Source organism: Vitis vinifera, chromosome 7, assembly GCF_030704535.1.
Source record: "Vitis vinifera cultivar Pinot Noir 40024 chromosome 7, ASM3070453v1".
In the NCBI taxonomy this organism is placed as follows: Eukaryota; Viridiplantae; Streptophyta; class Magnoliopsida; order Vitales; family Vitaceae; genus Vitis; species Vitis vinifera.
Window position 1 is genome coordinate 20,206,002 of NC_081811.1, and position 53,160 is coordinate 20,259,161.

At 33.8% G+C, this 53,160-nt stretch overlaps 2 protein-coding genes across 3 annotated transcripts; both read right to left on the reverse strand.

Annotated features, from left to right (window-relative positions):
- Positions 1-3,894: 3,894 nt before the first annotated feature.
- On the reverse strand, positions 3,895-4,875 carry LOC104877840 (UDP-glycosyltransferase 74G1). Its single transcript, XM_010647023.1, has 2 exons — positions 4,609-4,875; positions 3,895-4,125 (listed from the first exon to the last, which is right to left on the reverse strand). Exons 1-2 carry the CDS (start codon positions 4,873-4,875, stop codon positions 3,895-3,897), a joined length of 498 nt encoding a protein of 165 aa, XP_010645325.1.
- Positions 4,876-39,014: 34,139 nt separating this feature from the next.
- On the reverse strand, positions 39,015-42,278 carry LOC100854149 (probably inactive leucine-rich repeat receptor-like protein kinase At5g48380). 2 transcript variants are annotated; one of them, XM_059738274.1, is made up of 3 exons: positions 41,657-42,278; positions 40,479-41,394; positions 39,015-40,247 (listed from the first exon to the last, which is right to left on the reverse strand). In XM_059738274.1, the coding sequence occupies exons 2-3, from the start codon at positions 41,337-41,339 to the stop codon at positions 39,231-39,233; spliced, it is 1,878 nt and encodes a 625-aa protein (XP_059594257.1). In that variant the 5' UTR covers positions 41,340-41,394; positions 41,657-42,278; the 3' UTR covers positions 39,015-39,230. The 2 variants fall into 2 exon arrangements, with proteins under 2 accessions (XP_059594257.1, XP_059594258.1); XM_059738275.1 differs by having other exon boundaries at positions 40,479-41,427.
- Between the last annotated feature and the right edge of the window lie 10,882 nt (positions 42,279-53,160).

Below are 53,160 nucleotides of genomic sequence, written 5' to 3' on the forward strand. Positions count from 1 at the left end.
AAGGCTTGTTGAGCCTTTGATGAGTCTTGTGAAGTCCTATGAAGGTGGAAGGTATGGTAGCCTTATTTTTTGGAACGAACCTCACTGATGTTTTAATTACAGGTGGCAATGGAATCCTCAATGGTCAGGGTCAATACTGGTGGGACAAGTTCCGTGCCAAAAGGTTTAATGACACACGGCCCTACTTGATTGAAATCATGTTATCAAACCTCACACTGATCGATTCTCCGTCACCACCAGGACAGATGAATGGTAAAGCTCCATTGGATATGTCAAGATCTCACCAATTTTTTTTAATGGCTCTGCTTCTGAGATGAATGCACATGGAAGCTTTGAAGACGAGAGGGAGGAGCTGAGTAGGAGCAGAAGAGAGGATCAAGTGAACAGTAAGAGTGGCAGCTGGGTTCTATGAAGTCAGCCATGAAACCTGGACCTCCCAATAAACATTTGTCAAGGGGAAAAGATCGAACACAAAAAGAAACCAGCAGAGTCGGTGAAGAGCCCAGTTGTTCGAACAGTGGTGGTTGCGCCCTGAGGACACTGTACCCACCTGGAACAATGCCGCCAGCAAAATCGATCATCACCAGGCGGCTCGGGTGATTGGGACTGGGACTTTTAGGTGTGGGACTGCTATCGTTGAAGGGGAGGATTTTATTGCCGAGAATATCACTTTTGAGAACTCTTCTCCTGAGGTTTCTTGGGTGGCAGGATACCTTGTATTTGCATTACGGAAAACAATATCTGAAAGATTGCTATATTGAAGGAAGTGTGGAATTCATCTTTGGGAAAAGGACTGCTCTGTTGGAGCATTGTCATGTTCACTGCAAGTCAGCGGGATTCATAATAGCACAAAGTAAGAAATCTTCTCAGGAATCAACTGGCTATGTATTCCTCAGTGGCTATGCATTGGAAAATTTATGGGAAGCTGAATTTTTAATAAGGAAATATCGTGGTTGCATGAGATATTTTTTGGAGGACAGAATCATGCATTCCATATATTGGCAACCACACTTTCCATACTAAAAAAAAGCCACGCACGACTGGGGAAGACGCACTTTCCAAATAAAAATAAGGCAACTTGTACATACATAAAGGGTGAGGCTGCCATATAAATAGGGATGAGGAATTTATTTGACAGGGGGAGAGAAGTTTTTTTCCAGAGAGGACACGGACAGGAATTTTGGAGGAGAGCAGGGGACTTCGGACGGGGATCGGGCTGGCACTTTGACACATCAAGAGAGTATTTTTTTGGGAGACAACACAGGTTAGTTTTCGTTTTCGATAGAGCACTTTTTTTAGTTTAGATTTTATTTCATTAGTTTAATTAATTTTTTGTGATAAATTCTTTTAAATCTCAATTTGTACAATTTTTTATTTTTCTTAAATTAAACACCTCTTTTTTTTTTTGTGATTGTAGTTCATTAGTCTCATGCTAGTTTATTTTAATTTATATAATAGTTTAAATAAAGTTTGTGTTTTTAATTCCAGCTTGTTCAGTTTTAATTTGTTTTTAGTTTAAATATATTTGTTGATCTTAATTCTTTAGTTTAAATAATCATATCAAATAAAGTTTGTGTTTTTAATTCTATTTAGTTTAGTTTTAATTTGTTTTTAGTTTAAATGCATTTGTTGATCTTAATTCTTTAGTTTAAATAATCATATCAAATAAAGTTTGTGTTTTTAATTCTAGTTAGTTTAGTTTTAATTTTTTTGTTAGTTTAAATGCATTTACTAATCTTAATTCATTAGTTTAAATAATCGTGTCAACTAAAGTGTGTGTTTTTAATTCTAGTTAGTTTGGTTTTAATTTGTTTTTAGTCTAAATGCATTTGTTGATTTTAATTCATCAGTTTAAATAATCTTATTAAATAGAGTTTAATTTCAATTTCAATTTAGTTTTAATTTAATTTATTTTATAATTTGAATGTGTTTATGATTTTAATTCAATTGTTTGATTAATCCTCTTAAATAAATTCCATATTTTTAATTCTCATTTTAGTTTAGTTTTAATTTGCTGATTTATTTATTTGTTTTAGTTTAAATGTATTTGCAATTTCAATTTGATAGTTTAGCCAATCTTATTAGATAGTGTTGATGTTTTTAATTCTAATTTAATCCAGTATTAGTTATTTTTAGTTTGAATGTGTTTGTGCGTTTTTTATTTCGTTAATTTTGATTTTAATCCATTTATATCCAATTTTGTAGTTGATTATAATTTTAGTTAATTAATTTAGTTAATCGCGTGTTATTTTTTTCATGTCTTAAGTATGGTAATTTTAATTTTGATCCATCAATATTTAGTTTTAGTGTTTTTAGAGTTTTGGTTAATTAATTTAGTCAATCACATGTTATTATTTTCATATTTTGAGTATGGCATATTTTGGTATTGATCTATTAATATTTAATTTGAGTTTTCAGGAATTTTAAATAATCAATCTAGTTAATTGCATATTATTGTTTTTCATATTTTTAAGATTGCTAAATTTTGTTTTTTTTATTTATCATATTTTGTTAGGATACTAATTTACTTTAATTAATCCCACATTATTGTCTCCATATGCTAAGTTTGTTGACTCTAATCTTTGATTGTTTTTATTTTATTTTAATTCATGTGTTTCCTGAAATCTAGATGTTAGTCTTAGATAATATTTTTGTTAGTTTGTTTGATTAGGAAATCATAAATTTGTTGCTTTAGTGATTGTTGGTCAAATCCTTTTTTTCCGAACGCCATTGGAAAACCATGAAGTTGGCCCTACTCTCACCAGTTTAATTGGCATGATTGTCTAAATCTTTATTTTGTGATTGCCGTTTTCTTTTGTTTTGGTTGGTATTTTGTTTTCTATGTTTTGTTATTTTAAAAATTAATTTCTTTTATTTTAAAACAAAACACTTTTTCTCAAAAGATCCCTTTAAAGAAATCTATTTTAAAAAGTAAATTCATTTAGAGTCTTTAGAATCAAAATCCTTTTTTAAAAAAATAATATGCAACCATATCTTGATCTGTTCACATCCTTCTTAGTTTTCAATAAAAATTTTGGTTTTGAACAAAACACGAATCAAAGTTTGTGGTCCCAAATAAATAGGATAATTATAGGCTAAATTCGTGTATATCAATTTGGGGAATTGGTGAAACCCCTACATAAGAAAATCTTTTCAAAACTTATTTTTGCTACTACCTTTGCCACTTGTTGTAACCATATTTACACATTTGTTAGGAATGATATAATTATTGATTATTTCGTATACTCTGGTCGTTTTGCTATACTAATTAGATAAGCATGTTAGGATTTCTTATTTTATTATTTATTATTTAACCCCCTATGTCCTGAAGAAGCGTATTATGAGTTGTCTATGCTATCCAGGTACGCCTCCTAACACCCACCTTCTAAATTCTGTAAATATGATTGTCATTGTGAACTATGCCTATGTTTTATAGTGGTTGGGTGTCTTGATATTTGTTACATTGTTCGATTATTTATGGTAAAGTGCATGCTAGGTGATATACTATTTAAACTAACCTTTGATGTTTTGTGATAGCGCTTAAGAAGTGGTCCAAGTACACACCCTAAATCTTCTTTATGATTTGTGATTGGTTTTCTTGTTTATCATGCTATTTTTCAAAATCACCTAGCCTACCTAGGTATCTATAATTAACCAATTAATTGTCACATTTCCCTCAACTTAGTTAGTAGAGACCTTTATAGGGCTTAAAGGGGTGCTACCTTTTAGAGATACCTTTCCAATAGGTAACCTAATCCCCGGACCTAGACTTATGTTTTTCAAAGATACGCTTTTCCAAAAACTATGGAGTCACTTTTTTTAGGGTTTTCTTTCTTATTTTATTTTCCCTTTTAAAATAAAATAAAATAAGTGACAACTCCGACTTTTCTAAAATTAATTTTTCACAAATAAAAGCGAGTTTCGCCGATTGAGTGGAGACGCGCGTGAAAAATACGAGTCCATAGAGGCGTAAACAACAGATCCAGTAGGCTTGTTGTCCAGCCATTCCATGCAAGCACCAGTGATTGGCTTAAGAATGTTAAGGCCATAGTCTTTGTCATCTCCTAGCCGTTTATCTAAGTAAGCAGAGGGAAGGGTTGGGTTGATCGTCCTGAGCAGACAGATCTTCACCATCCAATCCACCACTTGGGAATTCAATGACAAACTTAGATTAACAAAAGAGTACCATACGCTTAATTTGCCCCAAAAGATTAAAAATCCATTTGATAGTAATTTTAGGAAGTATTTGTAACTTTTTTAGCACTTAAAATTTGTTATCAAAAGATTACTTTCAAATGCTAAAAAGATTGGAAAAAACTCCTTAGAATTAGTATCAAACAAGTTCTAAGTTATTAGCTGTAAGGTCAACTCAATTAGGATTTATCCTTGGAAAAGAGCACTTTGTTACCCTGATAAACGTTTTATTTGACCCAAAAGAGAAACTATTAAGTGATGAATCATTTAATGTCTCAACCTAAAAAGCTCCCACTAAAGCATGACTTTTTCTTTCTAACATAGTGTTATGTCTTTTCTAACTGAAAGGTTAAGTTATTAGATAATAAGTACTCGAGAATGTATATCGAGCCAACTTAGGGTAAAGTACCTTACCTTTTCCTTTAACTTGTAGAAGGTGTTGTAGAACACCCAGTCTACCTTCTCAATATTGGAGAACTGATTCACAACCATGTCGAAGAAAGCTGGGTAGGACTCGTAAAGATAAACAAAAGATGGCAGGTCACAGGCTTGAAGAGGGAACAATCCAGGAACCACAACTTTAAGCTTTGAAAGAGGAAGCTTGAGCATACCCTGGTGGACATAGTAGTATATGTTGTTAACTGTACAAGACTGAGTGAAAAACACAGTGCGAACCCACATTTTTCACATACGCTCCTACTCGATCGACGAGACTCGTTTTTTATTTGTGAAAAAATTGTTTTGGAAAAGTCAAAGTCGCCACTTATTTTATTTTATTTTAAAGGAAAAATAAAACAAGAAATAAAACCCTAAAAAAAGTGACTCCATATTTTTTGGAAAAACATGTCTTTAAAAAACCCGAGTCTTGGTCTGGGGATTAGGTTACCTATTGGGAAGATACCTCTAAAAGGTAGCACCCTTCTAAACCCTATAAAGGTCTCTACTGACTAAGTTGAAGGAAATGTAGCAATTAATTGATTAATTATAGGAATCTAAGTATGCAAGGTGATTTCAAAAATTACATGCCTAACAAGAAAACCAATCACAATCATAACGAAGATTTAGGGTGCATACCTGGACTGCTTCTTAAGCGCTATCACAAAACATCAAAGGTTAGTTTAAATAGTATACCACCCAACATGCACTTTATCATAAATGATCAAACAATGTAACAAATATCAAGACACCCAAGCATTATAAAACATAGGCATAGTTCACAATGACAATCATATTTACAGCATTTAGAAGGTAGGTGATAGGGGAACGTACCTAGATAACATAGATAACTCATAATACGCTTCCTCAGGACACGGGGGTTAGATAATAAGTAACAAAATAAGAAACCCTAACATGCTTATCTGATTAGTATAGCAAAACAATCAGAGTATACGAAATAATCAATTATCACTTATATTGGGTGCATAATTCCTAAAAATAGATAAACGTGATTTTAATAAGTATCAAAGGTGATAGCAAAAATAAGTTTTGAAAAGATTTTCTTATATAGGGGTTTCACTAATTCCCCAATCAATGTACACAAATCTAGCCTAGAATCATCCCATTTATTTGGGACCACAAGTTTTGATTCGTGTTTGATTCAAAACCGAAATTTTCATTGAAAACTGAAGGATGTGAACCGATCAAAACATTGTTGCATATTATTTTAAGAAAGTGAGATTTTTTATTCTAAGGACTCTAAATGAATTTTCGAAATGCACTTTAAGGAAGAACATTTTGAGAAAATGTTTGTTTTAAAAAAAAATGAAAGGATAATTTTTAAAGGGCAATATTCAAGCATCAAACATGGGCAACCCAAAAGAAAACAAAATCACAAAAGAAAAGTTTTAGAAACCAAACCGACTAAAGTGGTGAGAGTAGGGTCAACCTTCATGGGTTTCCAGTGGCCTTCAAAAAAATGATTTAACCAACAATCACTAAGGCAACAAACTAATAATTTCCAAATCAAACAAGCTATCAAAATATTATCCAAGGCTAACATCTAGATTTCAAGAAACATATGAATTAGGATAAAAACCAATCAAGGATTAAAGCCAACAAACTTAACATATGGAGACAATAATGTGGGATTAATTAAAGCAAATTAGTATACTAACAAAATATGATAAATAAATAAAAACAAAATTTAGCAATCTTAAAAATATGAAAAACAATAACATGCAATTAACTAGATTGATTATCTAAAATTCCCGAAAATTCAAACTAAATATTAATAGATCAATACCAAAATATGTCATACTCAAAATATGAAAATAATAACATGTGATTGACTAAATTAATTAACCAAAACTCTAAAAACACTATACCTAAATATTGATGGATCAAAATTAAAATTATCATACTTAATACATGAAAATAATAACACGTGATTAACTAAATTAATTAACTAAAATTATAATCAACTACAAAATTGGATATAAATGGATTAGCATCAATATTAACAAAATAAAAAACGCACAAACACATTCAAACTAAAAAAAAAAATTAATACTAGATTAAATTAGAATTAAAAACATCAACATCATCTAATAAAATTGGCTAAACTATCAAATTGAAATTGCAAATATATTTAAACTAGAACAAATAAATAAATCAATAAATTAAAACTAAACTAAAATCGAAATTAAAACAAAAAAAACATGAAATTTATCTAAGAGGTTTGGTCAAACAATTGAATTAAAATAATAACCGCATTCAAATTATAGAATAAATTAAAATTAAACTAAATTGAAATTAAACTCTATCTAATAAGATTATTTAAACAAATGAATTAAAATCAAAAAATGCATTTAGACTAAAAACATATTAAAACCAAACTAACTAGAATTAAAACACAAACTTTATTTGACACGATTATTTAAACTAATAAATTAAGATCAGTAAATGCATTTAAACTAAAAACAAATTAAAATTAAACTAACTAGAATTAAAAACACAAACTTTATTTGATATGATTATTTAAACTAAAGAATTAAGATCAACAAATGCATTTAAACTAAAAACAAATTAAAACTAAACTAACTAGAATTAAAAACACAAACTTTATTTGATATGATTATTTAAACTAAAGAATTAAGATCAACAAATACATTTAAACTAAAAACAAATTAAAACTAAACAAGCTAGAATTAAAAACACAAACTTTATTTAAACTATCATATAGATTAAAATAAACTAGCATGGGACTAATGAACTACAATCACCAAAAAAAAAAAGATGTCTGATTTAAGAAAAATGAAAAATTGTACGAAAGAATTAATTAAACTAATGAACTAAAATCTAAATTGATTTAAAAGAATTTATCACAAAGAATTAATTAAACTAATGAACTAAAATCTAAATTAAAAAAAAAATGTTCTATCGAAAATGAAAACTAACTTGTGTCCCAAAAAAAAGAAAAATACTCTCTTGATGCGTCAAAGTGGCAGCCCGATCCTTGTTCGAAGTCCACTGCTCTCCTCAAAAACTCCTGTGCGTGTACTTTAAAAAAAATTTGCTCGTGTGTGGATCTCTGCCAAAAATTCCTCCTCTGCTCGTTCCTCTGTCCTTCTCTTTGCCAAAATTCCTCCGCGTGTTCTCTCTGCCAAAATTCCCGCGCGTGTCCTCTCCCTCAGAAAATGATCTCCTCCAAAAAATCTTATTATGGCCTGATGTGTGTGCTACTCTTCCATGAATGACAGTCGTATGTGGTACTCTATGGAATGCGTAGGCTGCTAAAAAAAGCTTCCTGCCAGTTTTTGGTCTGGCTGCCTTGGAGAGTTCCTAATGGATATGTGTGTGCTTTCTTTCAAAGGTAGTCCTCCTCTCTCATGTTAGAGAAAAAAGTCTCTTTATGAACTGTGTGATCCCCCTCAAAAACTTCCTCTTTTGGGTCTTTTAAAACTCCCCCCACCGTATGGTAGGTGTATCTCCACCAATTGCAGCCCATGTCTCGGATTAGGGAAAGTGGACTGTGTCTTTCCTTTTTAAAAATGTGAAAAAGTCCCCCATTAGTAGCGTGTGATTCCCTCAGAGAATGCGTGGAGATTCATTCCTTTTTTGGTGTGTCCAGTGTTTGGTGTGTCCTTGCGGAAGTTTGGGCATTTTTCCGACATGGTCCGTGTATTTCTTCAATGGAATGTATTGATTCTTCAATGGAGTTGATGGCAGTTTGCGTGCTAATGATCCTTAGTAGTGCATGTTGATTTTCCTTGATGATGGATGTTGATTGTGTGTACTCAGATGAAGATGCAGGAGACATGGATAATGTATTGGAGGTTTATTGTTGATGCATACGTGGTTATGGATATGTTGAAGACTGATTCAAAGTGGCTGTTGGCATATTCCTATTCTTATGGTTGAATTAGTCAAATAAGGAGCTTGTTGCTAAAATCGAGTTAGTGGGTGTAGTGGGTCAAGTGTTAGTGGTGTAGTGGGGCAGATTGTGTCCTCTTTGTTTTTTTTTATAAATAGACATGTTTGCTGTAGTGGAATTAATGACTGCAATAAAATATCCAGAAGCATTTTCTTTGGTCTGGTGAAGCTCTGTTTTTTAGAGTTAAAGAGCTCTATTTTTTTTCTAGCTATTGTTTTGTCTTGTTTTTGTCCAACAATTTTTTGTATCAGAGCAACCAAGTTCCTTTTGAACTGGGCGAATAATGGCAACAACCAACGGCAGTATGGTGAGTGTGTCTCAACCAGCAATTCCCATTTTCAAAGGTGAGTGCTATGAGTTTTGGAGCATCAAAATGAAGACTTTATTCAAGTCTCAAGATCTGTGGGACTTGGTTGAAAATGGCTATCCTTATCCGGATGAAGAAGCTAGGTTGAAAGAAAATACGAAGAAGGACTCCAAGGCATTGTTCTTTATTCAACAGGCTGTACATGAATCAATCTTCTCAAAGATTGCAGCAACAACCACAGCAAAAGAGGCGTGGACAACCTTGAAAACTGCATTTCAGGGTTCCTCTAAAGTGATCACGGTGAAGCTCCAGTCCTTGCGCCGTGACTTTGAAACCTTGCACATGAAAAATGGAGAGTCAGTGCAAGATTTTTTGTCAAGAGTTGCTGCTATAGTTAATCAAATGATGTCGTATGGTAAAGATATTCTTGATCAAACTGTCGTAGCAAAGGTGTTAAGGAATTTAACGCCTAAGTTTGATCATGTAGTTGCAGCCATTGAGGAGTCTAAGGATCTGTCAACCTATTCATTTGATGAGCTCATGGGATCCTTGCAATCTCATGAAGTGAGGCTGTCCAGAACAGAGGAAAAGAATGAAGAAAAGGCATTTTACACGAAGGGGGAGACATCAGATCAGAAGAATGGAGGCAGAGAAGCTACTGGTAGAGGACGTGGCAGAGGAGGTGCTCATGGAAGAGTTGGTCGTGGCAGAGGCCGAGGTGATGCACAAGGTGACCAAAGGCAGTCAACTGAGAAGAGCAGAAACAAGAGTAATATCCAGTGCTACTACTGCAAGCGGTTTGGACATGTTCAAGCTGAATGTTGGAAGAAAGAAAGGCAAGAAAAACAAGCTAACTATGTCGAGCAAGAGGAAGATCAAGTCAAGTTGTTCATGGCCTATAATGAAGAGGTAATATCTTCCAACAATATTTGGTTTTTGGATAGTGGATGTTCTAACCACATGACAGGGATAAAGTCACTCTTTAAGAAGCTGGATGAATCACACAAGTTGAAGGTGAAACTTGGTGATGACAAACAAGTGCAAGTGGAAGGCAAGGGGACCGTGGCAGTAAACAATGGTCATGGTAATGTAAAGCTCCTTTACAATGTGTACTTTATTCCTAGTTTGATTCAAAACTTGTTAAGTGTGGGGCAACTTATGGTTAGTGGATACTCCATTTTGTTTGATGGTGCTACTTGTGTGATCAAAGATAAAAAGTCTGATCAAATAATAGTTGATGTTCGTATGGCCGCAAACAAGTTGTTTCCTCTTGAAGTGTCAAGTATAGAAAAGCATGCTCTTGTTGTTAAAGAGACTAGTGAGTCTAATCTGTGGCACTTAAGGTATGGTCATCTAAATGTCAAAGGGTTGAAGTTACTAAGTAAAAAGGAAATGGTGTTTGGACTACCTAAAATTGACTCGGTGAATGTGTGTGAGGGCTGTATTTATGGGAAACAAAGCAAGAAACCATTCCCTAAGGGAAGGTCAAGGAGAGCATCTAGTTGTCTTGAGATTATACATGCTGATCTATGTGGTCCTATGCAAACTGCTTCATTTGGTGGCAGTAGATATTTTTTGTTGTTTACAGATGATCATAGCAGGATGAGTTGGGTGTATTTTCTTCAATCAAAGGCAGAGACTTTTGAGACCTTCAAGAAGTTCAAAGCATTTGTAGAGAAGCAGAGTGGCAAGTGCATTAAGGTGTTGCGGACTGACAGAGGTGGAGAGTTCTTATCAAATGATTTTAAAGTATTTTGTGAAGAGGAAGGCTTGCATAGAGAGCTGACTACTCCTTATTCACCAGAGCAAAACGGTGTGGCTGAGAGGAAGAATAGAATGGTGGTTGAGATGGCTAAAAGCATGATGAAGGCCAAGAACCTTTCAAACCATTTTTGGGCAGAAGGAGTTGCTACAGCTGTATACTTGCTGAATATTTCTCCAACCAAGGTAGTGTTGAATAGAACTCCATATGAAGCTTGGTATGGGAGGAAACCTTGGGTAAGCCATTTAAAGGTTTTTGGTAGTGTTGCCTATACGTTGATTGACTCACATAACCGTAGTAAGCTTGATGAAAAATCAGTAAAGTGCATCTTTATTGGTTATTGCTCTCAATCAAAAGGATATAAGCTATATAACCCTGTTAGTGGTAAGATAATTGTTAGCAGGAATGTGCTGTTTGATGAAAAAGCTAGCTGGACTTGGCGTGTAAGTGAAGACGGTGCTCTTGTGGAGATTTCAAGTGAAAGTGAAGTGGCACAGAGTGAAGATCAGCAGCCTTCTGTTCAGATTCCAGCAAGTCCAACTCCCTCTCATTCACCTAGTTCCCCAAATTTGAGTAGCAGCAGTTCTTCACAATCTTTAAAGGAAACCCCTCCAAGGAAATTCAAATCTTTAAAGGACATCTATGAGACTACACAAGTCTTGTTTGTAGCTGATCCAACAACCTTTGAAGAAGCAGTGGAGAAGGAAGAATGGTGCAGTGCTATGAAAAAAGAGATAGCTGCCATTGAGAAAAATGAGACTTGGGAACTGGTGGAGCTTCCTGAAGACAAGAATGTGATAGGTGTTAAATGGGTTTTCAGAACCAAGTACTTAGCAGATGGTAGTATACAAAAGCACAAGGCACGGTTAGTGGCAAAGGGCTATGCACAGCAACATGGAGTTGATTATGATGACACCTTCTCACCAGTTGCACGGTTTGAAATAGTAAGGACCTTATTAGCCTTAGCTGCTCATATGCATTGGTGTGTTTATCAGTTTGATGTCAAGTCTGCTTTTCTTAATGGAGAGCTAGTAGAGGAGGTGTATGTATCTCAGCCTGAAGGCTTCATAATTCCTGGTAAAGAAGAGCACGTGTATAGACTAAAGAAGGCCCTTTATGGGTTGAAACAAGCCCCACGAGCATGGTACAATAAGATAGATTCTTACTTTGTTGAGAATGGCTTTGAAAGGAGCAAGAGTGAGCCAAATCTTTACCTGAAAAGGCAAGGTAAAAATGATCTTCTTATTATTTGTCTTTATGTAGATGACATGATCTATATGGGTTCATCCTCTTCTCTTATTAATGAGTTTAAAGCCTGTATGAAGAAGAAGTTTGAGATGTCAAACCTAGGGTTGTTGCATTTCTTTCTTAGTTTAGAGGTAAAACAAGTAGAGGATGGAGTCTTTGTTTCACAAAGAAAGTATGTTGTTGATTTGCTTAAGAAGTTCAATATGTTAAATTGCAAAGTAGTAGCTACTCCTATGAATTCAAATGAGAAGTTGCAAGCTGAAGATGGCACTGAAAGAGCTGATGCTAGGAGGTTTAGAAGTCTGGTTCGAGGCCTCATTTATCTGACACATACACGGCCAGATATAGCTTTTCCAGTTGAGGTGATCTCCAGATTTATGCATTGTCCTTCGAAGCAACATCTTGGAGCTGCAAAGAGATTGTTGCGATACATTGTTGGAACATATGATTTCGGGATATGGTATGGTCATGTTCAAGAGTTCAAATTGGTTGGCTACACTGATAGTGATTGGGCAGGGTGCTTAGAGGATAGAAAAAGCACTTCAGGCTATATGTTTTCTCTTGGGTCAGGTGCAGTCTGTTGGAGTTCAAAGAAGCAAGCAGTGACAGCCTTGTCCTCTTCTGAAGCTGAGTATACAGCTGCAACCTCATCCGCATGCCAAGCAGTGTGGTTGAGGCGAATTCTTGCTGATATTAATCAAGAACATGAGGAGCCAACTGTAATTTACTGTGACAACAAAGCTGCCATAGCAATGACCAAGAATCCAGCCTACCATGGAAGGACAAAACATGTTGATATTCGGGTTCATTTCATAAGAGATCTTGTGGTTGAAGGTAAAGTTGTTTTGCAGTATTGTAACACCAATGAGCAGGTAGCGAATGTGCTGACAAAAGCTTTATCTAGAGACAAGCATGTCTACTTCAAAAGCAAGCTTGGAGTTTGCAACTTTGAATCAAGGGGGAGTGTTGAAGACTGATTCAAAGTGGTTGTTGGCATATTCCTATTCTTATGGTTGAGTTAGTCAAATAAGGAGCTTGTTGCTAAAATCGAGTTAGTGGGTGTAGTGGGTCAAGTGTTAGTGGTGTAGTGAGGCAGATTGTGTCCTCTTTGTTTTTTTTATAAATAGACATGTTTGCTGTAGTGGAATTAATGACTGCAATAAAATATCCAGAAGCATTTTCTTTAGTCTGGTGAAGCTCTGTTTTTTAGAGCTAAAGAGCTCTATTTTTTTTCTTGCTATTGTTTTAGCTTGTTTTTGTCCAACAGGATATGCAGATATTGTGGTAGACGGGACTGGTGTGGTGTGCAGACAACACGATGCATGTGTTAAGCTGATGGAGACGTTTGCCATTGGTGGAAGTGAAGCTGAGGTTAGTGCGTTGTCTGCAAATGAGGGATCCGATTGATGGTCTTTTCCAGAATGCCTTGATGATCATGGGTCATTCCTTCTTCCTGCTTCTGTCATGAATGAAGATGCACTTCCCAACAGAATCGATAATCCTGGAGAAAGATTATCAAGTGTCGGGAGTGTTTCCTCAACATCCAGACAGTTCACATTCCATCGCCATTACTCTCATCGCCCTCCATGTACGTGCGTGTATGGATCTTTGTGAACGTGGCGGTTGGCTTCTTTATACCAACACCGACAAGAGAAGGAGATCCTCATGTTGCCCATTCAAGAAGGAAATTCGTTGCATCCAAGTTATCCAACTGAGTTTTAGAATTATGAGAACCATTTGCATAAGTTGGCATCTTTTTTTCTTTGTGTAGGTCCCAAAAACTACAAAGTTATAGACTGTTCTAACCCAGTAGAATGATTTGCAGTACCCATTTGGGTTTGTGAACTTGAATAAGTTGAGGTAGCAAAAGGATTTGGCTTCTTTTTAGTTTGGCCAGCTTCTGGATATAACTAGGATGAAGTATTTGCAGTAGATGATGACTTCTTACTTCGGACAGAAACTGGCAACCAAGGAATAGGCGCCTCTACGCCAGAAGGAATATCCACGTTATCAAAATGGGCTTGCAACATTGCATACTCATCATCATCCATAAAATCACCAGAATAAATATCAATATAATCATCATCATCATAAGATAAATCAGACACAAAACCACCTATATTGATGGAACTATGTACTCCTGTGGCAAAGCTCTTGGAAGATGGAAATCCATCTAATGATTCAAGCTCTGTTTGGTTCCTGGAAAATGCGAGAGAAAGAATATTGGGAGGAAAAATGGAAGGAAAGAAAAAGGTAAGGAAATGAATATAATTTTTTTCACTTGTTTGGTTATCCAGGGAAAATTCAAGGGAAAAAAAAAAAGAATTCATTTTCTTTTGTTTGGTTAACCACAAAAAAAAGTAAGGAAAAATGGAAAGAAAATAAAATCAACAATTTATCTTAAATGGTTATCAATTTGTTGAATAATAAAATAAATTAATCCAATAAAAAAAACTGTTGAAAAACGTGAATTTTTCGACATAAAACATTGCTCATAAAAAGTCTCTGCTATTATTTTTTTTTATTAATAATTATAAGATTTATGTATAAAATTTTCCTCATGTAATACAAATAAAATATACGAGTAATAACTATTTTTTATTTCAAGGGAACATTTATAGCTAATAAAAAGCTTTTAAAAAATTCAAAAGGATTTTCAAAATCAAAATTTAGAAATAAAATATGTTCATATAATGTAAAAATAAAAAACTACTATATAAAATATAAAATTAAAAATTAAAAAGGATTTTCTAAATCTAAATTTAAAAATAAAAAACTACTATATAAAATATACTACTTTTTATCACAGTTTCTTCAATACCCATTTCAAAAGGCATCATTCTCTCTTTTGATGATCTTTTAGATGATCCTTGGGGACATACCCCACTTGAAAAGTGAGGCTATTCTTAAGGTGTTTTTGAATACCCATTTGAAAATTTTGGTTGGCTTTTGTTTCCGTTTTCAACTCAGGGAAGTTCAAAGTCAGGAGGAGAAAGCACTGACTCAGGATCAGCAGTGAACACTATTTCAAGTAGAGCTGAGGCCCAGTTGGAACCGGAATCTCCTATCAGTATAAAGTCAACGTCTGATCACCTAGCTTTTGATCAAAAGCATCTGCAGTTTCAACAACATCAACAGCAATTAGAGTTGGCAAGTGATAATTCTAGATTAGCAGGACCATCAGAATCTCAACCAGCTGCTTCTAAACCACCCCTAGAAAAAAGTTCTCAATTCTCAAACCAAAACCAAAACGGGTATCAAAACTAAGGTAAAAGTAGCTGTAGATTTTATTATCCTTAAGTTGGTTTACACAACTTCTAATAGTAACCAACCACTGAAATTAGCCAACTATACAGAGTGCCACTCCACAACCCCATGATGCTATCTATACAAAACATATCACCTTAAGCACCTGAGACAATCAAATTGAACTATGTGCTCTATTCAGTAGCAGCAAAAACGTAGATAATCAGATAATTCAATGAAAGAAGAAGTCTAGAATTTGAAATTCAATTTGTAAATTATCGAAAACCCAAGAAACAACAAGCTGGTCTAAACCGAAAAAAACATAATTTCCTCCATTTTTCAGCTAACCAAACAAAGGAATAATTGAATAACATGCTAAAAAGATAGATGAATAAAAAAAGTCTTCATAAGTCTAAAAATATAATAGATCAATTTCTAATAGTCAACTATCATCCATGAGTTTTGATATCAAAACTTCACGTATAACCCCAAAACAAAAGTAAAACTAAAAATAAAAATAATCTCCATATCAAATTAGGCATCAAAAAAAGTAAGTCCAAATTTAACTGACATCCAAAGCTTATGCCTATCAATTGGACAAGCAAGGCAGGCTCGAGCTGCACTCACATCACCGGTAAGAGCTTGATATGCTTTCATATGAGATACATCACTCATGCCTCCAATCTTAGCAATCTCTTCAAACAATTGCTCTTCTGTATAATTTTGAAGGTTGCTTCTATCAAGAGCCGCAACAACTGCATCCATTCCAACTCTAATTGACCTTAATTCTTCACTTACAATGTCAACATATTTTACTTTTCGCTTTTTTGTTTCTTTGTTTGACTTTGGTGTAGAAACAGATGCATCAGCAGATTGACCTTAATTCTTCACTTACAATGTCAGCATATTTTACTTTTCGCTTTTTTGTTTCTTTGTTTGACTTTGGTGCAGAAACAGATGCATCTGCAGATGAGAAAAATGTTTCAGTTGTTGCTTCATTTTCAACATAAGCAAATGTTTCATCTCTAATCCCATGTTGTGATGATCCTAATGGAATTGTATCATCCAAATTTTGTTCCTAGGCCCAACGAAGTTGTCTTTCTTTTGCCCCTGCAACAAGACTTCCTGTTGCTCGATCTTTTCCAAGAAGAATGGACAACTTTGATTCGTCCCTAGCAGCGGAAGTGGCAATGGCACCATCTGATTCGGGGTTCGATCCCCGGCAACGGCGCCATTTGATTCGTGCCCAATTGGTGTCTCAGCTGATTCGTGTCCAGCTGGTGCTCCTTGATTGAGGGAGTAATCAACAAAATTTATAACCTATTACACCATATACTAGGGTAGCAAAGACAAAGCTACTATAGCATAGTGGCTCAAGGATCGTTCACTGGGATAGGTTTTCACTTTGCAAATGATATTAATTCAAAGCTGAATTGGTGCCTTTTCATTTCAAGGTTAGCTTTAAAAGAAAACATAAAGATGTTTGAATGAAAAAGGTTTAGATTTAAACTAACCAAAAATAGTAACTGATTTTACTTACAAAGAAAAATGTTTCTTGGAGTTCAGATCACTAGGCTCAGGTTCCTCATACAAAAAAGAGAGTTCCGGTCACTTGTTTCTTTTCCTCGCATTAGAGAATTAACATATAGTTCCTTCTCCAACCGGTGTTGTACAAATGCTTCCCATTAATGGGTTCAAACACTAAATCCCTCTCACTGATGCAACTTGCAATGGTTCATGCCTCTCACTAGCACTTACCATTCAAGGTGATCTTTAACCTTGGATTACCCGTCAAAAGCTCGCAAGAGATAACTAATGGATGTCTCCTTGGAGTCCAAAAGCTTACCAAGTGTTGGCTATTCTAGAAAATCCTACCTTGAAGTCACCTCCTAAAGGCTCGCAAGAGATAAACTAGTGAATCTCCATGGACGGAGATCACTTGCCTTACAAGTGTTGGCCCAGGTGATTTAAAGGCGTTTTAAGTTAACTAAAAAGATAAAAACCATTAACGGGTTACACTTTCTCTTCATTAAAAACTAAAACAACAAAACTTCCCAATTATGCATGTGGAAACTTACCCGGCTTTCCTCACTCCAAGAGACAAAAAGCTTAGCCTCTCATCCTCTGTGGAAAAATCCTCAGAGTTTGGTTGGCTAGAAAATGAAAATGAAGGAGAAGACAAGAATATATATGAAAAACAGAGCAAGTGCTCTGTTCGTTGATTCTATATATGGGATTACATGATATCTCACATCCCCCTTTTACAGTGGGTGCAAGAGAGTTTATATAGGAAGGTAATTTACCCTTCCTTGGATACTTCCTAGCTAAGGAATTACATGAGTGGCTAAATACAAGGAGAAAATGGAAATTATACAAAAATATCTGAAGAAAAGATCTAAAAGAGTCGGTGGCAAATATCGGGAAGCTTCAGGAACCATTTCGCAAGAGAAAATGGTGTCTGCGAGATTTCGCAGGCACTCAAGAAGGCTGCGAAATATTTTCGCATCAACAAGCTGAACTCACACCGCTGCGAAGTTGGCTTTCATCTTGTGGTGTTTGGTTTCCATCACGGCATGAAACTTCAGGGGAAATCCAAAGCACTGTGCAAAAAGGCTGCGAAATTCTCGCAATAAAAGGCTAATTTCGCAACACTTTGCTGAATCCTTCCTTCAGCTTGGAGCAGTCATCTTCCAAAGGCTGTAACTTCCTCATTTCAGCTCCAAATCATACACGGTTTGAAGCATTGGATTCTTGACTTCCTGAGCTTTGAAATGGTATATAGCATGTAGAAAATGGACTTCGGGAAGTGCTCCAAAAGTGCGTAAGAAGACTGCGGCTGCTGTCCTCTGTTTTCTTCACTCTGTTTTTCCTTTCTCCAATGCTCTTTCCTTGCATACTTTGAACGACTTTGGCAAAGGACTATGAGGCTCCAAATCTTGGTTTCTTCATGAATTTGAGCTTCCAAAAGCTTTGCCATAACTTGTCCAAGTAGCTCCTCCATCATTTGGCATGCTTGAATTGATTCATAAGCTGATAAAAACATGTAAACTTGCCACAAAATGGTTAAAACCAATTACTAAGGACCTTAATGAATTAATTGGGTTAAATGAATATGATTACTACTCAAAGGTGCTTAAAACCATTATAATTAGGTCTACAAAATAGCACTTTTTGGTAGTAATCAAACTTATCATAATTTCTAATAGGTTTGTGTCTGAGCTGAGATGCTCCTGGGTATGCCTTTTAACATCAGAAAAAACAAATATTAACAAAACTCGAGTTCAATTGTGATAATGTCTATTAGAAATTTATAACTCTACATTACATGCAAAATTTTTATTTCTAATAACTCAAAAATAATAATTAACTCACCTTAGTGTAAGTAGTCCATAGTTCCGTGGTAGCTTCGATCATTTGAGTTGATTCATCGAAACCAAATCCACTACCATTTGTAAAACTTCTTGAGCAGCATAAAAGTTTTTTTAAAAAGTTTTCATTCTATTTTTTATGTGCTCAGAGTTACAACTCAATTCAAAATTTTCCCTAATTTCTCGCGCAACCATTGCATAAGCTGTCTTGGCGAAGACTCCTCTTATCTTTTGCCCTTTATGCATTTGTTCCATTAATCGATCAACCAAAAAGTTGTCCATTTCATCAATCCAAGTCAAGTTTCTTTTTTCACTTACACTTTTGTGTACTTCAAAGCCTTCATTATGTTCCATCTAAAATAATAATACATATATATATATGTTTAAAATGAAAAGTCAAGAGGAGGAGATATAATAATAACTTCATTGTAACTCATTCAAAGTGTGATTTTAACTAGAGGAGTTATAGTTCTAAATACAATCATCGTACTTAATATGAAACACAAAAAACTATACAAGTAAAGAACCATAAAATAGAAGGACTCATCAACGGTTTCTATTGTAATCTTTCCACATATCCATGGTTATTTTCTCTCTTAAGATTTCTCCTTCCTTGCATTTTTCAGCTAAACTCAAGACCATTGATTCAAACTCTGCTTCTTTGCTAAAAAGCTCTCTATCGACCTCTGCTATTAATCTTTCATTTGGATCAACACCCATGAGATAGTTATGGAGGATACAACATGCTAGTATAATATCATATTGTGTGTCAACAAGGTAATGTGGCTTCGTCCCACTAGCTATTATTGGAAACCTTTTCCTCAAAACACCAAATGCCCTTTCAATTGCATTTCTCAAGGATGAGTGTCAAAGGTTGAAAACCTCTCTAGCATTTTCTGGTTGATGAACACTATACTCTTTTAAATGGTAACAAGTGCTTCTATATGGGGTAAGAAATCCAGTTTTTAGTTGAAAACCAGCATCAGCCAAATAATATTTACCTAAGAAGCATAGACAAAGGATATTTGTTATTAGTAATAGTCACTTGAGCTAATAAATTATTATCTGATCACCAATAATCACCTTGTGGAACAATCAATTTATCAAAATCTCTCATTAATGCATTATCTAGGATTCTCGAGTCTAACGCAAATCCTTCCCAACCAGGTAAAACATATGTGAACTTCAAGTCAAAGGAACATGCTGCTAAAACATTTTGTGTTGGATAGTACTTTCGCCCTCGATACCTTTGTACAACATCATTTGACACTTTTACACGAAAATGTGACGCATCAATCGCCCTTATGCAATCCTATAAAGAAACAAAATTATTAGTTTATTTTGAAATATAAATAATATTCTAATGATGTTTATTAGATAAGTAAGTTTACCTTAAAGTAGGGCCAAAATTTGGTATTGTCCTTGATTTCTTAAGGGCACTTTAATCCATCAGACTGCTTTAAGAAGACATCATCTAAAGATATTATAGCTCTAAGAACTTGATGAAAGTGACGACTAATAGTTTCACTAGAACGCTTGAAATAAAATTTCATAGTTCTATTCCTTAAATTATGACCAACAATGTGAAGGAATTTGGCAACTTGTTCTTCTACATTACTATGTGCACTATTTCTAAGACGACCTATTCCCCGAAGAATGTTTACTAGTCTTGTGAATGCATCATTTCCCAAACGTAGTTGATTATAACAATCTTCATTATCCATTAGTGTAAGTCTTTCCATCAAAGCATGTCGTTCATAATCTCCTTCATTAGAGATTGATTTCTCCAAATAGTTTGAGCAATGATAAACTGAAACAAGAATTGCCGCATATGCAGCATACATAGCTACACAAGTTGCAGCCCATCTTCTAAGTCTTTGTCACTCTTCATTATAAGTCTACATGATAGCAAAGTAAGAGGAATGATTTAGTAAAGTCATTATTCAGTCTTGAAATGTGATAGTTAAATTAACTTAATCTAAGATTGATTATGACTATTTATGATAGTTAAATTAATGACAAGTTACCACTTATGGTAAAACATACCTTACTAGAGTTGAAATGTCTAGTTTAAAGCATGATAACAAAATGAAACTCTTTCTAAGTTCATTATTCAGTCTGAAATATGCATGATTACTTAAGAATACTTGGTCCTCCACTTGGTTTTGGGATGAATGAAAGAGAGTAGAGTATTAAGAAGAAGATGATGAATGAATGACAAAGAAGTGAACTTACCTGAGATCGTTCAGCTGCCAAAGGGTCACTCGGATTTTTATCAAGATGAACTTGCTTTGCTTGCACAAATAATAGAAAAGTAAATTAAGTAAAAATAAATGGAAAACCCATACACTATTTTAGTTCAAATGAATCTCTATTTTAGTTCAAATGCAACAAAAAAAAAAACTATGTTAGGAAGCAATCCCAAACATGGCCTTGATTTTTGGTGTTTATTTTGTTTCTATCTCTTTTGTATTTCTGGTAGATAAACTGAATGGGCCTTAATTTTTATCAAATGTTAAATGTTGGTGATGTTTGGTATTGGGAAAGTAATGAGGAAACAAAATAAATTATAATTGGTGGGTCCAGATCGGTGAGAGCTGATAAGCATCTAGAATAACTACTTGATATTAAAAAAAAAAAAAAAACTTTATGGTTGAAGAATCCCAATCAGAGAGAGAGAGAGTGATGTGAAATAGGGCACTAGATTGATATTTGGTTTATGATCACTAAAGACCATGGCTTGAATTTGTCCTGTCCATTGTTTTTACTCCAGGTTTCCTTATTGTGCATGGGACTTGACCTGTGGTCCTGGTCCTTTCTCTGAAACCCTTTCCTAACTTAAACTTAGTCCTTTTCACTTTGTTGTTCCTATCTATATCAGTCTTGATACTGTTTCTTTTGTAATAAATTTGAACCATATGTTTAATAGCACATATGTTTTGTCCAAGAAAAAATTATAATTGGTCAGTATCAATTTTTCTGCAAAACATAAATAGAACCTATGATTCTCACAACAGAAAACATGGTAAAGAAACGAATCCACAGTAGCATGAATACACAAAAATCAAACAAAGGATCACCTATGAGTGTGTAACTGTCATAAAGGATAAAATTAACAATCCGATTCACAAAAAAGAGGGGAAAATTGAGGGATAACAGACCTTGGATGTTGTCTGGTTTCTGAGAAGAAGAAACAAAAGAACCCATTACACGAGTTGAGAATTTCTGCCTTGCGGGTTTTCTTAGAGCTTCAAAGAAAGACACAAACTGAGGTTTGGAGCCAAAAACAAATTAGGTTTTCAAAGAAATGTGTGTTGGGAAGCTCAAATTTCCCAGACTTCGAGAAGCCATTGCTGACACCAAAACTACCTCAAATACGTGTTTGCCTTTACGCCGTATGAGAATATAAGCTTATTTATTTATTTATTTTAATTGTTTTTGGTACTGTTAAATTATTTTTTTAGATTCAAACAATAATGGAATTTCTAGCATGTTTCTAGATCCTAGTAAGCCAAGATCCTCCAACTAATGAACAAAAATCTAAATGACAAAGCAATACTTATATGCAAAATACTCATAAAAATTGCCAAGTTAGCATGTTTCTAGATCCTGGTAATATCCCATCTCCTCAAGCTCCAATTAAATTGAGGAGTCCACTAGTCTCCAAAGTTTCAACCAAGCTCTAATTTTGCACACTAAGATTATTGATTCCAATAATTTCCTCAAGAGAATCCTTATTCTTGAACACAGTCACAAGTTATTAATTGCACCAGAATATGTCAGCCATTTGAAACCTGAGTAGTCCAGTTGGCTCTTGCAATATTCCTATTCCATAGGTCCAAAAGTGTATAAAAACAACACATCTTGTATGCTTGTTCTCAAATCACTGATATACTTGCAACCAGCAGTTCATCCATCTCCAACAAGTCATTCATTGATCTTAGGTAACAGAAATTCAGTAGTTAGATACCTTTGGTGCATGACTTGAATGTAATTAAATAGAATAACTTTTCTTTCATCTTCTTTTTCATTTTTCTCCAATTTTTGAATTTGGGCTTACCTTTTCTTTGCTGAAAAAACTTATAGTTGCTCCTACTAGGCCCTCTCTTTAAGGGAACCAGTATTAATTTATCCCTCTCTTTAGGAGCTTGATAGAACTTGGAAATTCAATCTCTCATACACAAAATCTGCAAATTCCTCAGGTTTAAGACTTCCAAGAAACTCTGAAATTTCTACCATGATAGAAGACTCCTATCAAGAACATATGTCGATCATCTGCTGATTTCCAAACCTAGCAGCATAGAATTTATTCATTTCATAGTAAGTGCTAGAAGAATCATCTGTATTCACTGAGACACATCCTATTGGCATCAATGGACTCTATGAAGCTGTAGAAATGTTATTGTGCTGGTTTAACAGCATCTCTAGTGTCCTAACCAAGTCATCCAACTGGGTATGAAATTGTGTATCAAGTGGCACAATCATAACTTGTCATCCTTCCTCCAACTAATGAACATATATAAGTAAACCTGATCCCCTCTTTTCCCACTCAAACAAATCACAATCCCCACTTCCCATTTGAAAACACAACCCCAATCACAACCTAGAGAGTCATAATGATCATAGCCTACCAGTTGATGCTTACTATACAACTTAAGTTCTGTAACTACTCTCATAATGTAAGCAAATCAAGAAATACAGAGAGTCATTTGGGAATCCCCTGGAATGATATCAATTGAGGTGATTTTTGTGCCAAGTCATATGTGGAATTTGATTCATTTTTAGACAATTGAACCAATTTGGCTATTAAAGAGAAACAAATGAAGAGTAATTTGAAAAACTAAGTATGATGATGAAAGAGGGTCTTGTGTGGCTGGTTAGCGATCAACTTACCATTGCCAGAAGAGCCACCTCTCTTCTCTCGTCAAATATACATTCACATGTCATTGAAAAAACCAAGTAATATGGATCAAATGAAGCATTTCCCGTGTGAACACTATGTCAAATTCCCAATTACAGCATATATGCAATAAACACAAGCCCAATTACAACATATATGCAATAGACCTTCCAAAAATTGATGCCACCAACAATGATACAAAACAATAACCAAGCACTCAAAGATAGCAACAAGATACATATATGCAATACACAACTGTAAACCCATTCCCCCAACCAAATTATGAAAAAACCATCAGCCAGTAAACAATAGCAGAACATCAAGGGTAAAAATCAGATCAAATCCAGAAAACAACAAGCCAGGAAAGTTTAGAAAAATTTTGGCGAAAATTTAAGAAACGGGAAAGGCGAAAGCAACCTAGAAACCCAAACAGAGAACCCAAGAGAGAATGATTACCTTGGGTTCTGGGTTTTCACAAGATGAGGTGGATTGGAGTTCAATTCATACCTGATCTGAAGACATAGATTCGAATACATTCACTGGATTTGAATAATCCATTTCATCCATGGGAACTTGATTTGAAGAGCGCACTTCATCCATAGGAACTCGGGTGCTTGAAAATGGTAGGTTTTCAGCCCTAGAAGGTGGTCGGAGTGATTGTGGTGGCCGTTGAAAGGGTCGACGACAGTGAGAAGCCATAGCCATTGATGAAGAGGAAGTGAGAGGTGCCTCGATGAACAACAACCCAATAAAATTCCCCCCCCCCCCCCCCCCCCCCCCCACCTCCTTTGCCCTTCTCTTTTTCTCTTATTTTCCTCATTATTTTTTAAGGAAAATAATAAGGAAAATATTACAATATTTTCTTTAATATTTTTTTTCCCATCTTATTTTCCATGTCATCCAAACTAAAGAAAACCATTTTCCTCTACATTTTTTTTCCTTTCCTTAACATTTTCCAGGAACCAAACAGAGCCTCAAGGTTTACTAAAGTTGTAGGACTGGCATGATTATTTGCGACCACATCCTTTGCTTTGTAGTTGAAATAACCATCAGAAACATTTTTTATTGCCTTGCCTTTATTTCTATCAACTTGCGCATCAATGATCATAAGATCAGAAGAATCTTCATCAGTGTCGATATCAATTATTTCATGGTGATTAACCTCTTTCTGCTTGAGCTTCTTAGAGTCAGATGATTGAGAAATCAAAGTCGGAAGCTTAATTTCTGCCACCTCCAAGTCCATTACAGATGAACTGCTACCAACGAAGACTCGCTTTCTAGAGCAAAAAACACATACCATGAGTGATAGATTGTGGGAAACAGTAACAAATAGAAATCTAAGAGATAGAGACTTCGATTTAGGCGTGTATCGGCCAAACGACGACTTAGATCTTTCTCCCTATATGCGTGCTATGTGCTCTATAGGTTGTGCGTGGTGGATCCTCAAAGTGGCAGCATGTTCCTGTTATCAATGGGAGTGTGTGCTATAGAGTTTTAGTGGCCCCCCTATATCGTAGCCCACATAATTCCCTTCATGACAATCTCTCAAATAATCTCTTATCCATGAATCCATACTCCAATAATGGTCTCCCGTTTTTCCTTCCTTCTCCCATCTTCCATATCTTCCTTACCAAAAACCTTAGAATTTCAAACTTCCCAAAAAACGCCTTCCAAGGTGAGTCTCACATTCCTTAAACTCCAATGGTAAGTTTCCTTGCAAAAGCATGAAATTTATTAAATTAAATAATTGAATGAATAAATAAATAAGTAAATAAATTACAAAACAATAAAACAATAATAAATGAATAAGTTAATTAAAAGAATAAGAAAAATAATATAAAAATGAAGATAATAAATAAAAATAAACAAGTGATTGATAATAATAAAAATAAAATTAAAAATAAAATTAAATAAATAAAACTGAGCCACACAAGCCATGTAACCATGCAAGTCATACAAGTCACGCTAAAAACGTCTAATGGGCCAAGTGTGTCTAAATGGGCCTAAAGTGCCTAAGTGGGCCTAAGGTGGTACCTAATGGGCCAAGTGTATCTAAATGGGTCTAAAATGGTTGGGACATTGTCTAAGTGACCTAAACATGCCTAAGTGTGCTATCCTAAAATTGCACCTAAAAGCTATCCTAAAAAGAAAGGAAAATCCTAAATCTAAATTAGGGTTGCCAAGAGTCACAATGGGGTTAAATAAATCCCTCAACCAAAGTCTCCAAGGTGGCTAAAAAAAAGCTAAGTAGTATGAGTAGCAATGGACCACCAAGGAACTACTGTGGAATACTGGAAGTGAACTTAAAGACATGTGCTAAAGGGACAAAATGGAGGGTTTACACACAGCCCCCACAAACCCTAACTTCTTGGCAACATCAAGAGCCCAAGGCAAGAATGCATCATACACAACACAATCAACCGAACACCCTGAGCTTTTGAGCTTCTCAATGAGGTTGCCTAGGGTTTCTGAGCCAACCACCCAAAACTGCTCCAAGTAGGCACCCTCACTCTCCACTTGGGCTACTCGCCTTCATCATATCCATCGGAGATTGTCTCGACTGCGATAGGACTGGAATCTCCGATGAGGGACTTGGAGATGAAGCGTGTAGCAACTAGTGTGACTTTGGCCCCCTTGTGCACCAAACGCTTGGAGAATTGGAGCATAGGGTTTATGTGGCCTTGGCTTGGATATGGGAGAACTATGCAATGAGTTTGGTGGGCTCTCTTTTCCTTCTCCATATTCCTTCAAATCTTCACACACTCTTGAGCTCTTGCTCTCTTCCTGTTTTCACTTATAAATGGAAAATCATCCCACCAACCATAGGTTTTTTTTTCCTAATAAAAGAATTGAATCTCATTTTCTACTTAGAAGAGTTAAAAATGCAAGATCAAAGATAAGCATACAATAGAATGAGATCCACACTAATTGAGTTATTATTAATTTTTATATATATAACTCTTCCATAAAATACAACATATAAATCTTTAGTATACTAATTTTATATTCCAAGTATATAATTTAAAGTGTTCCTTCTCAATACAAGCACTACCTTGTGACAACTTTTTTGACAAGAGATCTTCTTTGTTACACAAATATGGAGATGGTGAGTGGCTTGTGAGAGGGGGGACTTGTGGTTACTAGTTGTAGAATGTTTGTTAGTTTGTTACCAATTTTATTAATTAACAAGTTTGGAGTATATGGATAGGTTGTAGGCATTACATGCGATTGTTGTCATCCATGATGTGTGTAGAGAAGTGGACATATGAGGGTGAGATTGCACATTCCTTCTATCCTCCAAGATGTCCAACCTTTGTATGCATACTATTTTGAGAGGGATATTCTTCCCCAAAATATAAGATGTAGACTATTTTCAGAGGGATATTCTTTATATTTTTTTCTCCCTAAGATAAGAGTAAACAAATTTTTGAGTTGTTTGCATTTAAATACCTTCTTTTTCCAGTTACTTTTTCTTTATACGATATGTATAATGACTTTGTACTTTGGCTTAATATTTTGTGCTTTTGCAAGTTGGGCATATATTGGAAAGCTGTTATTAGACCAAGGGTATGATTTGGGAGTTTTTGGGAGTGATTACTTGAGGTTGGGAATATTTTCTAATATTTGAAAAGTTTTTCTTATAAATTCTAAAAATCATTTTTTAAATTTAAAAACTCACTTCAAATGATTCTTGAGCTATAATTTAATAGATATTTATTTTAGTAATTTTTTTATTATGTAAAAGTATTAAGATGAATACCGTTAAAATTGTTAGTCTTTACTTATATCCAAATATTAGCCAAATTTTTATAAATGATATTTAATTTAAGGTGATTTAGCTTTGCTTTAACACTATTGAAACTAGTAACCGGCTTCATTTTAATTTTTTTTTCTTAAATAAGTGTTTGTTTTCTTCGCTCATCACTTTTTAAGGTAATTTGTTAATGAAAAAAAAAGTTAATTCTTTTACTTTTGTCTAAATTGAAAAGGTCACTTTTTTTCTTGATAATTTATAAATACACCGGCCTAAAATGTCCACAACCCTATCCTATTAATTCACTCACCCAACTAAATGAAGACCAAATCCTATTAATTCCCTCACCTAACTAAACCAAATATACCTTCACTACCATCTCCTCTTCCATATTTTACCTTCTTTCATCATTCTTCTTCTTCCTAAGAAAGCATTAAGTTAAAAATCTTCTTAAAGCTTCTTGGACACAAAGAGTAAGGTATCGAGGTAAGTTTAGAGTTGATGCCAAATTTTTCACATCATTTATGTATTATATTTGGAATCAACAAATAATATTATATTCTATCCACATGAATATATTTAAGCTTATTATTTATGTTATTTTCATTCATTTTTTATCATGAAAATATTGGGGAAGACATTGAAGATGATTTTAGAGACGAATAGAGGATGAAAACTTGAAAAAAAAAGTGGGGAGAAAAAGCTAAGGGGAAGGAGATTGTTAGTGTTGTTTGAACCCTAAAGGTTAAGCCCTGACAACCCACAGGCTATAAACCATCAACGCTATTCAAACCTAAAATGCTAGATCCCAGCAACCTGTCCTATAATGAAGTGTTGGCTAACTAAGACAATATTGTCATCAACTACCATTCTAAATCACCTTAAAAAAGAAAATTTATATTATTAATATTTAAATATATAAACATATTAAATGCTTAAAATATTAACAAAAACAGGCATATCTGCATTCACATATGAATAATGATATATTCAGATTTGAGATTGAAAAAACAAAAATAACAATCAAAAGCAACCTAATTTTAGATGTTGACACTTTTTTATTTGATCTTCTCATTTATCTAATCTTCTTCCTAACTTTAAATTAAAAAATGAAAATGAAAATGAGAAGTGTTATAGCTTTTCTCCTCTATTTTTTTTTTTCTTTAGAATTCAAAATAGGGAAGAAAAATAGTTTAATAGAAAGAAAAGAAAATGGAGTAGAGGGAAAGAAAGAGGAAGAAATGTTAATATTTTAGATAGGTGAAGGAAAGGAAAAGATAAATTGCAACTCAACCTAAAAACTAGGCACTGCCACTGCCTTAAAAGCCTTGTAATCAATTAGGAGGACCCAAACATTAAAATAGTAACTTCAGCCAGTCCCATGGTATGTAGACCTTAGAGACATCACCACTCCACACATACAAAAATTCCAGACCCTATTCATCTAAAATGTATATAAATATAAATTAATAAATAAGTCATAAACATTTTAAAAAAAATAATTACATAAATAATTTTATTTATATCAAATATATTCATCTAAATTTTTTCTAATAAAAAATTTATATATATATATGTTATTACTTTTTATAATATTTCTATAACTTTTGACTAAGATGGTGTTTGTTTTTTTATTTAATTTTAAATAGAATTTTAATATTTAATAGTGTTGAATATTAGGTTATTTGTTTTGATAATATTTTATTTCTATTAAGTATTAAAAAATTAAAAAAATATTAATATGCTATTTTTTCTATTTAAAAAAACCTTCATGTTTTGATTTTTTCTATTTAATAAAAAGTTTATAATAAATCATTAAAAAGTAGAAAAACAAACAACATAAATTTTGAAAACAAATTGTTTTTAATAAAAAGTCAAAAAAACAAATATAATCTAATTTTAATGTTATGATATTTAAAAAAAAAAAAAAAAGTTATCGACATTTTTTATATTTTCCGATATTTTAATGTTATAATCAAAATCATTCTCTGATGATGTCATGGTTGAACCTTGGAAATGACTGGTGAAGTCGTGATTGGATGAGGCATTAATCAGAGTTCACTGGTGGAGGCCCCCATCTTCAATATTCCATTTGTGCATATTGCTTTTGGTGACTCCGTTCAAAGATGGTGACATGGAAATCATCAAAATTGTCTTTCTTCAGTAGTGATTGAGCTTTCATGCGGGTCCTAACTAGTAATCTTGATCATACAACTTCTCTGCAACTACTCTGCTTTACTTTTTTTTTGGCTTGCTTATGCAAAGTAGTCAATAAGAATCAAGAAAATATTTCTTTAGGGTCTCTAGGAGTACCTTATTGAAGGCAATTTTTGTGATGGTCTTCTCAATTGTCTCAATTGGATCTCTATTTCAAGGTTGGATTGTAGAAAAGGGGGGATCCTAAAGAGCATTCTGATTGTGTGCTTTACCAATCCTAATATAGGAGCTTCAAAGAGGTTATTAATTGAAATATCAAGCCCATGCTCCTCCTTTGTTGTGTGTGTGTTTTAATTTCCTTTGGTGGCTTTTATTGGTATGCACCTAATATTATTTTGTATTAAGAACATGCAACTTAGTTCCATCTAAAGAACTGTCTAGGTCTTTATTTGGCATGAGAGTATCTTAGTTTACTTGATGATTCATGTCTTCTTAATAAGAAACTGTGTTATCAATCTCTATAATGCTTGAATGATAGAAAATAGTGGCCATGGAACTAGTAGGCAACAAACACAATGGTCTTCCAATTCCAAGACTTGTTACATTGTTTAATTAACTAGACTTATCATTTGCAGATATTTGGTGTTTTATGATGTTGCTATTCCAATCAATTTACTTTATTGAAAACTATAATGGTGAGGAGGGGTATGATTATTGTACATGATTTGGGTAGTAGGAGTTGCACAAAAAATCCAACTCATAGATTTCTTGTAAGTTGATGTAATATATATTGACTATTAGTTCATAAACTTAGGTAATTCATTTAACATTGTAGTGCAATACCTCCTAAATGAAGGAATTACATTCCTTGATCATCTAGATAGGTTTTCCATAGTGATTACAACAGTGTGTATGCTTAATATTAGATAAGACCTATAGTGAGTCATGATATTGGTTATTTGAGTAGTCATGATATCATCAAACTTCTATATCACATGAGCTCTTAACCTTAGGAGAATATTAAGTTAGGGCTTAGATCTATAGCATCTTTGATCTATGGGTGAGACCTTTAGGTGGTCATATATTCTCTATAAATTAGCTGATTATTGACTAAGGCATACAACAATAGGAATTCTCAATATAAGCACCATAATGTCTCATAAGTTTGAGAAAAAGTATTCCCTTGGGTGATAGTAAAGACATGTGATCGTGAAATCTATGTTCACAATAGTTCCTTAAGTAGAATTTGACATATGCTCTTAAAGAGTTAGAGTATGTCTGTTGATTACATTAAAAAAAAAAAGTTAAAACTCAAGAATGGTAAACATAATCTTGAGAAGTTGATAACATATAGCTCATTGGATTTCAGACAGTGGTTCATAGGGAGTTTCAATATAGTTATTAGTAGGTCAAGGACTCAAGTTTTATTTGTCAATTTAATATCATAGGATACTGAAGTGTAGTTGATTTTTTGTAATGGAATATTAAGTTAATTTCAAAATTGGATTCTGAGATAGCTAATATTTTACTATAAATTCTAGTTGTCTCCACTCAAACTCATATTCCTTAGTAGCACATTATTTAAGGGATATTTAGGTTTTTTATTCATATGTGGATAAGGACATTTTGATAAATATGCATAGTTACACAAAAGCTTATGAACTATCTTTTTGGATTAAGCTAATTAATTAATCAAAGTCTAATAAGGCTTATTAATTAACTAATTATGACCCAATGATTTAAATTAAATTATCCAAACCTAAAATGATTTAAGTCATTTAAGCCCATGAGAAGGTCTATATGAATCCCCTTAGGAGTTTAAGATTAGATGTTTCAATTATTATGTGTTTTAGAGAGGGATCTCTAGCCTGTATCCCTAAGAGAGAATTTCATCATTTTCAAGTGCAAAGATCTAGGAGAAACTGACAAGGACGTTATATCTATATGGGAGATAATTGTATTATCCTACATCGGATAAGGGAAAAAGTTCTTAACATTATATATGAAAACTCTTTTTAACCTTGTGGAAACATTCTAAAGTTGTAAGGGTTGTTTGGGTTTAAAACGAATAATATTCATATGATTTAGGAGTTGTTAAAAAGCGTATTCAAATGGGCACTTAGTAGTCGAGTTTAAACTTTTTTAGCTATTTAATTATTTAGGATTTTTTATTATTATCTATCTATTTAGTTACTTTTAGGAAATAATGCATATGGTACTTTATGTCAAACGATTATTTTTTTAATGATTAATATATTAGTTATATAGATTTTGGAATTTATATTTAAAATTTCGAGCATAAATTTAATTTTGTAAAATAAATCATTTTCAATCATTACCTCTTTCCATTATCAAACAGCTAAATTACATTCAGTACTTAAAACCAAAACGATACCTGAAGCTTTAACTTTTATTAATTCAATACTTTTATATATATATATATATATATATTTTTTAATTTTATCGATCACTCTCTTATTCTTTAATCTTTACTTTAAGTATTTAGATTGTTTAGCAAAATTAATTATTTTTTAAAATTATCAAGTTAAAATATTTATCCTCATTAATTTTAAATTAGTATTTATCTTTATTAAACTTAAGCAATAAATTTAATTGTTAAACATCCATTTTAAAAATATTATCAACACAAAATAACTACAAAATATTTACTATAAAAATAAATCTCGAACAAACGGGGTAAAAGAGATTTTTTATTAAAAACTATTTTTAACTTTAAACTTTAATATAAAATTATTTTATCAAACATGTTTAATCTACTTAATTAAATTAAATTGATTTATCAAATAAGAAGTGAAATCCATTAAGTAGAGTGAGTGCAGACTAATGAGATCAAAAGAATGTCCCAACTGAGGTCTGAAGTCTGAAGTCTGAACCATAGTATGTATTGTAGGACACTCGGGCCAAATGTCATTTTTTATGCCAATCAAGAAAACAAGCCTTCCCTATTGATCGGATACATAATGATAAAAGAACCGTAGTTATTATCTGAAGGAAGTTCTTAATGTCTTGTGCATAAATAATTTGTTCAAAAGCTTAAGTGGGTAGGAATATCATGCTCTCCTACACCCTCTCTCATGTGGTGAATATTTGTAAAAGCTTAGGCTTCATGTGTGGCTCCATACCCATACGTAGAGAGTCACATGTGCACACACCCAACATCCTTCGTCATGCGGCCCCATAACTGTAAAAGCTTAATGTCACGGACTTAGTCATTCACTAAGCTCGTGCGGCACTTAGACAAGCCAAGACGCTTGATCTTGCTAAGTCAGCCTTGTTCTCCTATGCTTAGCTCGCTAGGCTAAGACAGTCGCGACTCAAAAGCTTAAGAAGCTTGGTAGGCAACTCCTTAAAGAATGGAAGCTCTATTAACTCAAGAAAGCCTTTACAAGTGCTTGGAAGCTCACTTGCTTGGTTAGGAAGTGATTTTGGGTGGTGCCTTGACCAAATGAGGTCCTCACCTATTTATAAGCACCAATGGAACTCTCTGGAACCTTGGAGGGTTCCCTACAAATCAAGAATATTCTAGAACATCCTACCCTATTCTATGTACAACCCTATGTACAAGAATATACAAGAGATTCCTAGAAGTCTCTAGAAAGCCTTGGACTCCTCTCATGCCTTCCACCATAGTGTAGAGATGTGTGGACATCTCTAGGCATTTCTAGAACCTTCCACACTCTTCCCACCAATGGCTTAGTGTAGATGGCTCCAGGAGTCTCCAGAAGCTTCCCTCCTCCTATATAAGCCCAAGGGGAGGGTCATTTGAAGCATCTTGTGACACTCTCCCCCACCGGTGTCGTCGACGTCCTCGTCGTTGCCTCATTCTGAAACCTCTCGATGTGTTTCCAGAATTTTCTCAAGGCATCCGCATGTTCCCAGCTTACCTGCCTCTTAGGTAGTCCTTTCCATCGGACTAGATACTCTATCACAGGAGGGACCCCTTGTCTCCTGGTGACCCGTTCAGCCAGGATATTCTTCACCTCCTTCTCCCGTGAGGCTTTAGATAGATGCAGACCCGTGCACTTTCGATGCTTAGAGTGCTGCTTCCTCTTACCCATTGAGTTCACCTTTCCCTTGGTGACCTTTTCCATGTGTGTGCGGGCTACCTCAGCTCGCTCCTCTTTTTCTTCCTTTACTTGCACCCCTGCTAGTAAGGAGGTCTTAGGCGTACTAGGCTTCGGGTTGAATTGGAGGGCACCTAGTAGCTGCATTGAGCCCATATGTGCTTCGTCCTCCTGCTCCCTCTCCTTGATCATGGCACTGAGCGCCTTCCTCTTTGGACAATCCCGTGCCCAATGTGGACCGTCACACAGGAAGCATTTGATTTTAGGCGTAAACTCTTTCCTTTCCGCCTTATCCCTTCCTTCTCGGACGTTAGACATCTTGTCTGATCCCTTTTTAGGAGCATTGTGGTCCCTTGGAACCTCGTCTCCCCCACCCATGGCGTGGCTATCCTCTAAAGACTCGACCTTGGAGGAGTCTCCCCTCTTATAATCTATTAAAGACTCTGCTACTGCCATGGCAGTGGCTAAGTCTTGAACACCTCGGCGTCTTAATTCCTGCTCGGCCCACCTTTGCAGGTTATCCATGAAGTTGAATAGCAATTCCTCTTCAGTTATGTTAGGAATCTCAAGCATGAGCAAAGAGAATTCCTTGACATAGTCGCGTATCGAACCTGTGTGCTTGAGACGCCTCATGTTTTTCCTAGCCAGGTAAGCCACGTCCTCAGGGTAGAATTGCCTCTTGATCTCCCTCTTGAAGTCTTCTCACGTCTCTATGGTGCAAATGCCTTTCTCCATATCGGCAAACCTTCGACGCCACCATAGAGTAGTTGTGTCAGTAAGGTAGAGGGTTGCAGTTCTTACCTTAGCCGCCTCATCCGTCAATGCGATAGCCTCAAAGTATCGCTCCATATGCCATAAGAAGTTATCCAACTCCTTGGCATCCCGATTGCCACTAAACCCTTGTGGCTTCGGCACCTCCACCCTAGATGCCTCCTGTGTGGCCATGACCCGTGTCGACACAGCAACCTTGTAGATGGCCAACTCTTGCCTAACCTCCTGGTCTAGGGACTCCATTCGAGTGGCCAAGGCCTCTATCCTTGACTCCATGCTAGCAAGCATGCTCAAGACCTTTCCTTGGAAGGACACAAACTCCTCGTGCGACACCGGTTGAACTTGTGAGACTAGCACCCTCTCACGAAGGTCTTGGATCTGCTCCCTTAGATCCTCTAAGCCCTTCTCCATGCCTTGCTCGATCAAGTCCAACCCCTCCCGAGTGTCCGCCATGGCTAGCTCCACCTTGGCTAACCTTGCCTCCATGTTGGCGACGGCATCACGAGATTTATCCTTCTTGCCCCTGCCCCATGCAGTAGGCTCGGTCTCCCTCCCACGGGTTTGCTTGCTAATCTCCTCCACGTTAGAGCCCGACATGCTTCCTTTGCTATGCCCACTTCGTAACCGCGCTCTGATACCACTTGTCACGGACTTAGTCGTTCACTAAGCTCGTGCGGCACTTAGACAAACCAAGACGCTTGATCTTGCTAAGTCAGCCTTGTTCTCCTATGCTTAACTCGCTAGGCTAAGCCAGTCGCGACTCAAAAGCTTAAGAAGCTTGGTAGGCAACTCCTTAAAGAATGGAAGCTCTATTAACTCAAGAAAGCCTTTACAAGTGCTTGGAAGCTCACTTGCTTGGTTAGGAAGTGATTTTGGGTGGTGTCTTGACCAAATGAGGTCCTCACCTATTTATAAGCACCAATGGAACTCTCTGGAACCTTGGAGGGTTCCCTACAAATCAAGGATATTCTAGAACATCCTACCCTATTCTATGTACAACCCTATGTACAAGAATATACAAGAGATTCCTAGAAGTCTCTAGAAAGCCTTGGACTCCTCTCATGCCTTCCACCATAGTGTAGAGATGTGTAGACATCTCTAGGCATTTCTAGAACCTTCCACACTCTTCCCACCAATGGCTTAGTGTAGATGGCTCCAGGAGTCTCCAGAAGCTTCCCTCCTCCTATATAAGCCCAAGGGGAGGGTCATTTGAAGCATCTTGTGACATTAAGCTTCACATGCGGCTCCGTACCTACATGTAGCGAGACACACCATGACAAATAAATCATAGATAACCCAAAGGAGCTTAATAAATTAAGGAAAGGGTTTATTATACTTTACTCCCTTAACATATAACGCGTTTTGTTCATTACACCTTCAAGTTCAAAATCGAACAATGTATCATCTAATCTTTATAATTGCATGTAATGTGAGTTTTCCAATGTTTTCATAATCGGACCAGTCATTGAACCGAAAAAGTTACCGGTTCACGGTTCATTGATCAGACCGATGGTCAAACCGATGACATTATAAATATACAATTTATAAATTATTAAAATTTTAAATAATTATAAAAATAAAATTAATAATTTATATATTATTTAAAAATTAAAATTTTATTTAAAAATCAAAAAATTAGTTTCAAATTAGAAATTTAAATCTCATACCATGCATGTAAATCCATATAAAAGGTATTTTTTACTTTATCAATTTGAGCTCCCAATCTCCCACTCTTACATAGCACAATGAAGACTAATAAATAAACAAAAAAAGAAAATTTTATAAAAATGGAATATTAAACATAATATCATAATAAAAAAACACATTAAAATTATTAAATATAAAACATAAAAAATAAATTTGAAAATGTCAACTTGTAGCTATTGGAGTTGGAAAGCGCACAGTCGGTTTTCCGTGGGGTGCTTTAACCGTCGAGGAGGGGGCGTTTGCAGCGTCGGGAGGGGGCGGGGTGGCGAGGGGTTTGCGGCGCCGGATGGGGGCGAGGGGTTTGCAGCGCCGGATGGGGGCTTTGTAGTGGGGAGGTCTTACAACGAGGGAATGGTTGCAGCGGTTTTGCCTCGGGGTGGCCAAGCGAGCGGGCAGGCAGGCAGTGTAACCGCCGGGGAGACCGTTGGTGGGAGCTACCGTGACGCGGCGTGTTCGGGGCCTTTGGTTCAGATGGAGAAGAAGGGGTTAAGGTGTCCTCCAAAACGGCGTCGTTTTGATACTCTAAAAATAAAATAAAATAAAAAATTAATTGAACCGTTTGGTTCGGATGGAACCGATCGGTTCGCCGGTCAAACCGTCAGTTCAACCAGTTCGATTCTGATTCAACCTATTTCCGGTCCAATTGACCAAATCGGAACCGGAACCATGATCGGCCAGCGATCGAACCAGCCGGTCCGATCTGGTTTTTAAAACCATGGCATTTTTTAAGTCATGGTGTTACATTTTTGACAAAATGACATAATCTCTCTACGTAATTAAGGACAAAATGATCATTTTATTAATAAGTGATGGCAAAAGAGTCATTTCATTTTAAAACCCCAAAACCCTAACAACCCTCCTTCTTCTTCCTTCTTTTGTTTTCCAAAAACCACATTTTATCAACAACCAAACACATTTGTAGTGTCTTAAAAAATAGACAAATTCACAAAAAAAAATAAACATAACCAAACAAGTTGTTTTACCTAAAACCCTAACAACCTTCCTTCTTCCTTCATTTTTTAGAAATCACATTTTCTCGATAACCAAACACATTTGCAGTGTCTTAAAAAATAAAAAGATTCATAAAAAGAAAAACATAACCAAACAGGTTGTTTTACCTAGTAGTTAAAGCACCAAATCGAAACACTATCACGATCCAAAACAACCAAATTCAAATTGTCAAACAAAAAATGATTGAAAAACTATATAAAAATCCAAAAAAAAAAATCAATTCAAAATTCAAGTGACAACCTTACCAAATCTAGTGAAAATGCTTGGGAAACAAAAATCCGAAAATGAAAACTTAAGCATTTCTAATAATTTCTCTCATTTAAATTCCTATAATGAAAAAAAAAATTTGGGATTTAAAGAAACTAGAAAATACAGAATTTGGTGAGTTTAAAGTGATTGGTAGTTTTATCGTGGCGAGGTAGGTTTCATAATTGTGGGCAAAATTATGGTGGAATTTGCCAGCATGGTTTAATATTTGGAGAGTGAGATCAAGGTCGAGGTTTGTTGGCGACTAATCAACGAAATGATGCATTTGGGGGAGGCGTTGGGGCTAGCGTTTGTTTGGGAGATTGATGGTGTAAGATTTGAGGAAGGTGGAGTCACGCTAGCATGGTGGTGGTGCGATGGGTGGTTAGTGAAGGGATCCATGACGACATCAACAACGGCGAAGGTAAGACAGACAGTGGAGATTAAGGGTAGGAATGAAGAAGGAAGAAATAGGGTGGGTTAGGGTTTTGGGGTTCTTTAAATGAATTGACCCTTTTGTCATCATTTAAATATGTCACGTGAAGAACACATGCACCTTCCGTCCAATTAAGTAACACCATCACTTCAAAAATGCACATTGCATGCAATTATGAAGCATAGAAAGTACATTGCTTGATTTTGAACTTGATGGGGCAATATACAAAACACACTATAGGTAAGGGGGGTAAAGTGAATAAACCCTTGAGGAAATAAATGTGTAGAGAGGTTCAAACACATGATGTAATGACTCACTCTCTCTTATGTGGTCCAATGGGTCCTCATAGTTTTAAAACGTATTTACATAGTTAAGAAGAACCTAAACTTGATGTAAGTCTTTGTATATTTGGTCCCATAAAGAGTATTTGTCTGTTTGGCCACACAATCCTATAAGACACGATAAGAATGTCGTATATGCATGAGGGAGTAATTATGATATCTCACATCGAATAAGGGAATAAATTATTGACACTATATATGTAGTGAGTTTCTTTTAATTATATAAATGCGTTTTAAAGTCTAAGAGTCCATGTGGCTTAGAGCAAACAATATCTACACAGAAGGAAGCGGATTATTTACATATGACCTTTTGCCAAATGAGATTTTACCATGGTGGACAATCAATTTTTCTGAAATTTAAGCTTGTGGGATTTAAACCCATAATATGTATCATGCTTTTCAACAATGCTATAAGGACATCCTTGCTAATCAAGTTGGCTATAAGGATGTTAGTTTGAAAATTAAATTCCAAAATATCGCCTTAAGGATATGGTAGCTTCCAAACAAGAAGACCTAAAACCAAGATTAATATAAACATAGGCAGAAAGGGTTGAGTCTAGGATTCAAAGAGGCAACAAGACTATCTAGTAACTCAAATACAAAGTGTTGTGGTACAGCAACTAGAGGCACAAATACAATCATTTTAGGTATGCTTAATGCCAAACCAAGAGAGAATAGGACTTCCCCAGTGGTCAAGTTGGTGATGACAGACTACACCCTTAGAGACCACTTCTTAAGGATATGGTGCTTTCCATACACCAAGGGCTAAATCCCATTCACTCAATCTAGGATTCAAAGAGAGTACTAGAGAAACAAGTACAACTCAAATACAACACTGCATAGAACGAAACCAGATGCAAATACAATCATGTATATGTTTACAATGGAGTGCCAGGCCTTCCAGAAAATACAATCAATTCAGGAGAAATACATCAACCCTAAATGAATATGACACCAACAAAGCAATTTCAAACAACACAGCTGCAGACAATACCATAAGAACAATGATAGTAAACCCACTTGCTGCTAACAAAACCAATATATGAGGTAAAAATAATAACAATTTAGGAAGAGAAGCCACCAAAGCTTAACCGCAGTGAAGAAAGAAGGAGCGAAACACCCATGTTAAGGGCTTAGGAATAAATGCTTGAACTGCTATAGTAAATCAAAGAAACAAAAGCAATCTTCCATTACAGAAAATTTAATATCACTAACTGATACGTTAAAAAGATATATGGGGCATAAGTATCTATTTGAACAACCACAACAACAGATAATTACATTTTAGAATATGGCTCTGTTCATTACTATACCTCCACTGCTTTTCAATATTTCTCATCTCCTTCTCGAGCAACAATAAGTTCATCCATATTATCTTCACCACCAGTGTCTGATGGTGCCCCAATGTCATCATCGACTGTGAAATTGTATCGCTCCCCAATAGCTCTTAGAAATTGGAACAGTTCAAACATGGTAGGTCTCTCCTTGGGCTCTGGCAATACACAAGTACATGCAACTTTAAGAAATTGGAAAAGCTCGCTATCAAAACCCTTCCCAACCAAAGATTCATCAATGGCATCATGGAGTTTATTGTTGCTTGACAGCTGCGTGATCCATTCCACTAGATTTCCCTTAAAATCTTCAGGTGCTTTAGCCACATGGATAGGCCTCTCACCAGTCACCAACTCAAGAAGAACTGTCCCAAAACTGTAAACATCCCCCTTTGGAGTGGCCACCAGAGTTCTTGTATACTCTGGAGCAACATAACCCAAATCCCCAAATTCTCCATTCACAAAGGTGCTCAAATGTGTATCAATTGGGTTCATGAGCCTAGCAAGTCCAAAATCAGATATTTTGGGCTCAAAATCTGCATCCAATAAGATGCATTTGGAGCTTATATTCCGGTGAAGGATACGAGGATTGCAGTTATGATGGAGCCATGCAAATGCTCTAGCTGCTCCTATCCCAATTTTAAGCCTCAAAGGCCACTCCAAAGTTTTATCGCCACCATCCATGGGGTGTAGCTGATCATGGAGGTTACCATTCGGCATGTTCCTATAAACCAAAAGCCTCTCCTTCTTTGCCACACAGAAACCTAGAAGGGGAACCAAGTTACGATGTTTCACACTCCCTAGAGTAGCCATTTCAGACATAAATTCTTTCTCTGAGTGTTGAGAATCTTGCAGCCTCTTAACCATGAGTGAAGTGCCGTCTTCAAGCACTGCCTTGTACATGGTCCCCGTTCTTCCTGACCCAATGATGTTGTCTTTGCTGAAGTTGTTGGTAGCTTTCATGAGATCGCTTAACCTCATTTTGGAAATTGACTTCTCAAACATGGAAACCTGGAAATTACAATCCCTTCTATAAATTAAAGATGAAAACAATGTAGTACAAAAATTTAACTGAATGAGAAAGAGAAAGCTGGAATCTGATAAAAAATTAAAAAATAAAAATAAATAAAAAAGCGAAAGCAGGAAAAAGAAAAATAAAACTGCAAATCATTTCAATTTTCTCCCATAATAAAAAGCAAGAACAGTTTCAGGATCCTAACAGAGATGTACAGATCAGCTTACCTTGATGCCTTTGGTTCCCTTTATACTCCTTGCCCATTTATTTCCTTCTGGGTCTTCTTCCTTCTTCCTCTTCACAGACACATTGCGGTAATAGAAAGACAAACCAAGACCAACTACTAAAGCTGAAATAGTCACTGCACCCATTGCTGCTCCAGCAATTATTCCAGCATGCATTTTCTTACTAGGCGCCTGACATGGATTTGAAGCATACCCACATAGTCCTGGATTATTTGCATAACTGTCTGCTGTCACATTAACACTGGCAAATTGCGGGACTGGCCCAGTCAATAGATTGTTGGATACGCTAAATGTTTTCATCCGATTGAGCAAGCCAAGCTCCAAAGGAATTGTACCTGACAACTGGTTGTTGTCAAGTTTTAGTACATTCAGATAGGAACAATTAGAGAGACCCAAGGGTATCGGTCCAGAGAAATTGTTAGATGACAGATCTAGCGTAGTCATGAATTTTATAATATCATTTATATCACTAGGAATAGATCCATAAAGATCATTACTGGAAAGATCCAAGCCTGTCAGGCTTGTGCAATTCTTGATAGCACGTGGAAACTGGCCCTTTAGTCCCATATCTGCAAGCTTGATATTCAAAACCCTGTTCTCATCAGGGTGCCAACATTCAATCCCAGTAAACCTACAGATGAAGCCTTCTGTTTTGTTGTTAAAATCCCATGAAGAGTTCAAGTAGCGATAAGGGTCGTCCAATGAATTTTTTATGCCTTTCAAGCAATAAAGATCGCTCTCAGTGGCATAGCTCAAACTACTACACCATAACAAACAGAGCATGATAGCAATAGCAACTGTAAGACCTCTGCTACCAGGAGCCATGTTCATGAACGAACCCATCCAAAACAATAGGAAAACTAGAGATTAAACATCAACCAGACCAGCAACACCACACCTGAAACGGATTAAAGGTTCAATTCACCCTCAACTTCAGATCAAAACAGAGAAAACAATCGCAATTCAGCAATTTTCCTAAAAAGAGAGACAATAAAAACACAAATACAAAGCAGAAAAAGCAATAATTTAGCTTATAAACCATAAAATCCACACTATCAAAAGAACTAACACAATCATACAGAGAACCCCAAAAACTTGAGAGACCTAAGTGAGCTAATTCAGTCATCAATCAACACAATTATGGGAAATTCAAGTCTCACCTGATACGTCAAGAGCTCAAACTGAGAAACACAGAGAAACCCGCAAAAGGGTTGTTGAATCCTCAGCGAGGAACATCACTGGTTTCACGGAAATTTGAAGAAGACGACCAAGGGAAGACCCAAAAGGCAACAGAAAAAGCAAGACCAAGTCTGAATGGACCCAGATGAAAGTTTAAAATAAAAATTGGGTAAAACAACTAGGAGATGGAAAGTAAAGGACAATGAGAAATGAGTGAGAACTGCAGCAGCTGGGATTCTTGGAATTCATTGGTGGAATTAAAGAGAAGCGCTAAACGGGTCAAACAAGGAATGCCCATTTTTTCAAAGGGGGAGAGACATAGAGGAAGACTTGGAAGAGCGGGGAGAGAGGGAGAGAGGGGGAGAGACTTTGTGTGAGTGCTTGACTTGCCAAGTTGCCATTGGGTGAGGCCGTAAATGCTTTCATTTTCTGCAATGCCTTTTGGCCAGTCAAATTTGGCCCTTCTCTTTCACACTTCACTCAGCTTGCCTGCTGCGCTTCCCTCTGTAATTCCACATCTTTTTTCCAACATCTCGCCTTCTTCTCTCTCAAAATCTACCTGCATCCAAGAAAAATTAAATTTATTGGTGATTTTTCTGCGCTGGCAATTCAAGGCAAGCCCAGCCGATATGAAAGGTCTCCCTCTACATTACTTTATGCCACTTCAATATTAAAACAAATTCGAGGGAAAAAAAAAATAGGAGGTAGGTGAGTGATTTTCAGAAAGCATTGAAATATTTTTTTATTTCAAAATTTAGATTGAATTGGGAATAATATCTTCTAATATTTTTCTCAATAGAATTTTATAAACAACTCGTTTATATATATTTAGAAAACATTTTTAGGTTCTGTTTGTTTCCCGTTTCCCCGAAAATAAGAAGAAAAATACGAAGAAAAAAAAATAAAAGAAAAGAAAAAATAAATTTAAAACCAATAAATTATTTTATATGTTACTTCAAACCCATTTTTCCTTATTTTTCGTTTAAAGATATATAATTTTTATCTAATTTTAATTATATTTTATTTTCTCTTATATTTTTTTATGTTGAAATCAAATATAAAAAAATCATTTTTTTAATTTTTTTTTTTTCCTTAATACTTTTTCAAGAATGAAAAAAAAGGAATCAAATGGTATTTTGACTTCTAATAGACCCATCAATAAATTTTTTCCATATATTTATAGAAAGTGGGATGGTATGAGTTTTTTAAATTTATGACTATAATATAGACAAAATGTATACACTTCTCAAAAAGGTAAAATTATTTTATTAATTTAATGCAAAATTACAATATATTATCTTAAATTAGAATTTTTTTTTTTTTTTTTTTTTTTTATGAAAGCATATCATAAAGATAATGGTGTGGATGGAGAAAGTCAATAGATTTCAATTTCAATCTTATGATAGGACTTAATAAAGCAAATAAGTGAACTTTATTAGACTTTTGGCAATGTGAAATGTCTCAAAGTGTTAGTTGGGGCAGCTCATTCATTCAATGCTAACCCATGTCAACCTCCTTATTATTGGTATTTTTTTTTAATGCAAGCCTAACTAAATTGTTCAAATACCATCCATACCAAATCTTGCCTAAATTGAAGGAGATCCTCAAAACTAATTTGTGTTTCATTCTTTTTACAACATTTAATTTTTTTTATTCTTTTAAAAAAAATAGTGATATTATAAAGTTTTTATAAAAATAAAATAAAATTGATATTAAATTATTTCTTAATTTATAAGTTTTTCAACTAAATTTTAAAACTATTATTGATTAAAAAAATAATTTTTTAATTTCTTATAAATCAAACAATACAAGATGTAAGTAATTGTCTAATTAAAATGAACATTATGATGTAAATTAGGGGTAACAAGTTTGATACGATTTGTCAACACGACACAAATCCAACATGCTTTTTGCGAGTTTAAATTGAGTATAAATGGATTAAAGTTATATTTGTGTCCACCCGCATAACCCATTTAGTATATAGGTAATTTTTGGTAAAACTGCATAACACGAAGTTGATCCAAGTTGACTCATTTAATAATCCGGTAATTAATTTAATTATATATTTAAAATATTTAACTACTCATTTTTTTTAATTTATTTTTAAATATATAGATCAATTTTGTCATAAATATGTTTGATTAAGATATTAATTATAAAGATATATATTACAAGACTCAACCCAACTTGAATATTAAATAGGTTATTTGAAGCATCCGTTGTTTAATAATTAAGTAGAATTTAGGTTTATATTTTCTACATGATTATTATTCATGTGGAACACGACCATCAGTTCATGTTATCATCCTTAATGTCTATATATATAATAAACTATAAAATAAATATTTTTAATCAAAAACATTTATCAATATTTCTTTTTAAAAAGAAAAAAATTATGTGTCGTATTATTCATTTTAAAAAATAAGGCTTTGGGTGAGTTTTGTAATTTATTCAAAATATTATAAATTATCTTGAAATGTAAATAGATGTAAATAAAAGCACTTAGGAATAAATAAGCAAAAAGGTAGTTAGTGCCTAGTGGTGGTCCTTTTGCTTGCCGCCCCTTGTTTTTCTTTTTAATTAGCTATAAAGTGGATGTTTGGTCCCATTTTGAAGTCAGCATGTGACTGAGGGTTTATTTTAAAATTTTGAAAAAGAAGATGGGGAAAGGATATTTTATTGGATTTTCTCCCAAAAGCCTTAGCTTGAATGACTTGGGCCTTGATTTTGGACTTGGGCTCTACTAAGCCTTTGGATTTGTGCTTTGGCTTGAATTATATTGTATCAAGGTGTAAGTGCTTGCTCTCAAATCAAAGACACTTTGTACTCATTCTTTGAATCTTCGACTTAAATATTTAATTCAAATCTTCAATATTCGAACTTATTCTTCAAATCTTCAAATTCATTCTTCAAATCTTTGAACTCTTCTATCTAATCTCCAAAACTTGAGGTGAAATCTCTTAAACTCTTCTTATGGTGGAAGTATGCCTTCAAAGACAAGAAAGCCTCTATAACGAATAAGAAATGTTTCAGTTCCCTTCACCATATGATACATGTCCTTATCTTATTTGAAGATACGATAAAATTTGACATGTCATAAATATCGTCTTTTTCCTTTATATGTCACATTGTTTTATTTGAAACAACTAATATAATATACTGTCTTTTACTTGTCCTTTTTACATATGAAAAATCTTTTCATACAACTATAAATTCAAGATTTATTTTGTATTAATACATGATAATCATTACACTCATGCTAAAAAAAGTCATAAGCTTATTCCTTTTCTATGTAAGATTAAAGTTTAGGTCTGGTTACAGTGCTAAAATGGTAATTATAAAATAATGTGACCAATTAAATTGTACCACGTATGTATTTAGATTTTGTTCCTTTGTACCTAAGGTTTGTTTGGTTGTTGTTTTAAAGAATTGTTTTCTGTTCTTGAAAACAAAAAATACTACAAACATCTTTGGGGGAGGGGAGGTGTTTTCTTTTTTGTGTTCTCAAAAACCATTTTTTTTAGAATAATAAAAGATATTTTCATTATTTTTTCACTATTCAAATAACAGATCATTCTCCGTGTTTTCTTTTCCTTTTTTTTGTGTTTCTCTAGCTGCTTTTTGTGTTTCTCTAGCTGCTTTTTGTGTTTTCACAAAGATGAGGTCCACCTCACCACCACACCCCCACCTCCACCTCCAAACCCTTTCTTCTTCCTTAAATTATTGAAATTAATATATTTACACATGGTTACAAAGTCATTCTTTGTTTAAAAAAATTATAATTGGTGTAAAAATTTCAAAAGGGAATAATTTTTTAATTTAAATGAATTGTACATATAAAAATTATTTATATATTTATAATATCAAGTTAATTGAACAAGACACTTTATTAATTTTTTTTTAAAATAACTTTTAAACATGTTTTTTGTTTTATTTGTTCTAAAAAAACTTTTTTATTAACTCAACCAAACATGTTTTTTTTTAATACAAAAACTGTTTTCCAAAATTCAATCTCAAATACAATTTTATTTTTTTTAACACCAAAAACTGCTTTTAAGAACAATTTTCAAAAACATCAACCAAATAGACCCTTAATCCCTTTCACTTGTATCATAATCTCATTCTTTGTACTTAATTTCATCTTTTATACCTTAGTTTTACTCTTTATATTTTCATTCAGTAGTTTAGATTTTTATGATACCTTAGTTTTTTCTAAAGTAATTAAAAGATTCATGTTGAATATATTTTTGAAATTTAAAAATAAAAATTTATTTTTAAAAATAATTTCCAAACAAACTCATAATCTGTAAAAGACTTCAAGAAAACAGCATATAAAATATTTATATTTTTTATTTAGATACAATAAATCTTATGGACAAATTAAAACAATTGCCCATTGGCTCATTTTAATCAAAAGAATTATTTTCACAATAACAATGTTAGAATATTAACTTTGTGACATTCTTCAAACAAGGAGTAAGCCATGATATGCAAAGGCATTGGAAAAGGTTAATGACACTCAAATTAAGTTTTATTTAATTTTTCTTTTTCAAGACACAACTAATCACAATTAGGGTATGAGTCTCAAAGTAATTTTAATTTACTATATCTTAATTAATTAGATACTACAATTGTGAAAAAAATAATCTCAAGATACTGAGGCCCTATTTGGTACGACTTTTTGTAGAAACATACTTCACCTTCTTCTTCGATGACTTCATAAAGCTACCCAACGTACTAACAAAGAACCCTAATTATGATATTTTTGCTGTCAAAGACATGAGGCTTCTAACTAAGCTTTTTTATGGAGTTCCATCAACTTCTCCACTTTTGTCTCTCTCACTCAATTTCAAACCTACTTCTATAAGAGCATAGTATAGAGGAACTTCTTCTTCTTTTTAGACTTTCGTGACTAGCTCTTTGCATACTTTTCTTTTGAATCACAATCTTCCTATCTATTTGCTTGACCTTATTCCTATAAAGCAACGCAAAAGCTTGCAAAATTCCCATGTTAGGTAAATTTCAAACTTATCATGAATGACTTCTTAAAATTTTCAATCATGACCATATTACTTTCTATGAAAATGATGTCACCAACATAGATAAGCATATTATGAGAAATCTCTTACTCTTATCTTCATTTGTGTCGAGCTCATGCTCATTAGGGCATCTCTTAAAACCATTTTTCAAGAAGAAATTCTCAATTTAACCAAACCAAGCCTTTCGGGTTTTTGCTTAACCATACAATGTTTTGTTTTCTTTTCTTTTTGAAATTTATACCTTGTTTTCCTTCTCATTCTTTATATATCCTTATACATGTTCTTCACATCCTTCTTTATGGAGTTGGAGTTTGAAATTTGCTAGTATTTGAAGCCCAACAACCATTGAAATAGAGGGAGAGAAACATGAAAAATAAATCATTTTTCCTTTACTTTCAAATTTTCGTTCTATTTTCTTTTTTTTTTCCCTAAAATTTCTCAGCATACTAACAGAAATTTTACCTTTTCTATATCTCACACCAATGAGCCTAATGCTTTTCAATGCTTACAATGATTAAGACATATCTTTTTTTTTTTTTACAAGGCAAGGATTTGTCTTGTAAAATTTGTCATATGGAAGAAAATTTAATTGGAAAATTTTCAATTTTTTTTATGTATATTGCTTTTTAAGAAAATTATAGAAATTAAGAATTTGCTTATTTAAGAAGAATATAAATGAATAAATTTGAGTTCTCTCTCAATTTTAAATTTTACCTCATAACATGTCTTAGACTTTTTTGAAGAATAAAAATAAAATAATTCATGTTAATTAAAATGAATAATCAACAAATAAATTATGCAAAACCGCTATTTTTATATGCACCGTAACACGTCATATTTTATTTGCATATCTTCATGCATGCATACGTGTAGGTATTATTCGAGTTAGGTTTTTGTTTTATTTTATCAAGAACTCAAATTGAAATCAAAGTCATAATTTTTAAAGGATATAACTAATATTATAATTTTTTTCTTAAATATGGAATAGTCTATTGTATAAGTCTAAATATTGTTTCTATGAAAAGCAATAATTTTTTTTTATTTTTTTATTCTTGCACTATGTCATTAGTTTTAAAAATTGAGAAAATGTCGTATTCACGAATATATTGAAGATGGTCAAAATGTACATGTAAATTTTGCAATATCAATATTTTCACATGCATTCTCACATAGCGAATCTTATGATGAATCCGTGCACGTGTTATTTTGTTTAAGTTTTTTTGTGTGGCTTTAGCTAGAAGTTAAAGTCAAACCGATATCAAAGTTATAATTTTTAAAGAGTAATATCATTATTATAAAAGTTTCATCATACATGGAGTAGCTTATTGCATAAGTTCAAATATAACTTCTACTACAAATAGTATTTTCTTATTATTATATCATATAAAAATAAGTGAAAATATCATATTCTCATGGATATATTGAAGAACAAAACCCACAAATAAATTATACAATATTTTCACAATGCATATGGATATGCTTGAATTAATTTTTTATTTAGCTTTTGTCAAAACTCGAAATCAAATTAATAGGAATTTTCAAAGGGTAATACTGGTATTATAAAAATGTTCTTAAACATATAATAATTAAGGTGGTGTCTTTTTTAAAAAAATCAATAAATAAATAAATAAAACTTAATTTAACTTCAACTTAATAGTATAAAGTAACAAGTTGTTTGTTTTGTTATTATTTTATTTTTGTTAAGTATTAAATATTAATAAGATAAGAGTCATGTTGAGATTTTTTTTATTGTTTAAAAAAAAATTAGTATTCAACAAAAAAATAAATAAAAGAAAATTTAAAAACAAGCAATAAATAAAAAAAATATTTTGGGTTTTTCTATTCAATAAAAATTAAAAATTAAAAAATTAAAACATATTGTAAAATTATAAAGTGAAAGGAGAAGAAAACAAGAAAGAGAAATTAGAATGTAGGAAGAGAATAGAATAAATTTTCATTAGAGGTATCTCCCTTTTATAGGGAGCCACAAAGAGATATACATCAATGTAGATGATCATCCACAAGTTACCATAATCCGACAAAATCTCATATTTTATAACATTCCCCCTTAGATGATCATAAGAATATGCCTCATTAAAACCTTACTAGAAAAAACTCTATGGGAAAAAACCTTAGTGAATGAAAAAGAGTACAATATTCTTTTGGATTACTACAATTACCTCGTTAAAAACCTTGCCAGTAAAACCCAATGGGACAAAACTTAGACGAAGGAAAAAAAAAAGTGCAGTATATCCATATTATCATTCTCCCCCTCATGTAAACATGATTATGATTTTTTCAACATTTCATATGGTAGATCTCTCAATATTCGCATTCCAATGTCATACCTTAACTTTTTCAATGTGGTCGAAGATAACGCCTTTGTGAATAGATCTACTAGATTATTGCATGACCGAACCTTTTATGAATCATCTTTTAATTTGTGCAATACAAACAACATTATCTTCGTGTAACTTGGTTGCATTGCCTTTGATGGAAGGTAGTCCACATGTTTCTTGAATATGTTCAATCATTGACCTTAACCATACACATTCACTACTTGCTTCATGAATTGCTAGTATTTTCTTAATGATTTGATGATGTGACCACCATTATTTGTTTGACAGATCTTCATGAAATAGTAGTACCATTGTAATTAAACACATACCCTGTTTGTGACCTACCTTTATGTGGATCTGAAAGATATCCTACATTTGCATATCCAAGCAATTATTGTTTTGATTCCCTTGAGTAAAATAGACTCATATCAGTAGTTTCAAGAAGACAACACAATATATGTTTGATACCATTCCAATGTCTTCGAGTTGAAGCGAAACTGTATTTTGCTAATAAATTGATAGAAAAAGCAATGTCTAAACATGTACAATTGACAAGATACATAAGTGCATCAATAGAACTAAGATATGGTACTTTAGGACCAAGTAATTTTTCATCTTTTCGCAAGGACGAAATGAGTCTTTTTTCACATCAAGTGATCGGACAACCATTGGAGAACTTAAAGGATTCACTTTATCCATATAAAAATGTTTCAAAACTTTCTTAATATATGTTGATTGATGTACTAAAACTCCATTTTGAAAAATGCTCAATTTGCAGGCCGAGACAAAATTTTGTTTTTCCAAGATCTTTCATCTCAAAATATTTTTTTCAAATAATTTATTGTTCTTGTGAGCTCTCCAGGAGTTCAAACAAGATTTAAGTCATCAACATACACTTTAATAATTGCAAATCCGATTTCTAATTTCTTAATGAAAATGCATGGGCATATAGGGTTATTCACATACCCTTTTTTTAGCAAGTATTCACTAAGACGATTGTACCATATGCGTCCAGATTGCTTTGATCCATACAAGATTCTTTATAGCTTAATTAAGTAGATGCTACCATGTTTTGCTTCAAGCATTTGAAATCCTTCAAGGATTTTCATATATGTATGTCATTATCTAAAGATCCATGTAAATATGCAATAACCACATCCATGAGACGCAAATCCAGTCCTTCTAAGACTGTTAAACAAATTAGATATCTAAATATGGTTGCGTCCATCATAGAAAAATATGTTTCCTCGTAGTCAATACTAGGTTTCTGCGGGAAACCTTGAGTTATGAGTCACGTTTTATATCTCGTGATTTCATTTATATCCAACAAGTTTGACATCTTTGGGTGTTTGAATACAAGTCCAAATACTTCTCATTTTTATAATGAGTCTTTTTTTTTTTTTTTTTATGTATTCTTTCCATTTTGGCCAATCTTTTCTGTGTTGACATTCATTCATGGTTTCTACTTTGGGATCCTCATCATTTCTTATGATGTCAATAACTATTTGGAAAGAAAATATATTGTCAATGACAAGAGTATTTCAATCCTCATTTTTCTCCATATGTAAATAAATAATTGAGATCTCATCAATTTTCAGGTACTTGTACCTCTTCGGGGGCTTCTCATTCAATATGTGCCTCTTTAAGGGCTTTCTACATTATTTGTGCCTCTTCTAGGGCTATAGATTTATCAATTTTAAACTAATCAGTCATTTTGATGGTCTCTTTTAGAGTATCAAGTTTTTCTTGGGTTCTCCTTTTCCGGGGAGTTACATCCTTTGAGCCGACAAGTCTACCACACTTCAAGCGTATCTTAGATTCATTTGTTAACTGTCCTATAGGGACATCAATCCGTGTTGGAGTATTTGCGGCCGGGATATATGACTTTGTCACTTTCTTTGTATCAATGAAAGTATTTGGTAATTGATTTGCAAGATTTTGCAAATGAATGATCCTTTGAACTTTTAGTTCACATTGATTTGTACGAAGATTAAGATAAGTCAAAGTCAATGCATTCCAAATAATTTCACGTTGTTCTTCTGGAACTGGCTCTTCTCCCCTTAACAACAAGAAAATTGTCTCATTAAAATGATAATTTGCACAGCATGTCATTATACCTTTTAAGTGTATAGGTAGACTAGTCACTAAATAAAAACTTCTGATTTTGTAATGTACATCCATATGACCTTTTACCCCGGGGGACCAAGTTGGTCTTACAAGATTCTTCTGGATCTAGCATCGTATAAAGTGTCATTCACATGGAATCAAATACTATTAGTGACATAGTACCTGATATAGTATTAACATTGTTTGTCATCAATGTTGTGCAATTAATGAGATAAGAATTTCATTAAAGTAACAAGTCATAAAACATTGTTATAAAGACCTCGTCTTTATAGGGTTGAAGAAATATTATCATAGAGAAAGAGTTAAAATCAATGGAAAAATATTAGTCATCGATGATGACTTAATGAGTTGTGTAAAAGTAATGAGAGCATATATATAACATAACAAAACAAATATGAAAAGATAATTTAAAGTTATATATTTCTTAAATATCTCACACATTTGATTTTGTAAGTGTGGAGCAATTTATACATGAAATAACTATGAAGTATTTCAATAATCAAACTAATTGTAGTGATGGATCAAGGTATGAGAGAAATTCATGTATCTTCAAGTATAAATAAAGAAAATAATTTAAATGATAAATCATAAAATGTGAAATAAACTATAAAAGATGAACAATAAACAATGTGTTCAAAGATGATAACAAAATAAACATATTTGCAAAGAACTAAATAAAAACATAACGTTTAATCATAACAAACATTTTCTTCACCAATTAGATGGTCAATTTTCTTATTAGGATTCTCAAAGAAATTTGAAACATCTAAATGGGTTAGATCCACTTGGCCATCACTATCAATGAAGTTAATTTCAACTTCCTTTCATTTTATTGATGTTTGGTAAAGGTCGACCAAATGTTTGGGCGTATGACAGGTATGCGACCAATGTCCCTTCATACCACATTTATAACACTTATTCTCATGGTTCTTAGGAGATTTATCTTGTAAACACTTCCCATTTTCTTGTTTTACCTCGTTATTATTCCACGTCTGGTGGTGCAATGAGGCTTTCTTTTTCTAAGAATTTGGTGAATTATTACTATAAGAACCATGGTATTGGGGATTTCTTCCACAACCACGACCATGTCCTCATCATTGTCCATGAGTTTGGGACAATATTGCATTCACTTCAAGGAATGATTCAGATCTAGTTGGACGAGACTGGTGATTTATCATCAAAAGCTCATTTTTTGTTAAACCTTCATGGAGATGATGACGAAGGAAAATTAGTGTTTTTGTGCGATCTTGTAGGAACGCTTGATTTCCTTCTTTGATCATAGCTCCAAGATTTATTAACAATTTTGTTTTGAATAACTTCTGGTTATACAAGAGAATTAGAAATTGTATGCATAGCTTTTGGCTATGAAACTATTATTAATAAAAATTATTTTCCATAATTCCTATTGTGAAAAATAAGTGAGTACAAAATAAAAAATTAAAAGTCTATTTTTCATAACTTTGAATTATGATCATTTTGTCAAAAACAAGAAAATATTTAAATTTGTACATAACTTCAGGTTATGAACTGTTTATATATATATATTTGGGTAGATTTGTGCATAGCTTCGGGCTATGAACTTTCATTATGTAGATTTGTACATAGCTTCAGGCTATGAACATTTATTTATTTATTTACTTTATAGTTTCTGGCTATAATATTGGTTGGTATAACTTCTAGTTATTCCGTACAATTAAAAATAAATAATTAGGGATCATATACATAATTTCTGATCATGTATTTGTAATTTTATAATTTTTCCCATAACTTTTGGTTATAGGGATTACACATATTTTTCATAACTTCTGGTTATGAATTTACCCTATAATTTATAATTTATCCCATAACTTCTGGTTATAGGGATTGTACAAATTTATGTATTCAAATAAAATAAGTAAAAATAGAGAGTCAAAGGGTGATAAAATAGAAAATCATAATATAAGTTTATCACATATCTTTTTGTGAAAAAGAAGAGAGAAG

Bases quoted from the DNA above. Each gene is read 5' to 3' on its own strand.
- LOC104877840 (XM_010647023.1), bottom strand. From the start codon at position 4,875: ATGTGGGTTCGCACTGTGTTTTTCACTCAGTCTTGTACAGTTAACAAC. The intron at 4,126-4,608 runs GTAAGGTACTTT...TGGATGGTGAAG, and splicing joins TCTACAAGTTAAAGGAAAAG to ATCTGTCTGCTCAGGACGAT.
- LOC100854149 (XM_059738274.1), bottom strand. From the start codon at position 41,339: ATGGGTTCGTTCATGAACATGGCTCCTGGTAGCAGAGGTCTTACAGTT. The intron at 40,248-40,478 runs GTAAGCTGATCT...TGTAATTTCCAG, and splicing joins AGGGAACCAAAGGCATCAAG to GTTTCCATGTTTGAGAAGTC.